General features: G+C 39.4%; 2 protein-coding genes across 3 annotated transcripts; one reads left to right on the plus strand and one right to left on the minus strand.

Moving 5' to 3' along the window:
• Positions 1–243: 243 nt before the first annotated feature.
• On the plus strand, positions 244–37,584 carry fgf11b (fibroblast growth factor 11b). 2 transcript variants are annotated; one of them, XM_063485439.1, is made up of 6 exons: positions 244–471; positions 984–1,261; positions 19,108–19,218; positions 20,244–20,347; positions 31,172–31,370; positions 31,470–37,584. In XM_063485439.1, exons 2-6 carry the CDS (start codon positions 1,069–1,071, stop codon positions 31,604–31,606), a joined length of 744 nt encoding a protein of 247 aa, XP_063341509.1. In that variant the 5' UTR covers positions 244–471; positions 984–1,068; the 3' UTR covers positions 31,607–37,584. The 2 variants fall into 2 exon arrangements, with proteins under 2 accessions (XP_063341509.1, XP_063341508.1); XM_063485438.1 differs by having other exon boundaries at positions 244–1,261.
• Positions 37,585–44,733: 7,149 nt separating this feature from the next.
• LOC134635348 (uncharacterized) lies at positions 44,734–49,377 on the minus strand. Its single transcript, XM_063484738.1, has 8 exons — positions 49,323–49,377; positions 47,443–47,589; positions 47,029–47,195; positions 46,649–46,785; positions 46,434–46,527; positions 45,485–45,647; positions 45,259–45,326; positions 44,734–45,060 (listed from the first exon to the last, which is right to left on the minus strand). Exons 1-8 carry the CDS (start codon positions 49,375–49,377, stop codon positions 44,734–44,736), a joined length of 1,158 nt encoding a protein of 385 aa, XP_063340808.1.
• Positions 49,378–53,952: the final 4,575 nt, after the last annotated feature.

The raw sequence follows: 53,952 nt of genomic DNA on the forward strand, positions 1-53,952 counted from the left end.
CAAGCTCATTCTTACACATCACAGCCTCTGCCCCCCCCTCCCCTCCCCTCCCCTCGCTCAGTCTCTTTTGCTCTCTCTCGCTTCCCCCCCCCACTCTTCCTTTCTCTCTCTGTCATGAATGTCACCTCTACTGATGGTGGCTGCTGGAATTCACACACACATACTCTCACAACCACTCGCTGACTTTGGATGGGAGGAGGAGGGGGGAGGGGAGGAGGAAAGAGGGGGGTTTCAGTGAGGTCTGTGGGAAAGAGGCATGCCATTGGAGGCAGAAGAGGAGTCTCTGCCTGTCTGTGTCCATGTCTCTGCTCCGTTCCCGGCTTCATTCCGACAAAGACCGTCAGTGTCCCGCCTGCTGTGCTACCTCTGGATTTAAGTCAGCTGGATTACTGCTTGGACTCTGTGCTCATTATTCCACGCTGCCACATTTAAATGGGAGGCAAAGTTGGACCGCCATGGAATGCACGAATGGTGAAAAACAGTTTGGTTTTTCTTGTGCTTTTAAGAGCTTCCTAGCATTCAAAATGAGCCCACTTTTCTTCTTTAAAAGTGTTTTTATACGTAAATTAATTTGAGCTCTTTCTCTTCTGTATCGCCTGTTTAAAGTAGGTTAGTTATTTTGCAATATAACATTTTGTACTTGGCTGCCAGGGCACATTTTGATGTGAAAGATGAGTGGGGAAGCGGGATAGAATCATGTCTCGAGCGTAACCTTTTGGAAAAGTCTGTCTTTTTAAAGCTGGTCTCAAAGTTTTACATTGAAAATGTGACTGTATCACTTTAAAAAAAAATTTCCTGGGATCTGTTACTGTCAGATTTTGATTTTTTTTTTTGGTCCATTACATTGGACTGCATGTGAACTTGCATCTTATCCAGTTCATCCCTCTCCAAGGGAACCCTCAAACTAAACTCTTGCCTGTTAACCCACTTAGACTCCCGATCTCCCCTGTGGGGTTTTCTTTATAACATTCGTCCTATTCTAGTGTACTGAGGAAAGCAAAAGCCAAACCAGCAAAGGGGGTACTGGGAAGGAAGTCACCCCCCTCCCAAAGGTGAGAGGGGGGGAAGATGGCAGCTCTCGCCAGCTCTCTCATTAGACAGAAACGGGCGGTCAAGGACGACCAAGCCAACCGACCAGTAGCCAGCAAGCGCAAGCCCTGTCCTAAGAGCAACAAGTCCCTGTGCCAGAAACAGATCCTTGTCCTGATCTCCAAAGTACGGCTATGCGGAGGTCGAAAAGGGCGAAATGACAAAAGACCAGGTGAGTCACTAATATCATTTCCATCTTGTTTCTCTGTTCACACATATTTTGGGATATTGTACTAGAGGTGAGAGCTACACCTGTTATCTTAAAACTGGGCCAAAATTACTTTTCACACTTCATGTAAATGGAAAACTTTCCTATGCACTAAAATGAGATAAGTCACTTTTATACAAAGTTTTCCAATTCAACTTTAAATCTGAAAGACACTGTCCAAACAATGATGATCAACACTTCAACAAAATACCTTGTAGCTCCGTTCGCACTTGATCATTCACGCTTGTCACTGTAATATTTGAGTTTTACATTAGCAGTTATTCTCAGTGCAGCCGCCTCCTGCATCCTCGGCTCTCCCAATGGTAGCACCAGCTTAAGGAAATTTTGCTGAACAAACATCATTCATAAAGAGGCCACATACCTTCATGGCTGATTGGAGAAGAAACTGTGAATTCAGAGTGAGAAAAGTGATGAAAAGTAAAAAGTGATGAGCAGAGCTTAATGCTTGATGTGGACTTTAATTTCATTCTGAACACCTTTGTTCGCATATGTCTATATTGCTTCAACGTGATCCTCATTGCCAAAAGGTTTATTTACAATATTTATCATAGTTCACACTATTTACTACATTTGGTTGTTTTAAGTGTTTTAAGTCTCAGAGCTTCTTAAATTTTGCCACTGGTATTGTTTGATAATAAGAATTAATTGTGCTGGCTCAATACATTTAAGCCCCCATATCATTCAAAAGGAATAGCTTCCTGCTAGTCACACACACACATTTTAGTGCAAAATCAATGCCAAAGTAAGCAGTTTTAATGCGTTTGTATTTCTCAGACCCACAGGTTTGTTTACTAGTGTAAGAGTTCTTTTTTCAGTCCTCATTTATTTCTAATGAACAGTGAAGCTCACACCTAACCATTCACACTTGTCATTGTCATATCTGAGTTTCACATTAGCAGTCATTCTCAGCTCAGCCACCTCCTGCATCCTCACCTCTCCCAATGGTCGCCACGTCTCTCAAGTCTGCATAATAAAAATAAAACAAGTTTTTAGTCAGACAAAACTCTGACATGAGTTTACATGAACATAACAGAGCTTTTACATCTCCAGACATAATTATGCAGACCTGCACAAACAATAAATTGTCAAAATAGCTAAAAACCACTGCAGTTCCCCGTGCAGGCTTAATTCTGTCAGGTTGTCTGATATGCTTGGTCTTTGAAAGCAGAACTTCAGCTCTGAGTCTCTGAACAGAGATTCGTGTGATGTGATGCTAAGATTCCTTTCTTTCTTACCATTTTAAGGATGCAAAACAAAAGCTTTGTAGTATTAGTACTCATAATATAGTACTCATTATATGGTGGCTTGCTATTTTTTTTTTTACATTTCGTACAAAGTAAGCTTCTTTGCTTTTCCTTATATGTATACCCTTGTGTGCTTTGTGTGTTTTAATTCAGGAGAAAAATCATGTTTTTTTAATTTACTTTCAAAGTACTTTTTTCTGACTGCTGCAATGAATTGATGACTTCGAAATGTTTAGGCTTATTGGTGCACAATTAGCGATAGTAGTATGCTAAAGAATATGTTGCTGAACAAACATCATTCATAAAGAGGAAACATACCTTCACGGCTGATTGGAGAAGAAACCGTGAATTCTGAGTGTTTCCCCTACATGAGAATCAAAAGCGAAGAGCAGTGCTTCATGCTTGACGAGGACTTTCATTTCATTCTGCATCCCTTTGTTCACATATGTCTACATTGCTTCAACGGGATCCTCATTGCCAAAATATTGCTTTGCTGTATTTATCTTAGTTCACACTATTTACTACATTTGGTCTGAGCATCTGAGTGTTTTACTCTTGGAGTTTCTTTAATTGTGTTGGTGGTATTGTTTGATGATAAGATTGTGCTGGCTTAATACATTTAAGCCCCCATATCATTAAAACGGGAATAACTTCCTGTCAGTCACATCCAATGCACTATTCAGAAACCACGTCTGTTTTGATAAGACATTGCTAAAAATTTTCAGATTTAACAGATGTGACATAACAATGAAAAAAATATTGCAGACGTATTTCCTTGCATCCCTAAATTCCCCTCATTTTGCATCTGTTCAGTGTAGCCTAAACAATTTCTGTTTTCTATGAAATGGGTTGTAAATTGTTTACATAATGAGTTGTCTGAGCTGCAGTGGCTTGTGATTTGATGTGGACATGAATAAACCGGCTATGACCACATATAGTACAGTTAATCGTGTTTTCAGGGAAAATCACCAGATATCCCATCTGCTGTTTGAGCTTTAAGCTTTGTGTGACATTCAGTGTTGGGGTCGTCATACAAAAATAATGCACATAATTATGAGTTAAAAATGTAAACCTGAGACAGAGCCATACAAATCCCTATGCTAATGAAGGCACACACATTTTCTTTTAGTGTGTAAGTAAACACAGAACCAGCAGCAAAGTTGGTGAAAAACAGCCCAAAGAATACTTCTACAGTGACAAGTATGGGTAAAAATGGATGCTACATAGCAACAACGCTTATTACTGCTTTTGTTACCTGTTGACAATCAAGCTAGCTTTGTGTTAGCATGCTGTCTTTGTACGTGGTGTGTGTAAGCTGCAATGATAAGCTGTTTCTGGCCTGCACACTCACATTCTAGTAATTTTTTTTGCAATAAAAATGAAAGTTATTTCCAAATCTTCACTGCTCAAATGTTAGACTGTTAAAATGTATTTGCCTCCTGTCTCCACATGACCTGTCATCTGTCAGAAGTCAGCTGATTCTGAAGTCAGCACCGTAAGGGCACAGGAAAAAAAGATAATTAAAGAACCTATATAACCCAAGTAATAACAGTTGCTTGAACAGTAGCAATGTTAATACAGTTAGTACTGTAATGAGGTAATATTAAAGATGTAATAGAAAAATGTAATGTGATAGAAAGCGTTACAATCCACCACCACTTTTGGTGGTTTGAGGGTTTTTTGACATAAAAATTTAAAACTCTCAGGAAGTAAAGCAGCTCATCTCCCCAATCAGAAGGTGAGCTGTTCGACCCCCGGCTCCTCTAATCTGCACGTGATTCTTATCCTTGGGCAAGATACTCAACCCTGAGTTCCCCTGATGCATGCATTGTAGTCTGACTGATAAGTTAAAAATAGTACTTAAAATGCGTGGCTTGTGACAAGGAAGTGTTTTGCGTGCTCAAAATGAGTAGAAAAATCCCATATGAGCTCCAGTCTATTTAACATCGTCTGGTCTCTGGTCTTTTTGTGCATTTAAATTTAAAGAATTAAAATGAATAAGAATGACAGGAGTGCTCAGAAATAAGGCCAACATAAAATGGCCACATGGTGGAAGCATCAAGATTTCACAAAGCAAGATTTTTCAAAGATTTGATGAACAGATAAAATGAGAGTAACTCTTAATGGACCAGATGAAAGCACAGTGGAAGAGGGTATTGGTTGCTTCCTTTAAGGATGAGCTATTTGGACTGTCTACAATTCAAGCAATGGAACATCAGAGAGTATATAGCATTTAAAGCAGAGAGAACAATAATGCGGGACAATGCTAATTCACATACATCTAAGTACTCTACTGCCTGATCACCCAGGAAAAGCCTTAAGTACAACCAGTTGTCCACCTTTTTAGGCTGGCCAGCGAGCTCACAGAGCAGAATAAGGACTACAGTTAAAAGCCACAATCCGAAAGGTGAAGCCAGACTCACAGTACGACCGCATGAAAGTCACTGGAGAGTTAGGTGTCCACCCTGCCAGTAGGGAAGCAAAGATACTTAAACTTTAGATTGCTTTATTGGTAACATTCCCACTCATAGGCAAGGAAAGTAATATCTGCAAAAGTGTATGCAAATGGACTGGGGGGACGGGAGGATTCTGTCCTTTATATAGCATTGTGTGGAACATGGGGACATTGGAAGGATATACAATGTAAATATCTTATATAAGTTCTATGGATTTAAAAAAAGGCTTAGAGATTGGAGATTAAACTTCCATTATATAACACAAGTGCATATCTTTTAAAAAACATGTACATATAAAACCCATTTGCACAAGTTAATACTCTGATGCCAGAAAATATAATTATATGTTTTCTCTCTCCACAACAGCCATCAAAAGGCTGTGTAAATTTTCTTCCTGCAGTGTTTTTGAGCTGCGAAGAGTTTCAGTTGTCATTTTAGCATCAAACCCAGCAGACACAAGCTAAATTTATTACTGCTACTGCCCACCACTTGTAAATGTGGCTGGCACAAATCACAGAAAGGATGATCATCTATCTGATTTTACCTTGTAATCACCTTCCTCTAGGTGTCCTGTACAGTCCCTTACTGTACAGAAGACCCTTTCAAGTGGTTGCCCTGTCAGGGATCTATACTCCTGCCCTTCTTTCAGATCAATTTGGCTCATTAATGTATAGCAATTAATCAATAATCTCCCTCTTAGTTTGTTCAAGGTTGAATCTGACTTGAAAAGTGAAAGGATATCAAACTCCCTGGCCCTGCAGATTAACTTTGGTACCTTTTTTCTGAGTTAACTCAAACAAGCACACAGACAACAGATCTGGAAAAAACAAGCACTAGCAGGTAGGTATAAAATGAGATGCAGAAAAAAATTTGGATAAACCACATATCTTGATTTTGGTGGACGAAAAATGTTAGTAGGCTTTAGAGAGGTTTTACCATAAACATATTAATACGCATTAAAAATAGCAACACTATTAGCTGAGTCATTAGACACTAATGCATGCAAATATAGTGCAAACCTGGACATCTTGTAGCACTGAAAATGCTGTTTGGCATGGAGGTGCAGTAGTATGTTGTAGGTGTAAGCAGTGGAGAAGCCAGTCAACAGTTGGAGCAGAAATGTAGGGCCTGGCTGGCAGGCAGCAGACCAGGTTACAAGGAGAGATCCAGCAGAGGATAGCATTAAGCTGACCCCAAGAGATCGAGGCTGCAAACTCGCTTACTCAACAACACCTGATCAGACAATGCAGTGTTAGGTAGCTTCTCATCAGAACTTTACTGACTGTGACAGGGGTCAGAGAGAGAGACAGAGAGAAAGAGACAGTGAAGCAGGGCAAGTCTGCAGAGGTAAACACAAGCTTAAAGAAAAGAGTAGAAGATATTACTAATGCCACAGAAAATTGTTTTTAAGAGGTGGAGGTGGATGGTGATGACGGGGGTGGACTCAGATCGAAAGATCAAAAATGCAGAAGAGTAAGGAGAGATATCGGTGGAGAGATTAAAGGGGAGGCGGGTGGGACAGCAGAGAGCTGTGAATCAGGCTGTCATAGCGGCAGCATGTGGAGAAGAAGATGAGATGGGAAACCATGGGGTTGGATATTAAGTGCCACTGCAAAACACTTCTTCGGTTATCCTCTTAATCTGTTTAGAGAGTAGTCAGTCATGATTCGAAAGTTAAGCATTTTTCCTGAATTGGAATGAAGGTTTGCGGGCGTTGTAGTGGGTTAAAGGTGGTTTTCAGTGTGGTAAGGGTTAAATGGTTGATCTTAGTGGTAACCACAGCAATTTATTTTATACATTATTTTCTCTCTCATTCACACTATTGGTGTCAGACCATCCATGAAAGGTGCTCATCTGCCATTGGGAGCAACTTTGACTTTAGCAACATGCCCTGGCTGTCAAACAAACGCTCAACCTGGCAATTAGAGGACAACCTGTTCCACCAGCTGAGCTCCAGCTGCCTGCTGCTGTTGAATAAGAATCCTGTCACTTGGACCAGGGATGGGAAACAAGGACTGATATAACTTGGTCTTGTGCCAGACTGGTCAGTACCAAACTTTTAATAAGTGCCAAGACAAATGCTGTTGCTACAGTAATTCATTCTGACATGCAGAAGTTAGAAACTGCCTCCTCATAGTGAAGCTGCTGGTTTCAAGTAATCATGCCCTAGATTTACTTCCAGTAGGCTCACTTTACTACATGTGTTGAAATTGCAGGTAAAGGCAAATCGAAATGAAATAAAAACAGCAAGCTCAGTAGAAAAAAAACAGCATCTTTATCTGAAGCTGTGCAGCAGGTTTGAGTGCACCTGCTATAGCGGCACCTTCAGTGCATCCACACGGCTCCCAGCTCTGATATTGATGGGATTTGCTAAAGTTTAAAAAAAAAAAGAAGAAAAAATGCAACTGTCCCAACCTCAAGTCACGGAAACGTTAGCAATCGTCATCAAATTAAACCTGTAGTTATTAACTCTGGGCACCGTTTGCACTGGGGCTTTAGCACTTCTTTAAATGTTCCTAATTAGTTTTTGGACAAGCAGCAGCAATAGCTTCATCAGTGGAGAGCAGTCACACACTCAAATCAAATCCCTTCTTAATTGCTAGTTGAGGGAAAACGGGGCGTTTTGGCAAGTTTATTTCAGATTCAACAGTGTTACCATTTCAGTATTATGCATGTGCACAAACTGCAAGATAGGTTTTAATAAACACTCAGAGGAAGTTTAAACTAGAATTTACTATGGGCTGTCCTGACATCACGAGGTAACAAATGCCTTACTTTCTTTAGTTATTAAAACTTTTACCTGTAAGAAGATTGCTGTACATCTAACCCAGAGGCATAGTACCAAAAACTATTTCCTCCTCATTATGAATTTGAGGTGAAAACATCATTGGTGAGTGTCTTAATTTACCGAAGTTATAGCTTATTTTGTACAAAACTTGTAGAATAACATTAATAGGTTTCATTAAGTTAATGAGTTTCAACAAGACTCCTGTTGCCCATTAAGTCTGGGCAAGAACAGAAAACTCAAGACTTACTTAAGACTGACGTCAAATGCCTGGTCGGACTTCTAATCCTATCTATTTTATTAGACAGCTATTGATTTACATTTTAAAGACGAAATTAAAATTTTGCAGTAGAAGATTGTTTGTTTCGGGAAAGTTGTAATAAGATTAGCATTCATCACAATTTGGCATATTTTTGAACAACATTTAGATGAGACAAACAGAAGAGTGGTGGTTGGTTGCTGATGAGGTCATCCCACCAACGTCAGGAGATTTTCAGCACGAAAGAGTCCACGGTATTCCACAGTCATCTAAACTATCTGGCACCAAATGGTGTGTCTTGTAAGAAAAAGTTTTTAGCTTTAATCTTTTGCAGTTTCTTATGTAAAGTAAAAACCACCAGAGATTAAGAGATTTAGTTATTTTAATTTTGATTGTTTACCTAACTTTATATCTTTAAGTTGCCTATGTCTAACAAATAAAGTGAGTGGACATGACAGACTGATCTCTTTTACTTTAAAGTATTACTACAGCTAGAGTTTAGGAGTTGGCTTGTGGAAAAAGATGCTGCCTTAGAGAGCTTGTTGACAATGGCTTTTATATCTTATTCAAAGTGAGGCAGGAGGAGGGATGTGTGTACAAAAAATGCCTCTTTTTCTTCCTGTCCTACTGAAGATGCCACCTTAACCTCCCACACATGCCTGCTAAATTGAATCTGTGGGTGCTTTGATTAAAGCTGACAAGGGTAGATTGAATTTACCTCTAACAAGAGAAAAACTGAGAATAGAGGACACCTACTGTAAAGAGGTAATGATGAGAAGACAAGTGGAGGGAAATTTGGAGAGTGTAAGAGGAAAGCGATCATAAATGGAAGACAACCATGGGATACTGTGATGGGAAACCAAAAATATATATATTTTAGGGACATAAAAAGAGACCTATTATGCAATTACATACTTTGTCTCATATATATTGTTAAACTAGTATATTCCAGTCGCTTTGGACTGCTCTTTTTTTTCTATTATTGGCTCTACAATGTCACGGAGAGCAGATATCCCTGGTCATTTCAGTCACACGGCATGGGCTGTGAGTAAAGAAGCCCTCAGTCCCATGGTGTCAAACCCTTGAGTTTATAAGAGACAGCAAATGAGAAGAAAGTTGGCTTATGGCTCAGTGACTGATTGCTAGTAGTTATAGTGACCAAGTGTTGCCCAGTGGTTGAGCTTGCAACACCATCAGAATCTGGACAGCAACTTTCGATCACAAGGCAATTGTTATGGTCACCTGGTGGGAGGCAACCTGTCTCCAAATAATGGTGGCCCATCTTAGGCTGACAACCATCACTATCACACAGGTTGGTGAAAGTTTGCAAAGAGCTGCAGTCTAATTTATAAGCGCAGACAGATTACCAACACGTTGCAATCAATCTGAGTCAGTCTGTGGCGATATGCGCAACTCGTCTTGGCACTTCTCTTTGCAATAGGAGACTGGACTCAGCTGGTTGCCAGTTTTCTGGATATGTTGCCATATAAAACCAAGGTTGTCCAGCACCTATATAATTTTGCAGTTAAATTGCCATCTTTTTGGTTGTGCCACAATCTCCAACAATTGTTTTACCTATTGTGATTGAAGAGAGAGGGAAGTAGCTAAAAGGACTTGTTTCAGACAGATGATGAACTAAAGGATTGCACCAAGGCCCAATGTAAGATATCCATCCATCCATTTACTATCACTTATCTGGGTTTGGGTCATGAGGGCACCAGTCCAAGCAGAGAAGCTAAGATATAGGACAAATGAAATGATAATGAGGTCTTTAACCTAAAATAGGTATTATTTCAATTATATAACAGAATTACTCGCAATGGAATATATACAATATGCTCTCCTAGTATTTTGTCCATAATAATGTGGAATATAAATATAGTACTGAAATGTCACAAGTCTGCCATTTCTGATACCTTACATGTTGATTAAGCATCAATACTTAAAAATTTGAATATATGCACATTATTCCACTGGAAATGTTTGTGGCTGTTTCCTTGTTTGTATATTCTGTCTGGGTCTTTTCTATTTTCTATTTAAATGCTATATGTGTGGCAGCGTCTGCTAAAGTTAATCTCAGCCGAAGCTTGGCAGAAAATCTACAATGGGTGAGAAGCTGCCTTTAAGCATCTCTATGCATGACTTTCCTCTGCTGTGCGGGGACCTCATCATATAAGTGGTTGAGGAAAGAAAAACACTGCAAACCACAACTTTAATGTGTAAATCCTTTCCTGGCCCCAATCACACTGTTTAGCGCAGTCGCATGTTCACTGGCGTGATCATCACACATTCTGACAGAGGTCTGGACCCCTGTGGGAGTTCAGAGGATGTTTGTCTTTGTTTGTTCTGCATATATCAAGTGCCTATTTGTGTCCTTGCTGGCGGGTCCATTGGAGAAAAAAGGATAGGTGAGGTGTGAGCTTGAGCACTTCTCCACTTGTGTCTGTGTGTGTTGTTTTTCTAAGTACGTTTCAACCTGAAGAAACTTGCAGCATGGGGTCTGCCCCACATTACTCTGAATCCCCTGAGCTGAGCATGTTGTTAACTGTCACTGATACGTTTCTATCATAATGCTAATGAAGCACATATGTGAATATTGAATGTGTGTCAGGGAAGCGGTGTGAGTCCTATTTGCTCGTGCTCGTGTGTGACATGCTCTTGTCAGTGCCATTAATAACAAGCAATAACTGTGCCTCACTTATGTGAACCGCTGCCATTGTCACAGGAAATGATTTATGAAGCCTTGAATTCAAATTAAGAGGCCACTCTTAAACTCGCTGGTGATGAGATACACCTCATTCGTTCCTATTCTTTCTTTAACCTCACCCCGTCCTCCTATCCCTCTTCTACAACATCCCTTTCGGTGCGTCTTCCCATGTCTCCTCTCCCTCCCCGTTATTCTTGTCACATCTTTTTGCAGCTCCATCACTCCATCATTGCCCTTTTTTGTGTCGCACTTGCTGTCCTTATCTCTTTTATTTCTGGACATACACAGAGCATTCCTCACTCTTGTTAAAGTTGTTAGCTGGTTACCATGACTTCAGGCCTCCCATTCTCCTCTCCTTCCCTCTCCCTCCTCTCTTTCCACAAGGTTGATAATTACTAGCAGCACTGTACTGTAGACCTGGCCCAGTTTAGAAAACGAGAAACTGTATTCTCCTTTTATTACATGCAGAATCAAACACACATGCGGGAGGCCGACTCGTTCTTTTTTGTGTAAAATACAGTAGAGTACATGCATGCAAAAACACAGTGTGGAGTATTTTCATGCAAAAGGGTGAGAGTGAATCGGGGACTCCTGCAAATATAAGCCAAGGAAAACCCCTGTTGTTCGATTGGGTCAAAGCAGAGGAAAATGCCCTTGGCTGCTCAGTCATGCAGGCCCCCAGTAATTACCTCCAACCTTATCGAGAGGAGCTCGCCTTTGGGGAGATCAGCCAGCAACATACTGAGCTCAAATCAAGCCAGATAAATACATTAGTGTAATGATAACCAACACTGAGCCATACACTACGCTGATTAGAGATAAATCTCAACCGCTGCTTATTTTTCAGAGCAATTACATAGCAGCGAAGGGTTTAAGTGTCCTTGATGGCAGCCGGGATGTATGAAGTGATTACCTTGGGTTCTTATGTGCATTGACCTCATTTATACAGAGACCCACATAATTGCTGTGTGTATGGTTGAACTGGAGGGCTAGGCTCCATTCTCCCCCGTGCGATTCTTAAAATGATTATCGATGTGGAATGCAAATTGATGAGGGGCGTCCCGGTGTAAACCTAGCAGCGGCTTCTGCTGGGATTAGAGGAAAAGTCAATTTAATAAACAAATTGCTCTCAACAACTTACCTAACTTAATAATGTCTCCGTCTCGCCGTTTGAAAACTGCGTTATACTTTGTGCAGCAAACGTGGGACTTTTAAATCCACATCTCTTAAGGGGAGACTCGCTACACACTTTCCTTTCTGCTTGTCATATTTCCTCTCATGTGTGGAGAGGTCACTTGAAAATGGGCCGGCTGATGAGTCAACATGTTGTCGGGTGTTGATGTACATAAACAGACAAGGAGCTCTCTTTGACCCACACTCCACTGACCTGGATCAGCGAATGTTTCCTGTCACTCAAGCCCACACATGTCCCAGGAGTGATGAATGTAGTCTTACACACACACATACACACACACACACACACACACACACACACACACACACACAGTCTGGTTTGCTATCCTCGTGGGGACATCCCATTGACATAATGCTTTCCCTAGCCCCTTACCCTAACCCTAACCATTAAAAATGAATGCCTAACCCTAACCCTAAACCTAACCATAACCTAATTGTAACCCTGACAGTAAAACCGCATTTTGAGTGTGAAAATTGCTTTCAACCCCGAGGGGACCTGGATTTTGGTCCCCACGGTGCAGAAAGTCCCCACCAGGATAGTAAAAGTCAGATTTTGGTCCCCACCAGGATAGTACGAACCCGTACACACACACACACACACACACACATATGCACGCACGCACACACACACACACACACACGTGCTTCCTCTCCATGGGAAATACCCTGGACGGTGGAAGCTGCACGTTGTGCTGCTGGCATATTTAGAGAAAATTCTGCAAGGCAGATGTAGGTGTGTTCACCCTGAAAGAATGTGTGCACTGCCTGCTGCTCGTGTAACTACAGAAGAGGGTTGCAACTGACTCTGGATGAATCACAGCAGATAAACATGGTAGGATTAATGATGATTATGAGCTCAGGACATAGGTTTTTTTTTTTTGGTTTTTTTTTTTAAATATGTGGTCATGTTTGATTGCAGAAACACTGATTACCAAAAGCTTGTGTTATCTATTCACCATAATGAAAGCAGGTTCCATTTTCCAGCACACTTTCAATGTCATGCGTCTGGTCATGACCCAATGAAAAATACATTGTTCTTCTTTTCTACAAAAACAAGGCTGGTTTGATTAATGGCCTCAGTTTCAACCCCCCCCCCCCCCCCAAAGGATTAACCGTCTCACGTTATTATGTTAGATAATGTGTGCATAAATATATAAAGTTGAAACAATTGGCCAACTAGTGAATTTATAGAATTGCAGAGAGCCTGCAACCACTTTGATAAAAAGTTCAGTTTCTGAATCCAATTAAAGTAAGCAAACTGGATTTGCAAATATGTTTCAATAATTTCTCACAGTGTATATCACAGGCTGCAGCCCCTTTATTACAGTTAATGGGACTGTAACTGCAAAGAATTGTCAGATACATCCCCCCAAAACAGTAAACTGATCTTAAAGCACTCTTAGTAAAAGTCCTGCTTACTTAAGTAAAATTCCAAAAAGTTGACAGATAAAAGTAATTTTAATTATTAAAAAGGCATCTACAGAAAGTCCCCTGTCACTTTATAATACTGAGTAAGTCATTATATCATTGGTAATGCTTACGCAACAATGTGTAAATGCCCTCTTACAGAAGCGTCTGGCTGAAGCGGAGCTAGTTTTAACTACTTTAGATACAGTTTGGAAATTTACTCTGCTGAAACAAGAGAAGGCCCTAACTAAAAAAAGCAGTACAAGCTAAAACCACACTGAATCTATAATAGGACATGAAAGTAACACTTAACGAGCAACTAAAGCTGGGACTATAGCTGTGCACAGTGGGCCACATTCAGACCCCTTAAGAGGGCAGAAACCAGTGAAACTCCTCTTTATGTCAGTGTAAAGAATTTTAACTAAACATTTAATGCCTGATATGTTTAAAAACAATTTACTTCACTAACACATCTCAGTTTTTCAACATGATAACGAAAACTCTGTCAGCACGACTCTTTAGGCTTAATTAAGAAATAAATGTGGAAAATTACATAAAAGATTTGATTGAATGTTATTATTTTTGTTTTTTTCTTACTGTAAATCCATTTGTAAAAAGCATACATTTCCATAATACACAGTGAAAAATAGAAACTTTCTGTTTATCTATTACTTATTTACTTTGTTGTTGTATGAATGGGCATGGTGGAGCTCTTTATCAGCAGGAGAAGCTGCAAAACTTATGAAAATACAATTAAAAGTCCATATCGGGCCAAATTGCAGTCTTTGGTCTGTCTTTGACCCCCTGGGCCTTATTTTTTTACACTCTGAGCTAGAATATTTGTTTTGAATACAGCTAAACAGAACTAAGAAACAGCGGAAATGGCAACCCCAAATTTTACTTTTGTACCTGTGTGCTTTCCACCACTCCATTATGCAGTACTTTGACTTAGAGGATCATAAAATGGTCACTGTTTTGTCCCCTGCAATGGATAAAATATGCTTTTACTGTTTGAGAGCAAGTATGCCCTGTTATGCCAAAATCAGTACACATGACCTTTGAGCCAGTAGCTCTCCAAGTTATCATCTTCTCTGTTTACCCCTGTGGAGCAGAAGTAGATACTCAGTGTGCACACTAAGCATGCTCATGATACAAACACAGGCTTTTTGCTCATGTAAACAACTCTGTGTGCTAGGCTAATCCAGAGGTAGACTGCTGTCAGACTGTGTCACTATCTATCAGAATGCTCCTCCAGGGCTTATAAAAGCAGGAGAAGTTGGCTTGCCTAATAATGTGTGCTTGCTATACTGTGGCATGTACACAAACGAGTTTAGGGGGTAAAGCACCATTTGTAACTTTAAAAAAATGAAGTCAGTTTAGTTAAGTCAGTCAGTTTTCTGCAGATACAGATTCTGCCTATTTATTCATGTTACTGTTCTTCATTATATTGCAATATAAAGTCAGATGGCAAAAATGGCTGTTTATACACACCAGATAAATTAATAATAAATACATATATTTTTGATTTTTCTTCATTCCCATTGATTAACAAGTCTAGGAGGAGTTAGGGAAAAGACATGTGTGCATATGATACAATCATTATAGTAAGATGTTTATTTAGTTTAAACCTTTAATCTAAATTGTTCTATTTAAATGAAACAAAAATCTCTCAGTAGTGATGCTGGACAAAGGGCAGAAAACATGATTTTCAGGTGTTTCTAGTTGACTCTTTAACAAAGTGTTAAATGTTCTTTACATTTACAACACAGCTAGCATATTTAAACAGGTCAACATGGCTATTACTTTTAAAAAATGGCTAAAGAGAAGCTCACTTTTAGCTGAATGAATGAACAAATGTTTACTTTTGTCTTTTACATAACCTGTGCTTCCCGAAATCATTCAGACATATTACCCAACAACAACAGACCAAACATGACAGCATGTTTCCCACCGTGATCTAACATCAGCATATCAGAGTTGTATAATAATGTAAACATAAACAGAGACCTCCTAATAATGTTCCAGGAGATATTTTACTATGGTTTTCTAACCAAAGATGTAAATGCTGCATGTGCATATTTGACACAATCCATATATATAAAAGTCTATAATCCGCATGGAGTAATATGAAGAATTTGTCTAACATGTTACTGTTGTCCTCTTTACATGATTTAGAAAGATATATTTAGAAAATGGGAAAAAAAACCATCAATAAAAAGAAATTTAAATGAATCTTCAATATCAAAGCCCATCCAAATCAGGAATGTGGACTTAAATAAATAAAATATAAATAATTTCAAAATAAAATGAAGGGAATTTTCCTGTATCTTCCACGTTTAATATGTAATGACAATATTCCCCATCTTTAATGTGCACAATAAGAAAAATTATATTTAAAATATTTGTGACATCTGTAGTCTTTCTTAAATAAACAATAAGTTCTTACTTTTACCCTTTGCTCAGATTTCTTCTCCTCATGATTTTGTGAATTTCATTCAGTTTGGTGTTTAAAAAGACTTCAGACTCCAATTTGCTTTAAATCCCAGTGATATATTACACTATCCCCTCTTTTTGGACGGTAAACACAACAACCTATTTGCCATTCTCACCATGTTGGTCTGAAAATCTAAATGTTTGGCCAACTCCTTGTCTTCATTATCCTTATGAAGTCTGCTTTTTTTTGTTTTTTAATCCCTAGCACAACCATCCTCTTTTTTCCAGCTTATTTATTTGTTTCTCCAATCCATTAATACAACAAGTAACTACAATATGGCAATAGAAAACATATTTATTCCTTTTTACATAAGCCATTGGTGCCCTATAAAGAATTAGCTGCCCAGTGAAATTCTTCATAAAGCCCTATTTCATCAATCTTAATATTGCGAGCCCACATAATCAGAGACCTCTTATTACTGGGAAGAATTCAGACACGAAAGACAGGACTATATCTCATCACTGTCGACATTTGTTGTGCGGATTTGGCCTCAGTTGCTCCACTAATCTTTTTTTGGTAAAAAGAATTGAAAAGGTTCAGAAACTGCACTACCTCAGCTTTAAAATAGCCAGCCAAAAAAACAACTAATCAGTTCAAGGCTGCAGCTAATTTGACTAATTAATTATTAATCAATGGATTGCTTCCTTTATTAATTCATTCTTTTAAAAATATGACAAGAAAAAATATTCTGGGCCAAAGTCAGAGAGTGAGTGTCTATCTGCCTGACTTTTAGACATACACTGTACATAAAGGATGCGAGAAGCAGTATTATGCACTATTGTATTCAATAAGATTTAAATGTGAGTGCAAATATTTGTCACCTGTCACCCTATGCTAGTTGGGATAAGCTCCAGCCCTCTTGTGACCCTGAATTGAATAATCAAAAGAGAATAGTTTAATAGATGGTAATTAAGAAATTGACTAAGGATATAAATGTTCTAAGAATTATGGTCTTTCTGACTTTGTTTTTGCAACTGCTAAAACACTGGCCATTGGAAAGAACTGGAAGTTATTAGCTAATATGCTAATATGGAAGTTTAAGTCACTTCCATATTAGCTTCACTGAGGCTTTATCCATCTTTTTATTTTGATGTGCTGTCTTTTATTCTAGAGCAGAAATATCTTCGAAGATCAAACAAATTTTTACCTAAAGATCCTTACATTTCTGCAGGGCATATTATGTCAGCGTCTCACATCCTCACAAATGGTGACCTGTGCCAGAACTGGTGGGACATTTGGTTTAAACTGTGCTTTGAAGATACAAGAGTACGATTGAGCTGGTTTCTGCCAACATTTCAGTGACACACCATTGCAAAAGCGCTGAGATTCCCATATTACGAGAAAAAGATATTGCAACAGCTGGAAAATAGGAGACTTCATTGAAAAAACTTTTACTCTTACACCAGGAGTGATCCAGGAGGCCTTTTTGTTTTCCCCGAGTTGTGACACATATCATTTAGGAGACTATTTCAGCAATCTGGCGCCCTGATCGCCAGTATAAATGGTGATGGGACTGTGGTGACATCAGTGTTTTCACACGACGTGACCAGTGCGCTGACCACAATGAGCCCTCAGTGCAGCTGTGGTAAAATACAGCTGTCGTGTTCTTTCCTGGGAGCCTGCTTTCATTATGCTGGATCAAAATCTAATGTGTGCTGGTGCTGTGGTGAGGACTGTGGAGTCAGAGCCAGCTCTGCTAAGTGAAACATTAGTTTTAGTGCGCCTGACACCAAGCATGGGAGTTTTGATTGCAGCTATATTGCACAAGCTGTCTATTGAATTTCTGCCTAAATGTGCTTTTTTTTTCTCTCCTGCACATACAGCCGTCACTCTTCATGAAATGTCAGTGTCATCTCATTCACTCTGTTCCCTCGCTGTCCCTCTGCTCGCTTCTGTCCTCCCCGATCCTCCCATTTCCCTTTCTTTCTCTCTGTCTCTCATCTCTCTCTTTTGAATCTGCGGGGACGAGTAATGAACGGCTTCCCTGCTCCGATTGGATGATGCATGATGTTATTAGGTGGGATGAAAGCAAATATAACTCAGAGGGTATGGAATGGAAAAGGAGAGGAAAGTGAGAGAGTGGAGACAGAGAAATGTTTTGACAGGAGGCTTTGAAAACAAAAGGACGTGCAGCGCCGCAGATGCATGCGTGTAACAATGGGAGTAGGTCACAGTTTCACTGATGTTTCAGCCCTGGCACACTTCCTCTGGGAAATAGTCCTACAGATCTCATCCCTGTATCCTCTGCCTCGCTCAGCCTCCTCGCGCTATAGTGTGAAGAAGACGGGCAGATTGCGCAGTGCCCCAGGTCATTCCCAGAGGAGTGTGTGCGAGTGCATGTGAGGAGTATAGTGGAAGGGGAACTCCCAGATGGCCCTCCAGAGGCTCCATCATAAACTGCTCTTTTAACCATCTTTCATCTGCCTTATTAAAGCTGGAATGAAGGGGGCTGATCAGGTCACTAGTCCTGACTGAATAAAGCACTCTGCTACGAGCAAAATCAGGGGAAATGCAGGGTTATCCTTGTTGTTGGAGTAGCACGACATTAAGGTGCTGAGCTCAAAAGAGAAATCACAACAAAGAGCCTGGTGCTGCAGAGATTCAGTTTCTTAAACGGACACAGAGTAGGCTGTGGGGACTCCGCTCATGAAACATTCAGCTCCTCTAGTCAGTCACATTTAGCACCCAGTCCCCTTGATTATATTGTTTATTTAGCAAGAATGAGACTGTGAAGTATCTCACTTTACTTTATTTGCTCAAGGCATATGGCTAAAGAAGAACAGTGAAAGAAACTATGCATTGTATATAAAAAAGATGGATGTTGCCAGCATGACATCACACACTGGTTCCCCTACAGAGAAATCACTGTCTTGTACAAAAAAATAAATAGCCGTGTAATATCCTTACATGTTATTGCAAATTGCTTTAAGGTTGTACAAATATTCTTCTATTATAATATTAGAGATCTTCCACCGCCATTAAAATTTATAAATGTGTGATGCTGATGCCCAGTTGCCCTTCAGCATACATGATCATTTTAAATTAGTTAATACCAGAAAATCATTAAGGTTACGTCGCACATAAACCGCATTCTAGCTTCATATAATGCACTTCTTAATTTTTCTCATTGGTGCCTTTGTTTAAAATGACATATTTGACTAACCATTCTTTTTTTCAGGGCCATTAAATTAGTAAATGTCACATCTGTCTAATGCCACGCTGCTTTCTGGTCCTCCCTTGCAGAGCCACAGCTGAAAGGCATTGTTACCCGGCTGTACAGCCAACATGGATACTACCTGCAGATGCAGCCTGATGGCACTGTCGACAGCACAAGGGATGAAAGCAGTTCATTTTGTGAGTATCTATGTACAGATAACATGCTTATGTTGTAAGTTTTTAACAATTATTACAAATCTAGCCTCCAGCATTGCTTCTACCCACTTATATATATATATATATATATATATATATATATATATATATATATATATATATAACTGAAAAATGGAAGTGCTCGTAATTTTTTTGCCAAAGTTAATGCTGTAAAGAACTAAACCGAACAACAGCAGGTCTCGTGCTGTGCTATAAGGGCCCATGGCTGAAGAGTGGAGGGAAAAGTTAGGATTTTGTCAGCTCACCTGTCAAAATTGGTTCAATTAGGACTGTTATTTTTGTCTCTTAATAGGAAGCACATCATGTCGCACTGCCTGTCAAACTTTGGCAATTTAGTGTGTTCTTCTCTCGTGCAGAAATGCTTGGATCACAGATTCTGATTGGATCTGCAGGTCACTATATGCACTTTATAAACCAGAGAGAGCAGTGACATATTGCAACCGTTGAGACGATGTGAATGTTCATCCTGACCTTTCGCAAACTAAATCTGGCCATCAGAGCGGAAACTATGCAGTGCTCTCTTATCATTTCTTTGTTTTTGACCTTCAAGAGTCAGACATGGGCCTTTTTTCATGCCAAAGTCTGAATGTGGCATTTTATTTACTCTCGATGTAAAATTACTTCTTGGTGAACTGTTAACTAGCTTACTAGTGTATTTTACCAACACTGCATTGCTGTCTTTACTCTAAGCTGCAGTTGGCATGGCAGAACATGTCCATTATTGTTCCGTTTTAGTGGCAGCACAAAGCTCAGTGAAGGTGACAGAGTGTTATGTTTCCATAAACATAAAGTAAGAGGTCACTGCATTTGGGCTTAAGAGAGAAACCGCAGGCAGCACTGACACTGGAGCCATTTACCCTGCAAATATGAATACAGAATAGCAGAATGTGTTGTGATATGGTATTGCAGTTTGATTTTCTGACTTTTTCCTTTTTCTCCTCTGTCTTTGTCATGCTCTCTATCTCTGACTTTATTTCCCAATTTAGCACAGTTCAACTTAATTCCAGTGGGGCTGCGGATTGTGGCAATTCAGGGGGCAAAGACAGGGTTCTACCTCGCCATGAATAGTGAAGGATACCTCTATACATCAGTAAGTATACCCATTAGGCTTATACAAACAAAATACTTCCATTTCATGACATATCTGAGATATGTTGCTGTGACACTAAATCCAAGATGATTGTTCTGCTTTTGGATTAGAATGCATCCATTCAGGTTTGGATAACAGCTGCGGGGTCCTGATATCTTTCCTACAGAAAAGCTAATGCCTACTCACATCACTGACAAGGAAATCAAAAAGGAGAAAACCAATCAGGGCGTTATCATCAACTGTCATATTGGATTTAGAGGTTCAGTTGTCTGTTACTTAGACTTCAGTTTACTGTCTCTTCTATTTCAGCATAATTTGCATGACATGGGTCTGATGATGTATACATACATGCATCACAAACCTCGCAATGCATGTATATACAGAACTGTAAAAATGAGGGTAAATTCAAGATATGAGCCCACTTACCACAAAAGCTGGCATATTTTTTGATTCTTGCCTCGCTTATTTATTGCATTGAAAACATAAATTCAATTTTAAATCATTTTTCTAATTTACGAACTTAGAAAGGTGTAAAACAGAAATAAAGTAACATAAGAGTGAAAAGAACAATATATTAGTATGGGTATTAATATAAGTTGATGTATTACAGTTTGTGAAGCTATTTGAGAACACGCTACTAAATAGGATGTCAATAAATAATGACAATTTTCTCCCTTTGGGTTGCATGGGGTTGGTCAACTAGATTGTGATCTTGTATGCTAAAGTAATCTTCAACATCTTAATCACAGCTATGTAGATAAAAATATTCTTTAGCTATAAGTTCAAGCACTTCAGAAAGGACCTCACAAGTATGAATGGACCATTTTCCATACTGCCATTGGTGTACAGATTACAATCATAAGGTGGTCGATGTCTGTTGTGACTGCAGTGAGCCCAGAACCAGAAAGTGGACACAGGAGATGAGTCCTGTCAAGCCTGGATAGTTTAGGAGGCAACTGACAAGTACCAGAATGCTAAGTAAGCAAAGTGTGGTTCTAACAGTAGCAGAAGCAAAAACTGAAGCCACAGAGCATGACTTTCAGTCAGCCTTGAGGTAATTCTAGCAAACTGTCAGGTGACACAAGGAGAAAAGCAGCTCACACTTTATTCAGTGGGGATGGAGAGCTGCTAACTTCAACAGAGGATATAGTCAGACAGTGGAGTACTTCGAGAATCTCTTCAATCCCACTGACACACCTTTTGTAGTGGAACGAGAGACAGTGAAGAGAGAGGTCAGGAGGTAGTTAAACAACATTTTGGTGGCAGGGCACGAGGGGTGGATGAGCTTCACCCTGAGTTTTTTCTGCATTGCAGCTATAAGGGGATCACACTACTCAGCTTGACCAGTAAGGTCTATGCCAGCGTACCGGAGAGGAGAATTCAACCATTAGACGAATCTTGGATTCTGGATAAATAATGTGGTTTTCATCCTGATATTTGAGGGTGTATGGGAGATTGCTCAACCAGTCTACATGTGTTATGTGGACTGGGGTATCCTGCGGGGAATGCTTGTGGTGGTATTGGGTATCAGGACTGTTTTTATCTGGTCCAGTTACCTGGTCCCTGTAAAACCATAGTAAGAGCTTGACTTTCATTGCCAGCAATAAGTTAGCTTGATTCTAAGTGGGCGTTAAATTCCACCAGGCCTTCTGTTTGTCACCGATTCAAAAAGGGAAGGGAAAATTCTATAGAAAAGTCTGTTTTTGGCTTTTTTATTTCTAGGTGCAGCCAAGGGGTGGAAGGTGTCGGGCTCAGTGGTTTCAGGTTCTCATCTCTGCTTTTTGCAGAAGATGTGGTTTTGCTGGCTTCACCAAGTAATGACCTTCTGTTTGCACTGAGGTGATTTGCTCCTAAGTGTGAAGTGACTGGGATGAGAAATAGTGCCTCAAAGTAGGGTTTTGCTGTCAACTATCATTCATTGAGGACAATGATTGTGATAGTAAGCACAAGAGCGATCCTTTCTGAGCATGCCTAGATATACAGCATTATTCTGGTCACTATTGTTGCCATTAAAATGTTCAGTCAGTGTATGGCTATACTGAACAAAGCTAAATAATTGCAAATATAGACATTGATACTAGACACCTTACAGATCATTTGTACCAAAACAATTTAACCTATCTTTATGTTGCAGTATTTTAAAAAACATTAATTTGGGGACTTTGATGTAATCATCTTCTTGTCCTAATACAGCTAGAAAATAAACAGCTCTGGTCAAGTGAGTTATGCTAAACATGTTACGCTACACATATTTTACTGAGATAGTTTATAATTCAGAAACATCTTTAGAACCTTTTAACTGTTGACGTTTTATTTTTTTTATTGCAACCAATGGAATGTAATGAGTTGTGTACTTGAAACAGGGGTAAAAGCCTGAGATATGTCAAATTACACAAGAACTGGACTGAAAGTCAGAGGTAATGGGTCTTAAGGAGTGATGAGTCCAAATTAAAAAAAAATTGGTTCAAGTTGTTGTCAGTATGTACAGTGGAGGTCAGGAGAGTGGTACAACAGTGAGTATGTACAGCCATCAGTAAAACACGGTGGAGGCTTTGTCGTGTTTTGGGGATGAATTTCAGCCAGTGGTGCTGGGGATCTTGTCAAAACTAATGGAAATATGAAAGCAGAAAAGTTCCATCAGATTGTGATCCACCATGTAAAACCATCTGGAAAGTACCTGATGGCCAGCTGCTTCCTTTGCAGCACAAAAGTGGCCCCACTGATATGCCTTCTGTAATGGAAGCAAAGTCTGGGAACAATAGGGAGTGACCTCAAGCGGCCAGACCTCACGAGGCACCACAATGGTTGGTGGAACCCTTCAAGGACCACCACATCTCAAAAACTAGTGGTTCCTTTATTCAAGAAAGGGAACCAGAGAGTGTGCCCCAACTATTGGGGGATCATACTCCTCAACCCACCTGAGAATCTTCATGCCAGGATACTGGAGAGGATATTTAAGCGTATATCAGAGTTAGCACCACGAGTCTATGTGCCTTGTGGACTTACAGAAGGCATTCAATCATGTCAATTGCATGGCGAAATAGCATCAGGAGCTCATTCATTTGGAGTACACCCACCATTTGAGGGGTGTCTAACTTCAGTCTCTACTCCAAAACAGCCGAATCAAATGATTGGATTTTCTCTTCAGCATTCCATCAGGTTTGGCAAAGGCCTGGTAACAAGCCATTCACTTGATTCAGGTGTGTCGGAACAAGGATGCATCTAAAAGGTGCAGGACAGTAGCTCTCGAGGACTGGAGTTGGACAGCCCTGCGCCATTCCTTCACATTGAAAGGAGCCAGTTGAGGTGGTTTGGAGATCTGATTTGGATGTCCAAACCACCTCCTTCTAGGTAAGGTGTTATGGGCATGTCCTACTGAGAGGAGGGCATGCTGAGAGTTTAAATCTCTCGATTGGTTTAGAAATGCCTCAATATCCCCCGGTAGAGCTGGAAGAGGTCAAGTCATGTTTATTTCTATTGCATATTTAAAAACAATTGCTGTACATCTAAAACTTTAGCCAGAGAGGGAGGTTGGGGTTACTCTGCTTAGACTGCTGCACCCCGCAACCTAAAGCCAGATATGCCACAGCAGATGGATGAATGAATGAACGGATGGATGGATGCTCTATTTACAAATTTCAATACATTGCTACACCCTTATCCAATTTTCCAAGTTATAATAAGAGATAGCTCAGCACTTGTATAGTTCTGTAGTTTTTGCTCCATAGTAGTGAAATAAGTCATCAGATCCTTAACTGACGTAAAAGTAGCAATACCACACTGTGGCAATACTCCGCAACAAAATAAATATCCTGTCAACTTAAAATATGTGAGGCAAAGCTTAGTAGCAAAATACAACAATTTATTTTTCAGAAATGTGTCCCAGGTCTCTGTTTTATGTATACTGTATATTACATTTTACCACTCTAGGTATTTAAGCTTATTTGAAGTCATTTATATTCTTAAAAGTCGACCTTTCACTGTTTAAGAAAATAAAATGTTCAGGCTTTGAGACCAAGCATATACAGTACCAACTCATCTGAGAGTTTTAACTAAATAGTTTATATTTTAAGAAGTGAAGGAATGGACAAAAAGGGCAGATGGATAGTTCCAATGTCGTCTGTCTCAGAACACTTGACTCTTTCAGTCAGCACCTTAGACAGCTTTGGTGTCACTTCAAGAGGATAAAGTCTGATCAGCACTCTGGACAGTGCTTGTAATACTGCTTACATGCGATTAGTGTCAAATCACTTAACCATGGCTACATGCTTGAAAATTTATGACTACTACAGGAAATGTTGACTCTTTACACCTTACTGTGACAACTTTGTTTCCTATGAAATCCTGCATGAGATAAAAATACCAAGGTGATAAAGTTACATTTGTTGCTATAAATAACAAAGACCAGGTTATCTTAAAGTCACTAGAAAGTTAGACTGTGCACAGCTGATCATTTTTCAACTTGTGTCAATATCCTAGCTATGAAAAAGTACAAATATTGAAACACTTATGCACCAATTTGTAAAAACACATTTATTTATTCATATGTGTTGTATAACTAGGATCTTTTCTCTCTACTGGTTATATGTGCTGCTTTCAAGAACAGAAAATTACATGCAAAATCAGTGAATGCAAGTGTGCATCGATGCATATAAATGCGAGAGGACCATCTGTGCATGAAAGAGTCAAATCTTGAATATTGGCATATGGACTGCAACATCTCTTATTATCTTCTCAGCCCCTGATTAGCATGCATTAGACTTTGGTGCCTTTCCTCTGTGCGAAGAGGAGAGAAGGGATTTCCTCAGCAGCAGTCGATAGCTGTAGCACATCCCAAACTGACCTCTTTCAGAGAGATTCCTCTCTTTTACACACAGTTATGGGCTCATATAGGTGCAGTACAACAGAACATGATTTTCTTTTGGCCATAAAGCATGTTCTAATTTCTGATACATTAGTAGTCTCATTTTATTTAATCTTAGTTCTTTGAGGGAGTGCATTTGGCAAATGTCTACATAACTTTGTGCTGTGTTTAAATGTAAATCAACAACAACAGAGCTGAGGTGGCTAACAGAGTGTTTTCTCACTGCTTGTTCTGCCACTTGTGTTAGTTATTAGAATGTTTTGCCTCTGCATGCTCAAGGGAAAATTTTCTCATGCCCCTGCCTCATGCATATACAGTAGTGTGTGGCTGTTGAGCCAGACTTCGAAAAAACAGAGGAAGGAAGTCAACAGTAGCATTGTCTCAGACATAAATCTCAACCTCACTACCTGTGGGTGACAACAGGAAAAGGCTGGTCCCGATACAAAAATAGAGCTTGGCTTGTTCTTGCCCCATTTTATAATCTATGTGTTCTGGAAAAACTCCTCATGGACACTGAGAAAAAGAGAGAGGAAGAGTGTGTGTGTATGTGCTAGGGAGAGAGAGAGAGAGAATGAGAGGGAGGGAGAAAAGAGCTTGTGTTAGTAAAGGCAAACATGACCATCAACAAGCAAGTTTTGGCCAAAGATATGCTGGTCAAAACCAGTCAATACTTAGACATATATATATATATATATATATATATATATATATATATATATATATATATATATATATATATATATATATATATATATATATATATATATACACATATATATATATATATATATATATATATATATATATATATATATATATATATAAACTCTCATGTGGGACATTGTGCAATTAAATAGTGTGGTGTACAAGCCTTTTAATTCATTAAAAGATACTAAAGTATCGATGGGTGTGTTTAGAACAGACCGGCACCAAAAGAGACGAAACATAGACAGACACAGGAAAGGGAGAAGAAAAGTGGAGAAGGTATTGATGAAAACCTGTGTCCTTCTTATTCTTTTTCATGAAAGGATTACATTGAGATGCAGGACAGCACCACTGCTTGATAGCATCGCTTTTATCACAGGACAGGGGAAAATGTGGACATTAGAAAAAGCAGCAGGGAGAATAATTGGCCAGAGCCAAAGAAAAGAGGCGGAGTGCAGAAATGTAACAATAAAGAAGGACATTTTTCCAAGGCAGCCAATTAGGAGCACTTAGGAAAGGCAAAAATCCTATTCTTTGTGATGGATTCATGAGCCGGCCTGTACCGTGGCTCTCCTACCAAAATAGTCTCAGGATACATTATCCGATTTGCTACTGTATGGAATAGCTATTAACCACAGTGCTGCGTCCCAGAATATTTAAAGCAGAGGGTTTTCTGATAAAGGCAGCGGGCAGTGCGAAGCAGTCACCGCTGTCGCCGACGGTGGGAGAAGGGAATGTCAGCGACAGCTCCACTCTCAGCAGCATTATATTGACAAGGGCCTTCCAGCTATCAATCAGCACTGCAGAGCCACGAGTCTCGGCACATTATCATCCACTCTATTCTTGTCATGTGAGCTTCATTTCTCCCCGGACAGATCATACATGTGTGGTGCTAGACAGTATTCTCATCCTCTCTGAATCCCTCTTAATAAGCTTCTGTAGTCTACTGACTTATGTAACTAGTTGTGTCATAGTGCATCCACATCTGGCTTGACAAACAACATCAGCAACATGCCCTGCTGGGGAGGGGGAGGTGGAGGGCTTCCTGAACGCAGAGAGCATGTATGTGTGTGTACTAGGGGAATGTTGCATGGATGAGCTTTACATTTCATGTTGTCATGTGAGTGGGCTGCTGCAGCAGTGATGCAAAACTATGGGAATGTGGTGGGATTACTGGAGCTGGGCACATTTCACAGCTTCCCATAGATTACACAAGGAGTTGATGGGCCGGTTAATAGATGCAGGAAGCCTGCATGACACTATGACCCCTGCTGTCTAAATGGGGAACTGCAAATGTTTTAACATGATAAATGCAAATGATGTTTTGGCTTACAGAAATAGAGCTATATTTTCAGGGGCATCAGTTCTGATTTCATGCTTGTACATGCATGATGAAATTAAAGTGAACAAGATATTACATATTATGCATGGAATTACTCTCTCTAATTAGTCACAACCTCACTCCTGTCCCCTATATCCTAATTATCTACAGGGTAAGATTAGGGAACTCTGCCCTGTGAGTGTGTGTGTGTGTGGCTTGATGCACTTCCAGAGTATGGTCGTGGTGGAGAGCAAAGCTTACTGAAGCAGGTAGAACAGATGTAATCAGACACAAGGAATGAGGAAGGAGGTTGCGTGTGTGGGCGGGGAAGGTCTGGATGATACTCTGCATCATAAAAAGGTTCTACCCATCTTAGGAATTCTCCGCATGGACCCTACATATTATCTTTCTCATCTGCTTTCATTCGCATTAATTTTTTGGCTTGCGACACATGAAGGGGGAAGCTAGCTAGCCAAGTTTCCAAATAAGTCACGGTTAAAGAAGGAGATTTTTATTTCGTTTTCAGTCCAAGCACCCACCACTTAGATGGAAATATTCCCTCATCGCTCTTTAAAATGTGCAACGCTCCACACATCATTAGCAATAATTCATCTGCAGACGTTGGTGGCTTGAGTGATGTTGTCAGTGGGAGCGGAAACTATTGTTTTGCTAGGGTCTAAAGGTTACCTCAAGGTGAGTTTGAGAGATGGCGATAATTACAGCAACATATTTGTATCCGTTAGGGAGAGCAATAGAAGCCACTGTGGTAGGTCATCATGAAAAATCCTTGTATTATAAGGACATTTTTTTTACTGTCCTGTCTGCTCTCGCAGAATGTTTTTTCTTTAGATTTTCTGAGACTACTTGAATGAAGTACAGAAAACGTGAGTTCTATCATTAGACTAATTTCAGGAGCGTGATTATGAAGGGTAATTATAGGATGACTTGGGAGAGGGGTTATCACTGGTGTCATTTCAGAGGTTGAACTAAGGGGCATTGTGCTGTAGTAATGGGTTCTGTTTCCAGAGGAATGTGAGTGTTAGATTGTGGGGTGCTGACGACTAAAGCCCTTGTCAGCTCAGCGTGCGCTCCTTTTGGTCCTGGGGGATAATAGGGATCTCCCTTTCTCTCAATTCTTAATCTCCTTTATTACCCACCAACCCCTCTGTCCTCTCTGAGTGATCTTCTGCTTTCTTTCCTGTCTCCCCTACCTTTCCCCTTCTGTCTCCCGCACTTCCCACCCTCTTGCTTTCTGGTCTGATTAATAATGAATGAAGCAGATCATCTATCGATCCCATCCTCTGTGTTAGCACAGCAGAAGATATCAAACCTGTCAGTGGATCTTAAAATAGCTCTGCAATGTGGTGGTAGCAGGAGTGTTTGTTGAGTTAAGGGTAGAAGCTTATTTTCATATGGTAGGAAGGTGGCAGTGAAATGGACATGAACGTTGGTGGAGCAGTGGGTCAGAAATAAATGGAGGGAGGACACACAGTCCTAAAATACCTTGCTAAAGGATAAAACTCCCCTATAAAGCAGAAAGGTGATGATCTGTGATAAGTTTGAAACTGAAGGTCTCTTATATCTCTTTATTAAAACTTGTCTACGCCAAGTTTGATGCTACTGTTTGTCCCGAGTCTCAGAAATTCTCCACTCAGCCATTTCTGGCCTGCTGCTCTCACTTAATCAATCCAGCAGATTGGCTTTGCTCTCTGACAGGGGACAGACTCTGTCCAGACCCTGATGGAGACTAAGAGTGATGTATATCTGTCACAATTGGTTAATCTCACCAGCCAACATTATGCAGTGTTCAGTAGCCCTTACACTGAGTACAGAGAGAGGGAAAGTGCTGCAGGGACATGATCACTTACAAAGAATGGTTTAACTGTTGGACATGATCCAAGTTCTTCTAATCTGATTTTCCGTTGTCTATACACATTTGGTCAGTCACGGACAATTGGCATTACATGAGAGTGGCCTATATTAATAATCTCATTTAGGGGATTGCAGGGTGATAGGGGATTGCAGGGTGATAGATCTTTCTGTTGTTTAATTTGAGTCTGGAAAAAACCAACAAAAAAACCAAAAACATGTATCGTAAATATAAATGCTAGTTTGTGACCCTTAAAATATAGTTTGTTTCCAACCTGTTTTTCTAAGATTTAGAGGTCCTATAGATGTGAACTTTCTCACACCTCAGCGTCGACTCTGCCCACAAAATGTTTCGTTTTAAGTCAATTCATTAATTTGGGCCACTGAGAAACCACCCCTTGGTTTAAACGCTCAACTTTGGTATTTTGACTGTGCTGTTTCTTTGCTTGTTTCTGCTGTAGCTAATGCTAGCAATTGCTAGGTAGTGTGTTATAGCCATTATGTACTACACTCAAGAAATGGCACTCACTATATGTCAAAAAGAAAACGCTATATTGTTGTAATAACAGGTTAAATTTAACTACAGAAACAAAAACTATTTCCACCAGGCTGTTAACTAAGGATGTTCCTGGCAACTAGTCTTCTAATTGTCGAAAAAGATACAAAATCCTGAGAAAACAAAGTTGAGCATGCTTTAAATATACAAAATTAAATATTGGTCAAATGAGTATTCAGTCTGCATTTTAAGAGCTGAAACTGTTAAACACGTTTATTGTTATGTCCCAGTGTAGCTGTCCCCAGGAGCGCAACATAAGGGTTAAAAAGGGTGTCCCCATTCCTGTCCCCAAAGCCAGACCTAATAGCTAATATAACGTTACCGTTGCTAGGAGTGTCGCTGAAATGTGCAGAACTTTACACAGCGTCAGATTAATTTGGCCTTAGCAGTGCTAGCAGCTGTAGCGTTAGCTTCTTCCATGCTGGCGTTCACATCCCAGTACAGAATATAGTTACACTTGACTTCACTGATTTTTATTGTATTTTTTAAATGAAATTCAGCCATTTACTTTACATCATGTTACAACGTCTAATTACAAAGAGAGCAAAAAAGAGGGTTTAAAGAGAGGCGGTGGTGCAGCCATTTGTCAGGGCTGAAATTTTGGGTAGCGGACTGTGGCTTTGTAACATCTTTTAACTAGTAACTGCCACTGTACATTGATAAAATAAGAATAATAATTTTAACCAACTGCAGTTGGGTAATTTCCACATAGGCGTCTACTTTTTGGAAACTGCGGTGTTTGGCTCTGCAACGGGCATCCTTTTTCAAGCACATATGTTGCTGTCTGGTCTCTGTCTATGTAACTTTTATTTAACCAGGCAAGACATTAAAAACAAATTCTTATGCACGATGTCATAATTATAAGCTTAACACAAATTAAATGCGGTATGCATGTCATAACCAATTATGGCATACATATTGCAGTGATTCCAAACACTGGTAAACTTTACCAGTATTATCCCCACCCCTATAATCATCCCAGGCTCAGCATATTGTGATGCCTCCGAAGCAGTTCCTGCACTTTGATGTCATTTATATGTACACACAGCAATGTATGTGTGCACATTGCAGTGTGTTGGTGTCATTGTTTAGGTGTCTTTCATCTTCTTTTTCCATCTATGCATTTTCCCTTTGGGTAGTTGTTATGTTTAGCAGAGATGTTAATGCTTTTTCTCACATCTATATTATAGTCTGCACCTTTTCTTGCTGTTCTTAAAAGACCAGAACATCCACGCTCTCAAAGAAACACAAGTTCAGATCTAATTCTATCCTTCCTTTCCCTCCGGAAACAGCCACCTCATTAATGTGTTTCACAGTATGCATCCCATATTTTTCTTTTTGTTTTTTTCTGTTTCCTTTTTAGTCTGGGCTGACATGCAGTGTAGTCCAAGTTCAAAGACTTGCGATAATTTTGAAATATTCTCATCACATTTGCAGATTACTTTTTCTTGTTGTGTTCGGTTTGACAATATGAATGCAATTCTTCTCCTATTCCATATCTTGTTTCAGGAGCACTTCACTCCTGAGTGCAGGTTCAAAGAGAGCGTGTTTGAGAACTACTACGTTACGTACTCCTCCATGCTCTATCGCCAGACCCAGTCTGGCCGTTCCTGGTATATCGGTATCAACCGTGACGGTCAGGTCATGAAGGGCAACCGGGTAAAGAAGACCAAGGGAGCGGCACACTTCCTGCCTAAAGTTATAGAGGGTATATTAAAAAAAAAAAACAATATTGAAATAGTTTATTTCTCAGTTATTAATCATTAAACTAAATTGCTAACTGACATCTCCTATCTTTGTTACACAGTTGCAATGTATAAGGAGCCATCGCTACACGAGCTAGTCAGTGAGCCAGTGAGCCCACCTCGGAAGACGGTGAAGACATCAGATTCGCCGTCCCTAAAGAATGGACAGAAAGAAGCTCCCAAGGCTGAGGCCTCATAGCACAGGAGAATGAGGGTGGGACAAAGGGTAGCAGTGACACTTGAAACAAAGTTGCCCACTATGCACTGAGGGTGGCTGGGGGAATGGTCCTCAGCGGCCACCTCATTCCAGAAGTGCACTCCAAGATGCTGAGGGATAAAGAGTCAGCAGTCCATCAGCAGCCAAGAAGACCTGAGAGAGGAGTCCCCCCTCACCTGAAACCACAAAAGGAAAGCCCAGGGTCTGAGCCAGAACTCCTACCACCGCCCACCCTTTCTCCTAGTGTCACCTCTTTCTGTACCTGTTGTGATTTGCTTACGTGCAGCCCCATTTATTTCTCCGTCAGGATCAAGCTTCTTTGTCTGCTGACAGTTTCATCTTTTCTCATATGCCTTCCCCACCATCAGCTCTATTGTACTGTATAGTCACCACACACACACACACACACACATATCCAGCACTGACTCCGCAGGATAATCCTCACCCATGGGCTCCCTCTTGAGCCCTAAAGTTGGTGACAGTGTGGCTCAGCCAGCTTTCCACCCACCATCTGCCTACCAGCTAATCACTAAGGTCAACTAAAGCTCAAAGTGAGATGATATGGCTTAGAGACGAAAGAAATCTGCAGGAAGCTTGGATCGGGTCAGGTCAGCAGCAACTAAAAACGAATCCTTTTCCTCTTTTGTTTGCTTTCTTTGCTAGCTGTGATAATAACTGGATGATGCTAAAAACATTATATCAAATAAGCAGAGAGGTGGGGATGGTTGCTTCAGTCCTGTTGGAGATAAGAAAGCAGAATGTTTGAATTTCACAGCAAATGCTATGAAGTTCAGGAGCAAGGAACTGCTCGCATAGGTGTAAGCAGTGGTTCCCAGTAAAATAAATTAATAACCTAAAGCAGCTACTCTTCTTGGGAAGATGAGCCATAAAATATCATTTACTTTCATGTATTTTTGTTTTTGTTTTTCCAGACTCTAATGGAAAGGGTCAAAAGGCTTGAGCAATATTTATACCAGCAAAAACAAAAACAGGGGCGGCATAAGTAAGTGAGACAGTGCATGACACCCTCTTTCTACTGCAGTAATCTCTAACAGGTGATCGCTAATTATGGCGCTTGCTCATTAAAGGCTACAAATGAAACAACTGGCTCATATTTTAAACCCAGGGTGGATCAGTCACCTGAAAAAGCACGCTAGTGTACACTTTGCTCGGCATCTGCTGTCAGCGTAAAGCCAGGTTTGAAGCCCAACATCAAAGCCAAAGGAGCCTCTGAGTTGGAGCACTTGTTATTCTGAGGATGTCTGGCAGCTTATCCACTCACTAGCTTTATCAAATCACCTTGGAAGAATTGCCCTCAAAAATGTAGTTGTCTGAGTGAACGTCTTGCTGTGATTGTGTTTTAACCCCCTTATGTGGCTGTCTTTTAGAGTATAAATGTTAGGTAAGATTCTGTGTGAATGAGTGCATGCACAGAGGATAGAAAGAGGAACTGTGGGTAACCTCTACTGTGTCCTTCAGACACAGCACAATGTTGCGTCTTTGACATGTCTGTGTCGTGGAATAGGTTATACTTTGTACCACTCTCACTGACTTTTGTGTGATGTGTATATATTTTAAATGAATGAGTGTCCTCAAAGGAATCTTCATTAAATGTAACTTTTTTTTTTAGTTTCAATTAACCGGTATTTTGATTGCATCGAGAGTGAACTGCATGCAATTTTAGAATTGTATGCAACTGACCTGATACAAGGTGTCTAAATGGGAGATGTCAGGGATATTTCAGTGATGGCTGCTGTTGGGTGCTGTCTGCTCTGGTAAGTCACGCAGGGGAAAAACAAATGTCATCACAATGTTCAGTCAAAGTGAATGGTGCATGGATACTACCAACAAACACAGACAGCGTTAAGTCCCTCGCTATGACAGGAAAGAGCAATGTTGGGAGATGGGGAAGCCAAACGGGAAAAAAATGCCTATTAGATGGCTGCTAAAAATTCCCCGTTAATTCTAGGAAATTCTGTGCATAGGCAATAGTGTTTAATTTGAATGGTCACATAATGTGCAGACATGCTACAGAAAGTGAAAAAGAGGCTTTACGAATGTGCCGTATTGAGCGTGAAAAGTAAGTCGGAAATTGTGTGCGGAATTGTAAAGAAGTCATCACATGGTGGCGGTTATTTAGGAAGAGTGACGGATTAGGAGGTGTATTCTTGAGGAATGTTGATAAGGAATGTGTGCAGTAAAGTAAGCAAGAATTTTGGCAGGATTGCGCGCGGCATGTGGGTATGATAATGAATGTGAGACAAAGAGGCACTGTGTGCTATTTAGGACAGAGGGTCTATGGAGGAAATTAGTTGGAGGGCTTTTCATTTTTTTATCAAGTCTTTCATTTTTCTGGGCTTTTCCAGAGGGAGCTTCACTCAGTTTAAATTTGGATATTTTGTCCTTGCATTGCAGACCTACAAATATCTATTTTGGAAACCCAATGTTCTGCCTCTCGGAGGAGTCTGGTACAGCCTTGTATGGGTTCTAACCATGCATTACTAACTACTGCATGATATAAATGTGTCTGCACAGCAGGCAGCACACGATTTTGAATTCTGAAGTTGATCACAAGTTCACTCTATGAAAGGGAAGAACTTGAAGCCCAACGCAGTGACTGAGTGACAGGAAAGGAATGAGATATAATAGCATTTTTTTTTTTTTTACCAGACTTGCAACTAATAGGAACTTTAAAAACACAAAAGAGTATAAAAATGTATATTTCTGAAGCTCCAATTCATTTTTTAAAAGAAGATTTTAAGAAATAACCCTCAGCACCCTTTGTCGCTTGCCAATCAGTCCTCACCTCTGTAGTAATGACGAATGGCACAGTAAGTTGTCTGATGGTGATACTGCAAGTAGATGGAAAAGTAGGGCTAAATGGAAAAGTATGGCTTTATGGCCATGAAGCAATGTTCTGCAATGTAGAGAAGTTAAGCAATGCAGCTGTTAAGTGAAACTAGTCATGCTCTTGAATGGAAAAGTTAGGAGAGGGAAAAGACATAGTGGTCCTAAAAGTAGAAAAGCTGTTAAGAGGATCTTTGTTATTGTAGTTTAAAGTCTGAATTGTTCTGCTTTGCAAGTGAGAATACATTTATGAATACAGGTCTTGCAAAGCTAACAGTAAGGTGGTGACATGGAAAATTAAAAAAAAAAATGTTATAGTCTGCGTGCCCACACATGAGAGGTTTAAAGTCGTAATCCCTATCCCACACAGATCCCCTTAACCACAGTACCTACAGCCCATTAAGTTTCTTCTCAACATCACATTGCCTGTGTAGGTGTGCATACTTTTAGTGTCTTTATAAGGTCTCTGTGTGCGAGTGTGTGTATCTATGACTAACAGTATGGTAAGACAAGACAGAGAGGCGAGGAGAAAAAAGAAAGGGCATGAGACTGAAACAATGATCGATAGACTCAATAAAACGCAAACGAGAAAAACAGCAACCCTGCAATAGGTGCAAAAATCTCCCCAAGGTCTGCCAAAGACAGGGAAATCCATTTGATCATGATGAGCTCAGAGGGCTGTTGTTTGATTTCGACCTGTAAACTCAACAAAGGAGCCACATGGACAACCCCCGGTGGAGGAGGCTTTTACACTGGAAGATGAATAAATAGTTTTCTCTCATTTTGGAACAGTGTGAGCATCAGTAGCTGTAGTCTGCTTCGAGACACACATCTGTGAAAAGTAAACCAGTTAAACCAAAGGTTAACTGAACCTTAGAAGCAGCAGTTTTACTGCACTGTACAATAACTAACCAACATCCAGGGAATTCTTTGCAGCAAACCCGGGTAACATTTCATTTGATATGTGCAAAAACAAAACGGCCTTTTCATGCGTAGCATTTATCCATGCACTACACGAGTTCATTCTGAGCCATGCACCTTTTTGAGTTTTACATTTTACAAAGCCTGCATGCAGGATTTTCTTATTGCTTTCTAATGAACACTAATGATCCTCAAAAATCCACAAAACCGTGAACCAAATCAACCTGCATTCACAGTACAGAAATGTGCGCCACATTGTCAAATTAAAGGGAAAAATTATGTTTAACTAGCACCCTCTAATGGATGTAGTTGGTTGCTAAGAGGCAGAATTTTTAATCAGGGGCAGAAAGCTGCAGTGCTGAAGGCATAACTTCAAGAATTTTTTTTCTTCCACAGAATTGTAATAACACGGCAATTTATCATGACATTTGGCTGTTTGCATCATACCCTAATGTGGTTATAATGTGCTCGTCGTGGGTTCCTAATGTGGTTTTGATGCCACCGCCTTGCTATGCTGTAAGTTTAAATAGTCAAAATGCAGCATCTCACTGAATTTGATTAATGCTATCCCAATGAATTATTTTATCTATTACAACTCGCAAACAATCACTAATGGCACATGACAGTGGTCCATACACAAGAGATTTAACAATATAAATTGGATAACACAATATGCACACCATTATAAAATACAGTTTTCTAAAAATCCTTTCCCTCTTGCATAACCTAAGTGGGGTTCAAACTGATGGATCTCATTTTTGAAGGCAGTTGTGCCAACTAAATACCTCAAAAACCATCCTAAATAAATTATAAATCAGTCCTGGAATTACGGCAGTACAAAATGGATGTGTGCCACGCTCGCTGTTCCAAGCGTTTTAAATATTCAAAACAGGACACTAACAGAAATTGAGCCTTGGCTGCAACACTGTTTTTGAATAGTTCTTTTTGAATAAGGATTTGTTTAATGTGCAGAATGCACAAAGCCAAATAGACTGAACCTGTGGAGTATGCTGATATTTCTGCTGTTTCAGTGAGTGAATGGCATCTTTCAGGAATGCGTGAGCATGTGAGGAATCTACACAGGGTAGCAGACTGCTTCCAAACAACAGAAGTTGTCTGGATGGTTTATATGTGCGGGATGCTGTCAGTTTACATATATGTTAATACTAACAAATATTGTATATCTGATCTACTAACACATATTTTCATTTTCTTAAAACTGTACTAACTGTGTTAGTGTTGTACTTTTTTTTTTTTTTACTGCCTTTCTGTTGTTATACCTTTTCATGTTTTTCGTTGATGTTGTTTTTATGAAGAATTGTTCTTATTTGGTTGGACTTGCTCGGTTTTATTTGTTGTATTTGCTCAGCACTGTTGAACTCACACCGATGGGGAAACTTCCCCCAAACAGAATCTCACTGTGTGACCAAGTCAGAAAGATAAAATAAAAACAGCAGAACAGTTTCTAAAGCCAATACGTGTCCCGACATGTTCAGCAATGACTTTGGTGGCATCAGACTTACGGTCACACGAGTCTTCCAGACGGTTTCCCACTCTTGTTCTTACAGACTCTTAACTTCTCTCTCTCAAACTGATCTCGTTGTCTTCCAAAAAACAAACAAACACTTTAAAAAATTAAAAAGATAAAGAAGCCATAAATAACACTGGGCCTTGGCACCGATTATCCACAGAGGGCAGGCCTGACTCCTCAGGCACCTCCCGAGTGTCACCAGGGATTTAAACACGGACTCCTTGCACTAAGAGCCCAAAGAAGCAGCAGAAGCAGGGACGTTCTGGCTTTTCTGGATAAGCCAAAAAGCAGCAAAGCAGGAATAAAGACCAGCAATATGCAACCAGAACTACCAGCCTGCACTCAAGGAGGGGAAACAAATCTAACACGCTAACTGCACTCACAACTTGCAGGCTATAATGACAGTCTGCAATAAGAATTACTAATTGTCCAGACTGACATGGTTTGTTTTTTTTCTTAATTTTGTGGTTTTTGCAAAGCATGCATACTTTAATGTTCTTTGGCTCCTTACGGATGACTCCCTCTCAGTATCGACAGACACGTGCCCTCAATTCACCCTCTCTCCATGATTGCCATCAGACCTGTGTATATTTCTACAATAACTCCTACATGAAATGAAAGGAGGTGTCTTATTCTGAAATAATATTCAATAAAATAACATATATTTGTATAATTATAAGCAATGTTCTCTGACTTTTGTGTGTGATTTCTTTTTGTCTCAGCTTCCTTCTAAATCTTTCTAAAAGGCATTAGCTAGTAACAAAATGAGTTTCCCCTTTAATGCGCTGTAGGAAATGAACATTTTTCCTTTCCTTTATTTGTCCTTGCAGTCACATACTCCATTGCTTTTATTATTCCATAGTCTGGTCTATGTAACGTCAAAAAAATACATGAAGTAAAAAATGTTTTTGAGCCAAGTTACAATTATGTTAGAAATAAAGAAGTATGTCATTGCTTTTTTTTTTTTTTTTTTTTTTTTTTAAATGTAGGTCAGAGTTGAGCTACGAGAGACAAATAACAGAGGGTGGCAGCTCAGGATGAGTCAGCTGACCTGCCCCTATTCTTCCCTTTGTTTCTCTAAAGAGCATGTGTGATCGTACTTTGTCCCTCATTTCCTAGTCAAATAAACTGCAGCTCCATGATAAATTTTAAATAGTAATGTTGACAGCGCTGGGTCAGAATATGTTGACTACAGTAGTTATAAGACAGCATGGGTATTTCAAGTGACAGCTAAAAGATGGGCAGAGGTTAACCAGTCTGCAAAGAACAATATAATTTAGATAATTTCATAATTTACATAAATCAATTAGGATACAATCAGTAAAAGGAGAAAAAATAGCAGTAGCACGAGAACATCACAACAGGCAGAGCATCGTATGCTAAGCACAATGATAACAGAACAACAGTTTTGGTTAGTTCCTAATAAGATGCTGCATTTACAGTGCAAATTAATGACCTGTGTCAAACCTGAATTAACACCTGAGAGCCCTTAAACTGCACACAAAGTCAGAAACTGATACTGGCTACACTTTCCATATGTAGTTTACTGCTAGCTAAATATTAGCAGCAGTCGCTGCATAAAAGGGTGATTGTTATTTGAATCGTGTAGTATCAACACTGCATGTGCTGATTTTATATGCCACCTTACTTTATCAAAGTTTACTGACACCCAGAATCAACTAACAATACTGCAAGATCTTATCAAAGCCACCTGCTAACTACTCTTCTTCTCTTAAGCATATAAGTGAGTGTCCTGGCTCAAATTAATTATATTAATAATAACATATTTTAGTATCATTTTCTGGAATTATTTTCAAATGTTATATTTTCCTAACTTGTCTATTGAGGACAATACAGGATAGAATGAAAACAGGTTTCATGTCCAGTGTTGTTGATGTCATGATGTTGCAGTGCGCTCACACAGAAGCATGACTTGCCATTAACGGTTGATGCAGGAGAAGGAAGACGAAGAGGTAATTTCATGACACACATCAGTGATGTAGATTTAAAACACACTTTAACTGAAATACAGCAAAAGTTTAAACTGTTTTGATAATGTGGGGACATCAGCTACGTTAGCTAGCTAACTAGCTAGTTAGCTAATAATCTTTAGTGATTTAAGCTACTTATGTCATCAGAGATTATTAGCTAACTTTCTGATCTACTAGTCTGCTTGTATCTCATGAGTTGCCAGCCAAGGAGCTAATGTGTTATTATTTCAGTCTGTTAAAACATTTCTATTCCTATTTTGATCGAATTGAGCTTCAGTGTTTGTTTACAATACAGCTCCAGATCCTGGTGTCAGCAAGTCAAAATGATGTTACCTGTCCATGTCCAACAGCGGCCTGTATTCAGTTTGAATATTGCTATAAACTGAAACAGATCGGTTTATGTCTTTTATTCACTGTAACATGTAAATTTACCAAAAATGATAAAGCTGTAGCTTCTGTTTTTTTTCCTCACATTCATCGATGACAATTTCACATAACTAAACAGTGTGCTGTACTGTTGTCGATTGTGGACGCCCCACTTGCTCTTATAATAATTATTGTAAGATTATATTTTTGTCATTTTCTAGTTTCTAGTTGAATGAGGAGGGTGGAGAGAAAGGGGGGGAGAGGACAGAGGTTGCACAAGAACAGGAAGAACGAGGGACCAAATAGTGAAGTTAACTGGAAAAACAAAAGTTATTTTTCAGTAGTTTTTCATGTCTTTCAGTGATGCTCAGTGTGCTTTCCAGTAGCACACTTAAAAAAAGCCAGTGGACATTGTAAACAGAGCCTATTGATATGAATGACAGGATTTTACAGGATTCATCTCATTGTAAACATGGCTTGAACAGGATGGATGCCATTACATTGACGTGGACTATAAATGTATTCTCCACGCGTGAAATTGGGGTACATGATGCTCTGTGCTGAGTCTGCTTAATAAAGGGGGGGTTTGTACTGTATGAATTGAAAAACTGTAATATAAAAGAACTCTACTACCAGTTTACTTTGTGTACAGGTCTAAGGAGTGGCAATGTGATTTTCCTGTGTCTGTACTGAATAATGCCACTTTAAGCTTGATGATTTGTTGGACTTATCTGCTTTGCCAAAAATGTTTCTTTAACTTCCTTAAAGACTTAGCCTTTACCTTGTGTTTGATAACTAAAGGATCCATGCTAAAACGGGTGGATTAGATTGAAATCTCTGATCATTCACTCTGAATTACACTCAAAAAGAACTATTTGAGTGAACATTAAAAAATAATGGAAAGGATTTCCATGTGATTACATTGCTTTATTTTAGCATTATACAGTTCTGTTATTCCAACTTAATGTACTTGAGTCAACTTGATCCGACACATGCAAATTATGTTAGTCCAACAAAAGTACATAATGCTACTTGAAAGGCATTTATTAACATGGAAATCTTTCCCATGAGTATTTTAAGTTAATTTAAAGAGTTATTTTTGGAGTGTTCAACAAATCAGAGTCTGGTTAACATAAAGCTTGTCATGTGCATCTTTTTCCCCCTCCAATTTAATAGATTTAAGAAACGCCATCACTGTGTCTATCCTTTTCTGCTTGTCCTGGGGGGTAACTGCATGTACCCAGAGAGAACATGCAGACTCCACACAGAAAGGCCCTGGCCAGTTGGTGGATTTGAAATCAGAACCTTCTTGCACTGATATAACAGTGCTAACCACCATGCCACCAAGCTGCCACTCCATACTTTAAAAGAAGTTGGAAAGCTATGAATTTGATACAGAATTTTCTTTATGTTTTTGTCTTTGACTGGTTAAACCACAATAAATAGCAATAGCATACACGTGGTGTATGTATGCTTTTCTGCCTGACATAACCCCCGTGATTTTCCTGTCCATGATTTTGTAACATTGCGAATCCAGGCTACAAACCACTCTTATTAGAGTGTATCATGTCATCACAACAAGAATCTCTCTTTTTTTGTCCCTAGCTAGCGGTCAGCAAGGTAGGCTGTCCACAAAGCCAATATGCACTGTGGGTTCCGTAGGGATTCCAGCTTGGTCAACGATGCATTTCCAGTCCTTGCAATCTGTGGCCTTAAACTTTACCTTAGATGTCATTGTTTAAGATCATCTTCAGTTCAACAAGAATAAATTTAACTAGTTTTAGGTTGTTGAATTTCATGCAGATTATGCGTGATTTAATTACCGTATAAACATAAAATCCTTTTGTTCAAATTACATATTAGACTCTTGTAAATGTAAAAACCACCCATTTTCACTTTTTTGAGTGTATTCTTAGACACTACAATAGGTCATCCAACTAATTTGGTTGCTTTTGAAGGTAACATAGTAATGTTTATCCCACTGAATTGAGGTTTGCAAATGTGAAAAGGGTGGATGACATTTGGAAACAGCTTATTCCATTAATATGAATTAACCTAGAATTGCCCCTGCATTGAAACACTTTCACTTTTAGGTAAGGCCTAAATTACTTTAGTATAACAATCAACAGAAGGCGTTATTCAGTTAGGCCAGTATTTGGTTGCTGGCAGCCATTGCAGCTGTCATTCAGAAGGAGCAAATGTCTTCTCATTTCACTCCACGAGCAGAAAAGGCATTCTGGTGAGCCAGAAGGAAAATAATCCAACCCTGTAATTGCTCTTCACTGATCACCCTTACGCTAGCTGGTGGAATAGAGGCAGCTCCTTCATGGTGACCAGTTGAAAAAGGCCAGCAACCAGATTGGCTTTACGACTAAGTACACAGCAAAATCTCCAGTGTTAATTCAACTCCTATAGTGTTAAAGTTAACACTTTTCCAGTGTTTATATAATTCTCACTGGTTTAGAGTTAAAGTAACACTTTGCAAAGTGTTATTATTTTAACTCCATTGTAGTGTTAAAAATATAACACCCATAGTGTTAAAATTTCACTCTGTATGGTGTGAAGTGTCTTCACTCAGAGTGTAACTACCTAACATTTATAGTGTTGTTTTAGGACACTGATAAGTGTTCACTTTTACACTGGCTTGGGTTAACTCTTTTCACTGAGGGTGTTACTACACAACAACTATGGTGTTATTTATGACACTTTTAAGTGTTTATTTTCACACTGGATTGTGTTGACTGTTTTCACTTAGAGTGTTATTCTGTAACTTTTACAGTGTTATTTTGGCACTTTAAAGTGACATATATGAGCTTTTAAATACTAGTCTGTATTAATTGTCTGAATACAAAAATGCATTAAAGCGCAATTACTGTATGACTACTGTGTTACATTCAGTGAAAATCCTTGTTAAGTCCCTTTACAGGATAAAAGGAGAAAACATAAAATTGGTCACATAAGCATTTTAATAAATATTAAATTCCAAGCACCATACAGCATACGTTCACAACAAAAATAATGGCACAATGTACAGACCATCATCATCACCATAAGCACTTTGCAAATCAAAGGGCTTGTATATTTCAATACAGTCTGCTTTAACAACATCTTTTTCATCCGTTTCAAACACTTTATAAGCATGGCAATGTTCACTGAAATTTTCAACCACAAGCTTCTGAACTATGAAGTAGGTGTGACTATTGACCAAAACTATTGTTTTTATTCTGCAAAACACCGGCATCTCATGTTCAGAACCACAACAAATGACCAATCCTGTTCTGTACTCAGTCCCATTAATGTTAACCCAATTAGCAGAGAAAGCCTCTTCTGCAACAGCAGGCAAGCCTAGGGAGATCATTTCACTATTTTCCTCACTATCAACATCAAATGATTTCAAGGGCCCATACTCAACATGGCTTAAAGGACATGTCTCCCACTTGTATGCTATGGATGTTTGATGTTTTTTGGCAAGTGACACTGTGATGTTCTTAAAGTTCTTAAGGGTGTCTTTGAACACCCTATGTTTAGCCTCACCTCTCATGCTCCATACATGCAATAATGGCCCAATTTTTCTGATGCAAGTTGGGTAGTGCAACATAAAGTGGTGTTTGGGAATCATGTTCCTACCTGGATACAACAATTTGAACAAGTCATGATGTTCCATTGTTAAATGTTTTAGAAGCACAGTCATGCCATGTGTAACAGATGGAGAGAATATGATGTTAATTATTTGCAACAATAGCAATAGCATAGTCCAGTTCTGATTTCCTTCTGGCACAATATCACCAAAAATTAAAGGAATGTTTCTTATCAGACAAAGAGTCTGAATGGAGTTAAGACCTATACTATTACCACTACTGTCTAAGTTCACCCTTGTTGGACGATTTTTGCTCTCCAAGTAGCCATAGTCAAAAGCATAGATCCGTGACAAAAGAGCATGTTTCGGCAGAAAATTGTCTGACAGATATTCCAACAGTAACTTTATCTCATATTGTGCTACCCCTTCGAGAATATCATGCATAATGTCCAAGGAAAAGTTCTGGCAAACATGAAAGAATTGAAGAGTGTTCAGTGTAGAATTCTTTCTTAAGCCAAACACATGTAGCTTTTGAGGATCAGATTGCAACTCACTGCAGTGCATTTCAAAAAGTTCTTTCCCTCGTAAGATGATCTTTGGATCATCCTCAGTATACACACTCTGTGCATCCTGTTTTGCAATTAAACACAAACGACAAAAGTAACGTCCACTGAAAGACTCAACAAAACCCAAAATTGAGTGCATCCCCAAGTTGTCCCCAGTTATCTGACATATAGTGCCATGGACCTTTTCAGATGAGAAGGGTAAATCAATGCCATGGCTCTCCAAAAACTTTATGTCATCAATCAGAGGCTGTAAAATAGGATCAAAGCCGTATTTTTTCACATCTTCTGCATGAAACAATGCAACCAAATGAATGTTCATCAATGCAGAATTTAACTTTGGAGGCAGATTTCTGAGGACAAAATAGATTGCACCAACTTTGTGAACACCACGTTTGGAACCAAGTGGATTAGCAGTCTCAAAGTCATCATAATAAAGCTGAATTTGCAAAGAAGTCTGTGGTTTTGAAAACAATGGATGAGACTTATAGTAACTCCCATCACAAAAGTCTTCATATCTGTCTTCTTTTGATACACATAGTTTAGCAAGCAGCTCGCAAATATAAGAATTGCGACATATAAATTTGATTGTTTCCAAAATTGGAATGTACACAAAAGTGTCTTTTACTGGTACCTGGTCATAAGTGCCTGATTTTTTATTTAACCTTGTATCATAGCGTATTCCTAAAGTCTTTTCCACTGGATCCACAATTCCCCATTTTTCACGGAAATATGACTTTCTTTTAGCTTCAGTGTCGAACTTCTCAACTGGATTGTCAAAAGTCTCAAGACATTTTTCCACTGGAGATCTAACAGGATTTTCTGTTGGCACAACGTTCAGTACTTTATGTTTAAACTCACAGTGCAGTCCATCAGCAAAATCTTCCAAATCACAAACAAGTGATGACACAAAACTATTTGCCAAACCACTACCATTGAGTTTACCAATAATTTTAGTGCAAATTGCTTCAGAATTTTTTTTAATTCTTTGACCTGACCCATTGTTTTCAGAACACCCAACCTCTAGGCTCTGAGTAACACTTGTTCCTGCAACTGCTATGTCTGTATCTTGTAATCTGTCAAAATCAGCTTGAAATGACTCTGAGGGTTCTGCATCACCACTTTGACAACAATCTTCATCATGAACACTATTTAAATGTTTTTTTAAACCAGAATATGTAGTGAACTGACGGCTGCAACCATCTTGTGAACAAGCCAACTTAAATTTGGTGCTTGGATAAAAACTGTGACCTAGTCGCAAATGACTTATCAAAGCCTGACTGGTGCTATGCAGAGTTTGACAGATAAAACATTTAAACATGGTTCTCATTCAACATTTTGGCACGCAACTCACGAACACGTGGTGACTCATCTGTTGAGGTGGCATCAATGTTGAATATGGTGGTCTGCACAAAACTGTAGAGATGAACCAGTGACTCGTCGTAAGATAAGTTGAACACGTAGTGGGATTTGAAAAGTTCATCAAAAGCACTGAGTGAGCTGGTGGCTTGGCAGGGGATGAGCTGTTTGTCCACTGCGATGTAGAAGGTGTCAATGCTGTTCTGGGTTCGACCAACAGCGAGGATGTATGGTTGTTTACCATCTCTTGCTTGCAAGTGTTCATCAATGCTGCAGCATGACTAAAAACAAATGAGATATTGACATATAGGCCTAGCTTATACTTGCTGAGTATGAACCATTCATTCAGTTTGACATTATGTGCCCTGCTAACTTATTACAAAATACTAAGACACATACTTCATGGAGAGGAAAACTAAAAAGTGCAAAAACTGAAAAAGTGTTTTGTAGGATTTTAAAAAGTGAGACAACATATTTACCTTGTGAAAGTGCACCATTTTGTGTGCTGCATCAGTTGGACTTATTTTGGTTCTCCTCTTTCGTCCAGCTGTGGGTGGCAAAAGTTGAAGGAGTAGCAGCAGAGAGGCCATGTCACTGTCCCAGTCTGTGTATGGTTGAATTTATAAAACAATTTCAAAATGACAGGTAAAAATAAATATTATTAAAATCAAACAAGCATGGTGCGACGCCTACCATTTGCATCACTCTCTGTTGGTTTCTCAGCAGCTTTTATCAAACGACACAGGTCAGTTGACTGAGTCAGCTGTTTGGCTTCTTTAATAACCTTTGGCTTGAATGACATGTCCCACTTCTCAAGCAACTTGGTGGCTGTTTCAGCACCAAACAGCAGCAGGAAGTCTTGATTGACCTGTTCATCATACACACAGGACATAAAGACAGTGCTCAACATTGTTTACATTGCAATGTGATTTTGAACAATATGGGATATAGCCTGACTGGGATGACCAATGATCACATCTTTTACTGTTGCCATCCACATCAGCAAAAAAAAAAAAAAAAGGATTAACAGTTGAAAATATCAAGTGATTTGACTTACTAGTCCTTTGACATCCAAAAAGCGTGGAAATGTTTTGAAGACATCTGCAGTTCTTTGTGGATCATGCACCAGATCCTGGCGATGTTGGAACGTCATTTTCATCTTCTGAAATACACTTGCTTCATCAGGAGAGTGAACAAGAAATGAGATGGCCTCCTTGCAGGCATCTCCATCAAGTTGCTGAGGCAATGTGGTTGCTAATCTTCTGCGCTTAGGCCCTTGTTCTTGATGCACTGGGACTTCCTTCACTGGCCGTTTGGTTGTAGACCTGGACATGGTTTTGAGGCGCCACGCTATATATCCAGTGCCTTTCACTCCGTCGTAGAAATGCTCCTGTCACATTTAAACATAGATGAAAAATAAACATCAAATGCAATCTTACAGACTTTGCAGATTCAGCAAAAAGAAACCCAAGGACTATTATCATGTAACAGGTGCAATACATGTTAAACAACATCCACAATTTCAATACAGTTTTATGACAATAGTTATTAAGAAAGAGGAATTAAGATTTTTCTTTTAAATCATTTAGCTGATGTAATTATTCCATGATGAAAACTAAATAATGTGCTGTTTTACAATCACTGCATGACTTACATAGCCGTTTGGAGAAAATGGATCCTTCAATGAGGGAAAGAGTGTAATTATTCCAAGGGCATATTTCTCCTTTTGCTTACGGGAGGGAATTCTGCTATAGAGGAAATACAATTGACAATGTTAAATCAGAAGTATGTGTCTTTACTGCAGTATACATTACAAGAATATTCCATATGGCCCATCTTTACTTTTTTATTAGGTACTATTACTCTTACCCATGTCGCTCAGTCATATCACTTGCCAATATGTTAACAAGCTGCCGCCGGGTGCGGTGGCTCAGTGAATTTTCGGCATTGTATTCTTCAAGAATTTCCTCTCCACCAGGTTTCCTAGTCAAGGCATTTTTAACCATCTGCTCATATAAAAGGGAAAATAATAACAATAAAAACTTGTTTGTCAGTAAAGGTGAAAGTTTAGAGGAATGTCAACAAACCTGTGAAAGACATATCTAGCAAGAAGCACTAACTTCTACTAACATTTTTTCATACAGGGCAAGTTGGGAACCACCATGTTTTGAATTTCAATTTGTATAACAATCTACAGTATAAATGGTGTCAACTCAAAAATACAAAAGACATTTTCTGTTCTCAATTACCTCTTTTGCAGCCTCTGACACAGAAACATTTGGTGCAGAACTGTCTTTGCTGGATCTACTGCGGCCTGCAGGAATGCCCTTTTCCCTGAGGTCACTGTCACTTGATGAAAGTGATATAGTGTCCGTGAGGGAAGATAATGTATCCGAGGAGGATGGTGTGGAATGAGCTAAAGGACAAAAATCTTTGGGAGAGATGATTTGGTTAACTTTCTTTAGGCTACTCCACAATGCCATTAATAACACAATTTCAATGTTCATGTTCAGACAACATTCTATACAAATATGACCCAGCCCTGTCCACTGTCATGTATATTGCATGAAGACAGGTCAATGTCATCTGCATCAAGAGCAAAAGAACTTGGCTCTACATTGAGTGGGCTATACTCTGAAAATTTAAGTTATGATAACATTTACCTTCATCTGAAATCTTTTCACGTATTGTCAGGCATAGGTCTGGTTGGGCCTCCAGTAACTCCAGAAAAATGTCTTCTTCGACAGCTGTGTCAGTTTCATCGAAAATATCAAGGTCAGCAGCATCCGGAAGTCCAAACTTGGTTTTGGCTTTACAAAAAGATAAGCATAATGTCACCTAAAACGCCTGAAAAACTTTTTTAAAAACTAATTTTGACTTTTTTATTTAGCTAATATTTATTAACAGCTGTTTTACCTGTCTTTAAAATGGTTAAATTAGACAAGTCTGCAGCAACAATACAGGCCTAGGCCTACTGCTCTGTACTGTTTTTAATGTCACACATTAAAATAAAATGTGTTAACATTTAATTCGTTTTTTAAATAGATGAGATGCAAACATGATGAACTGATACATGTGCAACAAATTTTGTTCTGCCAGGTTATCTTACCTTCACTGATGAATTCTAGATAAGTGAATCCTGCGTGCAATTTAATGTACTTCTTTACATTGAGGTATTTCACTTTCAGCAACATGTCTTACAACAGCACCTGGTGGAGAGAAGGGGGCACAGAATATTTTTTACCATATATTTAAACCATAGCTTAAGTGGCAACAAATCCGGACAACTTTAAGAAAATATTAGGCTATACATTGTGTGATGATCTGTGAAGGGGTGACAGACCACTTCAACCTCAGGAACATAATTTGGCTTCCCCCTGCGCACTAAAATAGCCGAACTTGGGTACACAGAAATAGCATCCAATGAATTATCCACCCATCCACATGTTTATAAGACGACAACGGCGATCTTCTCGTCTGCACGCAGGCTAGATACTTAGTTCTGCTATGTTGCGAGTAAATCGCTGTAGCCTACTTGAGGAAAAGCATCTCTGTTTAAACCATGTCAGGATGATAATCCACATAAAATTTCCTGTTGAACGCACACCTGCCTTCATCACGCTTTCACTTATGACAACAAATATCCCTTATACTGTAAATTAATGAGTGCAAGTCTTACATTTATATCGGGAGTTTCTGACACATGCACAGCCGTCTGGCTAGTTGCTACTTTGTGGTGGTTGTTTTGTGACAGGACATGCTAGGATTATCAGTGGAGGCGACGTCAACGACCCTCAGTCGTTATACCGCTTTGTCTTAAACACTGGATGGTAGCCTATTTCACTAAAACTGTAGAAAAGGGGAAAATGTTCCCTTAGATTAGGCCTACTACAACATGTATGATATATCCTAACCGTTAGCAAGCAATCCATGCACAAACGCAGCGCGCCTTGCTTGGTCACTAACATCTAACAGAATTCCATAACCCCCTGCCACTTCAAAGATTTGTAGGCTAGGCTACTGCTAAACTCGCTGGTAGCACGTGTAATTAGCCTATCTTGACGCTTTCCAAAACTTGACTTGAACGTCTCCATGTGATTGTTTAGTTCACTTTTAAATAGGATATTTCTGAGGCGAATGTTCGCTTCCCTTAAAAGCAGTGGGCTAAACGCATTTGTCTTAGCTGCCAGCTAGGCTACCACAAATTCAAATTTTAACATTACATTTAACATATCCAGAGGATAGCTAACTCCTCCCTCGTTTCATTTAATAAGCATTGAACACTGGAAAGCATTTCTCTTATGACATTAGAACTAACTAGAATTGAGAATTATATTAAGCACGCATTTATTTTCGCTGCAATATTAACTTGTTATAGAGGATAGTTTAGCTACCTAAGCTAACGAATCCCATCTCTTACCGCAGATGAATACACTCCACATTAGGAAAATATTGCATGCTTCTGATAAATAATGTTATAGGCTAGTTAGTTACAATATTTAATAATGATAAAATAACATAGGTCTTGTTGTATAGTTCTTACCTGAACAACCTCCTCGATCTTGACAGCAAACTTCTGGCGGACTCCTCATGCCCATGAGCGCGAAAAACCCGGATGTGGAAATCAACTCCAAATGAGTGTTATAGTATTGACTCTTTGAAATAACTCCGGCTACAGAGCTTTTTCAGCACCGTTAGTGTTACTGTAACTCTCAAACCAACACTTTTCAACTCGAAATTTTTAACACCAGTAATTTTAACTCACATCAACACTTCGGATTTTGCTGTGTAGAGAGTGTTTGAAGAATAGTGTGCTGCAAAACAATATTCCTTTCCAGCCTCCTATTAATGCCAAATATGAAATGTTACACAGCTAACGTGCACTTAGCAGCTATTCCAGCTTTCATGTGAGTTTTAATAGAAAAAAAGGAGCAGCATATTAGTTTGTTATATCACGAAATGGAGCATGGACACTTATCTTGATTTGAAGCTCTTCAGATGTTGTGTTTGCTCTCGAGGCCCTCACCGTCCCTTTGAACTTCTTGAGTCCAAATTATATTTCTTAGAGGGCTTTGCCGATCTGTATTAGTGATGTTCTGACACGGTCAGTGCAGTCCGCCTGTACGTGGATCACCCATGAGAATACTGTGCTGACAAATGTCTCCTTCCTTCTTTGTGTGTATATGTGGTGACCAGTTGTTTATACTGAACACAGCATAGGTTGCCAGACCGTTACAGAATGTGCCCCAAATCTCCAGCTTGACCTCTGAGGTCAGAAGTGGAGAAGTGGAGGTCAGAAGGCAAAAGTATTTGCTAGAAGAACAACTCAGATTTCACTTTTTCTTCAATTTTCTTCAAAATTGCCCCTTTATCCAATTGACAATCAGAATCAGAATACTTTATTAATCAATCTTGTTGTATGTGGTTTCCAACGGCCATAATCTACATTTACAGAGTTTTCATGGAGGTTATTGAAGTAAAAGATTATGATGTTTAAGATCAGAAAGCTCAAGACAGCAGCTGCCAGTCTTCTTGTGTGTCTCTTCCTTGCTCAGCATTGGACTCTCCAAGTGTCTCAGACAATAAGCACAAGCAAATCAAAACAAAGTCTGTCAGTTATTTGCAGCTCTTTGGCATGTCTGTAGTTTCTGCAGCCTGATATATATTAAGAAAAAAATGTCTGTTTTTTGTTTGTTGATATTCTCCTCTTTGCCACAGCATCCCTGCTGTCAAATCTGTCAGTATAAATCCGAAGGACTGAGCAAACAAGAGAAACAAATATACATATCATGTACATACATACACACATATTTTTTTTCTGATGGGGAATTAACAAACTAACATCTGTCTGATCTGCTAAGAAGCAATCTGTCTTTTCAAAGAACTAAGATTATTTAACCAAAACATATCAGACGGATGAATAGCTGCAATTATGTCTCTCGTTCATGACCCAGCAGTCAGTTACATATTACAATCTGTCAGCGATAACTGTGGTAAATTAATGCCTCGCAGACTTTGATAATTAGACTACAAGTTATATTCTGGAGCAAGCCGAAGTTGAGCAGCATCTGATCGAGGAGATTATTGTGCACTCTGGTCTGTCACAACAAGTTCCCCTTTGAGATGTGACCTCAGTCAGGGTCAGACAGCCCGCTTTCTTCCTCTGATCCTTCTTGTGCTTAATGGGAGCATCTTAAATCTCATGGAAGCATGACTCGCGCATTTATATAAGATTATTCTCAGTAAACCCACACAGAGTGGAGCAGTCTGTGCTCAGACTGAATGGAGCTTTATATTTCTTAATGTAAGAAATAAGGATTAAGGCATTAAACCAAATATAGTTCTCAGGGTATCTGGATGAACCAATTTCCCTCAGCATGTGTATGTTTCTATTATAGGAATCTACATGCTAAATTTGAACAAACGTGGGAAAATCACAACCGTGCACCGCATTTAATTATGTTTTCCCAGTGAGTGCCAATGTTCTCCCGACTGCACGCAATTCACATGGTCTGTCGTTGATTTTCCTGTCAATAGCACAGCATCAAATGGATGCAGAGGAATGATAGAAAAATTTGAAAGAATTGCATGTACATTATGGCGATGCATATGAAAATCATGCTTTACTATTTAGCATCACTTCTAAATATGAAGCAAAAGATGTCATAAAAACAGATTCTAAAGAAAATGAACATTTAACATTTTAGTAAAAGTTTGCTTAGAGGAAAGAAACTAAATATAAATCATATCAGTAAGTAATATTTAAAGATGTTGAGTTATATCAGTGAAACACAGTGTCTGCGTTCCTGCTTCATTCTTCTCAAGTGTTGTCCAATGCCCGAGATGTAAAGAGGGCGATGAAAAACATTTTCTAAAGGTACGAGTAAAGCCTTTTACAGCTGCTGTCGAAATACAGCCAAATTTAGATAGTTGACTAAAATTTAATATACTATGTAAATCTAGGCATTAAGATGTGGTCAAGATGAACTGCAGAAGTTAAAACTGATCATCAGAAGGGACAAAAGGGTGATTTCAGTGATTTTGAATATGGTATGGATTGGTCTGAGCATTTCAGAAATTGCTGATCTACTGAGATTGTCCCACACAACCATCTTTATGGTTTATAGAGAATGGTCAGAAACTATCCAGTAAGCAGCAGTTCTCTGGGTGAAAATGCCTTGTTGTTGCTAGAGGTCAGAGGCGAATGGCAAGACTGCCTCAAGCTGAAAAGTAGGTAACAGTAACTCAGTTAACCCTTGTGGGGCACCTCGGCACCTGGAGGTGGTGGACGAGGCGCGCGGGGGTCCGCGCCTGCCGGAGGAGGAGGAACAGCCGAGTGAAGGGCTGCTCCTGCCGGGAGCGGTGGAGGAGCCGCTCCAATTTGAGGCGGCGGAGGAGGCGCGTGAAGGTCTGCGCCGGCCAGAGGAAGAGGAGCCGCGCGAGGGGCTGCTCCAGCCGGGAGCGGCGGCATTTACGGAGGAGCTGCGCGAGGTGACAGAGGTCCCAGTGTTTTAACAGGCGGGCGTGTTTGCAGCTGCCATGCAGGTGCGTCCGCACGGCACCGCAGACCACGCCCACCACAACCATTCATTACAGCCAAGCTATGCAGAAGACCATCTGTGAAGAAGCAGATTAGTTATAGCAGCAGAAGACTACTCCGGTCAGCTTAGAGCAGGAAACTGAGTCTGCAATGCAAAACTGGACAATAGAAGATTTTTAAAAACGTTGTCTTGAGTCTGCATTTCTGTTGTGACACTGTAATTGTATGGTCAGAATTTGACATAAACAACATAAAAGCATGGATCCATTGTGGGGGCAGTGGGGTAATGGCGTGGGTGATATTTTCTTTCCTCTCTTTGGGCCCCTTACTACGGCTTGAGCATCATTTGAACTCCACAGCCTACCTGTGTACTGTTATGACCACAGCGCACCAATCTTCTGATGGCTGCTTCGAGTATGTCACAAAGCTCAAATCATCTCAAACTGCTTCTTGAGCATGACAGTGATTTCACTGTACTCAAATGGCCTCCACAGCCACCAATTGCGCACTTTTGAGATGTGGTGGAATGGGATACTCACTGTGCATCTCTCAGGAATGTTTTCAGCACCTTGTTGAATCTATGCCATGAAAAATTTAGGCAGTTCTGAAGGCAGAAGCAGGGGCCAATCCAGCTGTGTATCTATCTTGTTTAAGATCATAGTTGGTTTCTCCACCGCTTTATGGAACAGGAATGACTGCTGGCTCTTTCATTTTTTTCCATAATGTTTGCTAGAAAATAGCAAATAAGAAGTAGGCTTATAAAACACAGTTTGTCAACATCAAGATTAAAATTGGCCCAACAGCGTCCATTTGTTGTACCTGTATATATGTGACCCCATGACTTTAAATGATGAATATAAGACGTCCTAACATACACCGTGTCCTTAAATATTCAAGCTCCTCTAAATATATGAACAAATCATATACTCATGGGTGCTTTAGTAAAAGAGTGAGCTAAAATGGCTGTGTATAGAACTGCTTTGTGTTCTATTTGCTTTAACCATTAGATGGCAGCATTTCACTTCACATTTCTGTTTGTTTCACCCCTGTGTAACCTTATGTCCTTTATCCTGCTTCCAAGAATCATAAAGAACAATTCTGGGAAAAAAGACCTCAGGTGAGTCATTATTGTATGAGGAAAAGTCCTACGTGATATGCTGAGGTTTCATGCAAACTATAAAATCTGTGATTAGAGTATTTTTGAAACTATGTTAAAATTTCAAAGGTATTTGTTTCATTTTAAAGAGTTATTTATATTGTTATTTCCTTACATTGCTCTATAAAACGAACTAAACTACAAAAACTTGTTTGGTTAGTTTGTGTGTATTCTGAAGTCAGTAATATGGATTATAAACCAAACAATAAAGGTGTGATTGATAAAAAAAAAAATTGGATCAACTGTTTAGGAAGTACAGCTATTTTTATACACAGTCCCCACAACCTAACATAATTTTACAGATGTGAATTTCTTTTAAATCATAACCAAATATTCACTTGAGACTTCTTCACTTTACTGCAGCCACCTTGAATTACTGCTTCTTTGTGGGTGCAGATCTCACTTTTGTATTTAATAACTCAAAATCATCTGTTGGATTGAGATCAGGTGACTGACTTGACCATTGGCGGTGCGGTT

Source organism: Pelmatolapia mariae, linkage group LG10_11 (assembly GCF_036321145.2).
Source record: "Pelmatolapia mariae isolate MD_Pm_ZW linkage group LG10_11, Pm_UMD_F_2, whole genome shotgun sequence".
Lineage (NCBI taxonomy): Eukaryota > Metazoa > Chordata > Actinopteri > Cichliformes > Cichlidae > Pelmatolapia > Pelmatolapia mariae.

Excerpts from the sequence above, each read along its gene's own strand:
- fgf11b (XM_063485438.1), top strand. The coding sequence starts at position 1,069 with ATGGCAGCTCTCGCCAGCTCTCTCATTAGACAGAAACGGGCGGTCAAG. Across the intron at positions 20,348-31,171 it reads AAGGATACCTCTATACATCA|GAGCACTTCACTCCTGAGTG; the intron begins GTAAGTATACCC and ends ATCTTGTTTCAG. Across the intron at positions 31,371-31,469 it reads CCTGCCTAAAGTTATAGAGG|TTGCAATGTATAAGGAGCCA; the intron begins GTATATTAAAAA and ends TTTGTTACACAG.
- LOC134635348 (XM_063484738.1), bottom strand. The coding sequence starts at position 49,377 with ATGGGCATGAGGAGTCCGCCAGAAGTTTGCTGTCAAGATCGAGGAGGT. Across the intron at positions 47,590-49,322 it reads AGATCGAGGAGGTTGTTCAG|CCAAAACCAAGTTTGGACTT; the intron begins GTAAGAACTATA and ends CTTTTTGTAAAG. Across the intron at positions 46,786-47,028 it reads TGTCAGAGGCTGCAAAAGAG|ATGGTTAAAAATGCCTTGAC; the intron begins GTAATTGAGAAC and ends TTATATGAGCAG.